We start from the raw sequence: 72,089 nt of genomic DNA, 5'->3' as shown, positions 1-72,089 counted from the left end.
ATATATTGGACGGCTATATTCGGACACCGGAAGTGTTTCGGGTGATTTTAGAGAAAACCGGAGTGCCGAAAGGGTTACCGGAATCCCCCGGGGAAGTATTGGGCCTTAGTGGGCCTGAGGGGAGAGAGAGGGCAGCATCCCAGGAGGTGGCACGCCCCCTCCCATGGGGAGTCCGAATTGGACTAGGGGAGGGGGTGCGGCCCCTCTTTCCCTCTCCCTCTCCCTCTCTTTCCTTCCCCCTTCTCTCTTCCTAGTTGGACTAGGAAAGGGGAGTCCTACTCCTACTAGGAGGAGGACTCCCCCTCCTTGGCGCGCCCCAAGGGCCGGCCGGCCTCTCCCCCTTGCTCCTTTATATACAGGGGCAGGGGGGCACCTCTAGAGACACAAGTTGATCTTCGTGATTGTTCTCTTAGCCGTGTGTGGTGCCCCCCTCCACCATAATCCTCGATAATATTGTAGCGGTGCTTAGGCGAAGCCTTGCGACGGTAGAACATCAAGATCGTCACCACGCCGTCATGCTGACGGAACTCTTCCCCGACACTTTGCTGGATCGGAGTCCGGGGATCGTCATCGAGCTGAACGTGTGCTAGAACTCGGAGGTGCCGTAGTTTCGGTGCTTGACCGGTCGGGCCGTGAAGACGTACGACTACATCAACCGCGTTGTGCTAACGCTTCCGCTTCCGGTCTACGAGGGTACGTAGACAACACTCTCCCCTCTTGTTGCTATGCATCACCATGATCTTGCGTGTGCGTAGGAAAATTTTGAAATTACTATGTTCCCCAACAGTGGTATCAGAGCCTAGGTTTTATGCGTTGATGTTGTGCACGAGTAGAACACAAGTGAGTTGTGGGCGATATAAGTCATACTGCTTACCAGCATGTCATACTTTGGTTCGGCGGTATTGTTGGATGAAGCGGCCCGGACCGACATTACGCGTACGCTTACGCGAGACTGGTTCTACCGACGTGCTTTGCACACAGGTGGCTGGCGGGTGTCAGTTTCTCCAACTTTAGTTGAACCGAGTATGGCTACGCCCGGTCCTTGCGAACGTTAAAACAACACCAACTTGACAAACTATCGTTGTGGTTTTGATGCGTAGGTAAGAACGGTTCTTGCTAAGCCCGTAGCAGCCACGTAAAACTTGCAACAACAAAGTAGAGGATGTCTAACTTGTTTTTGCAGGGCATGTTGTGATGTGATATGGTCAAGACATGATGCTAAATTTTATTGCATGAGATGATCATGTTTTGTAACCGAGTTATCGGCAACTAGCAGGAGCCATATGGTTGCCGCTTTATTGTATGCAATGCAATCACGCTGTAATGCTTTACTTTATCACTAAGCGGTAGCGATAGTCATGGAAGCATAAGATTGGCGAGATGACAACGATGCTACAATGGAGATCAAGGTGTCACGCTGGTGACGATGGTGATCATGACGGTACTTCGGAGATGGAGATGACAAGTACAAGATGATGATGGCCATATCATATCACTTATATTGATTGCATGTGATGTTTATCTTTTATGCATCTTATCTTGCTTTGATTGACGGTAGCATTATAAGATGACCCCTCACTAAATTATCAAAGTATAAGTGTTCTCCCTGAGTATGCACCGTTGCGAAAGTTCTTCATGCTGAGACACCACGTGATGATCGGGTGTGACAGGCTCTACGTTCAAATACAACGGGTGCAAAACAGTTGCACACGCGGAATACTCAGGTTAAACTTGACGAGCCTAGCATATAACAGATATGGCCTCGGAACACGGAGACCGAAAGGTCCAGCGTGAATCATATAGTAGATATGATCAACATAATGATGTTCACCATTGAAACTACTCCATCTCATATGATGATCGGACATGGTTTAGTTGATTTGGATCACGTGATCACTTAGAGGATTAGAGGGATGTCTATCTAAGTGGGAGTTCTTAAGTAATATGATTAATTGAACTTTAATTTATCATGAACTTAGTCCTGGTAGTATTAGCATATCTATGTTGTAGATCAATAGCTCGCGTTTAGCTCCCCTATTTTATTTTTGATATGTTCCTAGAGAAAACTAAGTTGAAAGATGTTAGTAGCAATGATGCGGATTGGATCTGTGATCTGAGGTTTATCCTCATTGCTGCATAGAAGAATTATGTCTTTGATGCACCGCTAGGTGACAAATCTATTGCAGGAGCAGATGCAGATGTTATGAACATTTGGCTAGCTCAATATGATGTCTACTTGATAGTTTAGTGCACCATGCTCAAACGGCTTAGAATCGGGACTTCAAAGACGTTTTGAACATCATGGACCATATCAGATGTTCCAGGAGTTGAAGTTAATATTTCAAGCAAATACCCGAGTTGAGAGATATGAAGTCTCCAACAAGTTCTATAGCTAAAAGATGGAGGAGAATAGCTCAAGCAGTGAGCATGTGCTCAGATTTTCTGGGTACTACAATCACTTGAATCAAGTGGGAGTCAATCTTCCAGATAAAATAGTGATTGACAGAATTCTCTAGTCACCATCACCAAGTTAGTAGAACTTCGTGATGAACTATGATATGCAAGGGATAACGTAAACGATTCCCAAGCTCTTCGTAATGCTGAAATCGACGAAGGTAGAAATCAAGAAAAATATCAAGTGTTGATGGTAGACAAGACCACTAGTTTCAAGAAAAGGGCAAAGGGAAGAAGGGAAACTTCAAGAAGAACGGCGAGCAAGTTGCTGCTCAAGTGAAGAAGCCCAAGTCTGGTCCTAAGCCCGAGACTAAGTGCTTCTACTGCAAAGGGACTGGTCACTGGAAGCGGAACTTCCCCAAGTATTGGCGGATAAGAAGGATGGCAAAGTGAACGAAGGTATATTTGATATACAGATTATTGATGTGTATTTTACTAGTGTTCGTAGCAACCCCTCGGTATTTGATACTGGTTCAGTTGCTAAGAGTAGTAACTCGAAACGGGAGTTGCAGAATGAACATAGACTAGTTAAGGGTGAAGTGACGGTGTGTGTTGGAAGTGGTTCCAAGATTGATATGATCATCATCGCACACTCCCTATACTTTTGGGATTAGTGTTGAACCTAAATAAGTGTTATTTGGTGTTTGCGTTGAGCGTGAATATGATTTGATCATGTTTATGGCAATACGGATATTCATTTAAGTAAGAGAATAAATTGTTGTTCTGTTTACATGAATAAAACCTTATATGGTTACACACCCAATGAAAATGGTTCATTGGATCTCGATCGTAGTGATACACATATTCATAATATTGAAACCAAAAGATGCAAAGTTAATAATGATGGTGCAATTTATTTGTGGCACTGCCATTTAGGTCATATTGGTGTAAAGCGCATGAAGAAAATCCATGCTGATGGGCTTTTGGAATCACTTGATTATGAATCAGTTGATGCTTGCGAACCATGCCTCATGGGCAAGATGACTAAGACTCCATTCTCCGGAATAATGGAGTGAGCAACAGATTTGTTGGAAATCATACATATTGATGTATGTGGTCCGATGAATATTGAGGCTCGTGGCAGGTATCATTATTTTCTGATCTTCACAGATGATTTGAGCAGATATGAGTATATCTACTTGATGAAACACAAGTCTGAAACATTTGAAAAGTTCAATGAATTTCAGAGTGAAGTGGAGAATCATCGTAACAAAAATAAAAGTTTCTACGATATGATCGCAGAAGTAAAATATTTGAGTTACAAGTTTGGCCTTTACTTAAAAACAATGTGAAATAGTTTCACTACTCACGCCACCTGGAACACCACATCATAATGGTGTGTCCAAATGTCATAACTGTACTTTATTAGATATGGTGCGATCTATGATGTCTCTTACCGATCTACCACTATCGTTTTGGGGTTATGCATTAGAGACAGCTGCATTCACGTTAAATAGGGCACCATCTAAATCTGTTGAGACGACACCGTATAAACTATGGTTTGGCAAGAAACCTAAGCTGTCGTTTCTTAAAGTTTGAGGTTGCAATGCTTATGTGGAAAAGTTTCAACCTGATAAGCTCTAACCCAAATCAGAGAAGTGCGTCTTCATAGGATACCCAAAAGAAAATGTTGGATACACCTTCTATCACAGATCCGAAGGCAATATATTCGTTGCTTTGAATGGATCCTTTCTAGAAAAGGAATTTCTCTCGAAAGAAATGAGTGGGAGGAAAGTAGAACTTGATGAGGTAACTTTACCTGCTCCCTTATTGGAAAGTACTTCATCACAGAAATTTGTTCCTGTGACTACTACACCGATTAGTGAGGAAGCTAATGATGATGATCATGTAACTTCAGATCAAGTTACTACCGAACCTCCTAGGTAATCTCTACTGAGATCCGCACCAGAGTGGTACGGTAATCCTGTTCTGGAGGTCATGTTACTTGACCATGACGAGCCTACAAACTATGAGGAAGCGATGATGAGCCCAGATTCCGCGAAATGGCTTGAGGCCATGAAATCTGAGATGAGATCCATGTATGAGAACAAAGTATGGACTTTGATTGACTTGCCCAATGATCAGCGAGCCATTGAGATTAAATGGATCTTCAAGAGGAAGACGGACGCTGATAGTAGTGTTACTATCTACAAAGCTAGATTTGTCGCAAAAAGGTTTTCGACAAGTTCAAGGTGTTAACTACGATGAGAGTTTCTCACTCGTATCTATGCTTAAGTCTGTCTGAATCATGTTAGCAATTGCCGCATTTTATGAAATCTGGCAAATGGATAAACAAAACTGCATTCCTTAATAGATTTATTAAAGAAGAGTTGTATATGATGCAACCAGAAGGTTTTGTCAATCCTAAAGGTACTAACAAAATATACAAGCTCCAGCGATCCATCTATGGACTGGTGCAAGCATCTCGGAGTTGGAATATACACTTTGATAAGTTGATCAAAGCATATAGTTTTATACAGACTTGCGGTGAAGCCTGTATTTACAAGAAAGTGAGTGGGAGCACTACAACATTTCTGATAAGTATATGTGAAAGACATATTGTTGATCGGAGATAATGTAGAATTATTCTGCAAAGCATAAAGGAATGTTTGAAAGGAGTTTTCCAAAGAAAGACCTCGGTGAAGCTGCTTACATATTGATCATTAAGATCTATAGAGATAGATCAATACGCTTGATAAGTTTTTTCAATGAGTACATACCGTGACAAGATTTTGAAGTAGTTCAAAATGGAACAGTCAAAAAGGAGTTCTTGCCTGAGTTACAAGGTGTGAAGTTGAGTAAGACTCAAAACCCGACCACGGCAGAAGATAGAGAGAGAATGAAAGTCATTCCCTATGCCTCAGCCATAGGTTCTATAAAGTATGCCATGCTGTGTACCAGACCTATTGTATACCCTGCCCTGAGTTTGGAAAAGGAGTACAATAGTGATCTAGGAGTAGATCACTGGACATTGGTCAAAATTATCCTTAGTGGAATAAGTGTTTCTTGATTATGGAGGTGACAAAAGGTTCGTCATAAAGGGTTACGTCGATGCAAGTTTTGACACTGATCCAGATGACTCTAAGTCTCAGTCTGGATACATATTGAAAGTGGGAGCAATTAGCTAGAGTAGCTCCATGCAGAGCATTGTTGACATAGAAATTTGCAAAATACTTACAGTCTGAATGTGGCAGACCCATTGACTAAACTTCTCTCACAAGCAAAACATGATCACACCTCAGTACTCTTTGGGTGTTAATCACATAGCGATGTGAACTAGATTATTGACTCTAGTAAACCCTTTGGGTGTTGGTCACATGTCGATGTGAACTATGGGTGTTAATCACATGGTGATGTGAACTATTGATGTTAAATCACATGACAATGTGAACTAGATTATTGACTCTAGTGCAAGTGGGAGACTGAAGGAAATATGCTTCCGGTCTACGAGACTACGTAGACAACACTCTCCCCTCTCGTTGCTATGCATCACCATGATCTTGCGTGTGCGTAGGAAAATTTTGAAATTACTACGTTCCCCAACAATAAACGCCCACGATTTGTCCCCCTTCTAGCCGACGCGTGGCCAAACTAGCCGGGCGGGAAGTTTGTGCGGTAAACTGCGCAGTAGCGCGGGAACAGGCTCACCGGTGATACATTTGGCGCCTCTTCGAGCCCATGCATGTGGTGCGGTGTTGTAAACCGTGCACTGGAATCCTCCGCTATGAACGTCGTGACAAGACGTGATGATTACAGGCCGGCCGACCCCCATTTATTACAGCGGCCATTTAACCCTTGTGTCTCTTCAACCTTTTGATCGCGCCCCACCATTGCAAGAAGCACACCCACCACAAGAAATTCTTAGAGGGTATCCTGCGCGGCTCCAATGGCGCTCCGAGCGGCTGCCGACGACGAGCAGTAGTTCACCATGCGTGCCGTGGTGGACACCCACAGCAGTTCATGGACCTCTCGGTGGTGTACACCAACAACCCGGTCTGGGTGGAGCAATCCATCCACATCATGGAGCTATTGCTTGCCGAGGATAAGTACAAGGTGGTCGGGTTCGACCTCGAGTACTCCCGCGCTCGTGTTGGGTCTTGTCCCAAGGCCGTCGTCGCCTAGATGTGCGTGCGCCACCACGTCCTCGTCTACCACTACTGTCTGGCCACAAGGCCTTGTGAGCGTTTCGCGAGGTTTGTCAACAGCCCCCACTACATGTTCGCTACGGTGGACATCACCAATGATATAAAGGCGCTCAAGAATTCATGCATTGCCTGCTAGAATCTTGTCGACATCCACGACCAATACAAGATCTGGGGTAGCAAGGAGCATGAGAAGGACTCACTGGTTCACCTCGCCGAGGCCATCATCGACCCCTACTACAGAGACATGAAGGATTTATGCAACAAGGACAAGCATGCATGGCACTCAACCTGGATGGAGAAACTCGACAAAGCTCATGTCGTGTATGCGGCCAAGGAGGCGTACACGAGCTACGACATGTATATGCAGATTGTTGACATGAGGAAGTGCCTCCTTCCCCAAAATAGCCAGGGATCCAGCCGGAAGCAGAGCAATGGCAAGCGTCGTTGCAACAATAAGTAGATGATGAGATCCTCGTTTCTCCTACTTTAGTATGCATGTAATTGCTTACTTTGGTGTGTGGAAATGTTATGTGTGTAGTCACTTGTGTAATTATATGATTAATTTGGTTATGCAATGCTATCTTTTTAAGTATATATGTTGATGCTCTGTAGCCAAAGCATAGATGTTGGGCGGATAAAGAAATCACATCGCACACGGACTAAACAATGGAATCCGTCAGTGATGTTTTCATCAATCACTCACAATTGTATACCAGCAATCATTTGCTCACAACACATAAGGCTTGTTAGCAGTAATTGTCTATGTTGTTATCAGTCTCCGCACACGTTTCCGATTACAGACCTGTTTGTCACGTATCACACACATCTTGTTAAGTTGAACCGTTTCTGTTCTCTTGTCTCAACGCAAGTAGTTCATCAGAGTGAAGCGCATGCCATATATCCCACACACCTTGATCTAGCTGACCGTTTCTTTTGTGTTGCCTAATCACAAACAGTTTCATCCGAGTGAACCATATGCTATATATCGCACACACCTTCATCTGGCTGCCCGTTTCTTTTGTTCCTCCTCACCGCAAACATTTAATTGAACTGAACCGTATGCCCTGCATCACACACGCAATTAAAATCTGAACCGTGTTTGATGCATCCTCCATCGCAAACTTTTTGCACCTTTTTGACGGGTTTTTTACACCACCGTTTGTGATTATTGCATCGCACATAGTTTCGTCGAAGGGTCTCTGATCGTAGTGTCGCGTTAGGAGCATCCTGTAGTACTGATGAGAAAGTCGAGCATAATTTTTTTGAATAATAATTTCTCTTGAGAGCTCATGATTGGGGCATGAATATAACATTGACTTAAGCCTCCCCCAAGCTTGAGAGATACTTTCTCCTTCACGAGGCCAAAAATTATATATAATTCCAATCATGGTGAACCAAATGCATAGGATAAAACTTATGATGAAATTCCAATTTCAATCGCTTGTAGTTCCATGATCCAATATCATACAATAGCCTATACCATGTCAATGCCTTTCCTTCAAAGATAAAGGGAAGACCTTCTTCTTTACAACATCCTCAAGAATACCTGCAAGCTTAAATAATCCACAAACTTCATCCACATAGATTAGGTGCATATCGGGATGTAATGTTCCATCTCCTGCATAAGGATTAGGTAGCAGTTTCTCTATCATACCCGAGCAACTTATTGTGGTTCCGGTCGAGGTGAAGATACCTCGAAAAAACCCCTCAAAGGATTATTTTCCATAGTAACAAGTGACAGTAAATTTCAGCACACTATATAAATGTTTCCTTACCAAATTCCACTTACCAAACGCGCTTCACTCCCTGACAACGGCGCCAGAAAAGAGTCTTGATGACCCACAAGTATAGGGGATCTATTGTAGTCCTTCTGATAAGTAAGAGTGTTGAACCCAACGAGGAGCAGAAGGAAATGACAAGTGGTTTTCAGTAAGGTATTCTGTGCAAGCACTAAAATTATCGGTGACAGATAGTTTTGTGATAAGATAAATCGTAATGGGTAACAAGTAAATAAAGTAAACAAGGTGCAGCAAGGTGGCCCAATCCTTTTTGTAGCAAAGGACAAGCCTGGAAAAACTCTTATATAAAGCAAAGCACTCTCGAGGACACATGGGAATTACTGTCAAGCTAGTTTTCATCATGCTCATATGATTCACGGTCGTTACTGTGATAATTTGATATGTGGGTGGACCAGTGCTTGGGTGCTGCCCTTCCTTGGACAAGCCTCCCACTTATGATTAACCCCTCCCGCAAGCATCCGCAACTACGAAAGAAGAATTAAGGTAAACCTAACCATAGCATGAAACATATGGATCCAAATCAGCCCCTTATGAAGCAACGCATAAACTAGGGTTTAAGCTTCTGTCACTCTAGCAACCCATCATCTACTTATTACTTCCCAATGCCTTCCCCTAGGCCCAAACAATGGTGAAGTGTCATGTAGTTGACATTCACATAACACCACTAGAGGAAAGACAACATACATCTCATCAAAATATCGAACGAATACCAAATTCACATGATTACTTATAACGAGACTTCTCCCATGTCCTCGGGAACAAACGTAACTACTCACAAAGCATATTCATAATCATAATCATAATCAGAGGAGTACTAATTATCATTAAGGATCTGAACATATGATCTTCCACCGAATAAACCAACTAGCATCAACTACAAGGAGTAATTGATAACCCACAAGTATAGGGATCCCAACAGCTTTCGAGGGTAGAGTATTCAACCCAAATTTATTGATTCGACACAAGGGGAGCCAAAGAATATTCTCAAGTATTAGCAGCTGAGTTGTCAATTCAACCACACCTGGAAACTTAGTATCTGTAGCAAAGTGTTTAGTAGCAAAGTAATATGATAGTGGTGGTAGCCGCAACAAAAGTAAAGATAGCAAAAGTAATGTTTTTGGTATTTTGTAGTGATTGTAACAGTAGAAATGGGAAAGTAAATAAGCGTAAACCAGTATATGGAAAACTCGTAGGCACCGGATCAGTGATGGATAATTATGCCGGATGCGGTTCATCATGTAACAGTCGTAACATAGGGTGACACAGAACTAGCTCCAATTCATCAATGTAATGTAGGCATGTATTCCCTATATAGTCATACGTGCTTATGGAAGAGAACTTGCATGACATCTTTTGTCCTACCCTCCCGTGGTAGCGGGGTCCTATTGGAAACTAAGGGATACTAAGGCCTCCTTTTAATAGAGAACCGGAAGAAAGCATTAGCACATAGTGAATACATGAACTCCTCAAACTATGGTCATCACCGGGAGTGGTCCCTATTATTGTCACTTCGGGGTTGCCGGATCATAACACATAGTAGGTGACTATAGACTTGCAAGATAGGATCAAGAACTCACATATATTCATGAAAACATAATAGGTTCAGATCTGAAATCATGGCACTCGAGCCCTAGTGACAAGCATTAAGCATAGCAAAGTCATAGCAACATCAATCTCAGAACATAATGGATACTAGGGATCAAACCCTAACAAAACTAACTCGATTACATGATAAATCTCATCCAACCCATCACCGTCTAGCAAGCCTACGATGCAATTACTCATGCACGGCGGTGAGCATCATGAAATTGGTGATGGAGGATGGTTGATGATGACGACGACGACGAATCCCCCTCTCCGGAGCCCCGAACGGACTCCAGATCAGCCCCCCCGAGAGGTTTAAGGGCTTGGCGGCGGCTCCGTATCGTAAAACGCGATGATTTCTTCTCTCTTTTTTTTCTCATCGAAACTCAATATATGGAGGTGGAGTTGGAGTCGGAGACGCAACAGGGGGCCCACGAGGTAGGGGGGCGCGCCCTAGGGGGGGTGGGGGCGCCCCCACCCTCGTGAGAAGGGTGTGGGCCCCCTGGTCTTCATCTTTGGCGAGGATTTTTTATTGTTTTTTCTAAGATGTTCCGTGGAGTTTCAGATCATTCCGAGAATATTTGTTTTCTGCACATAAAACAACACCATGGTAATTCTGCTGAAAACAACGTCAGTCCGGGTTAGTTCCATTCAAATCATACAAGTTAGAGTCCAAAACGAGGGCAAAAGTGTTTGGAAAAGTAGATACAACGGAGACATATCAACTCCCCTAGCTTAAACCCTTGCTTGTCCTCAAGCAATTCAGTTGACAAACTGAAAGAAAGAAAGAAAAACTTTTACAAACTCTGTTTGCTCTTGTTGTTGTAACTATGTCAAGCCAGCATTCAAGTTTTCAGCATAGATCATAACTAACCACACTTGCAATAATTCTCAGGTCTCATCATTACTCATATCAATAGCATAATCAACTAGCAAGCCATAATAATAAATCTCGGATGACAACACTTTCTCAAAACAATCATAATATGATATAACAAGATGGTATCTTGCTAGCCCTTTCTGAGACCGCAAAACATAAATGCAGAGCACCTTTAAAGATCAAGGACTGACTAGACATTGTAATTCATGGTAAAAGAGATCCAATCATAGTCATACCCAATATAAATTAATAGTGATGAATGCAAATGACAGCTGTGCTCTCCAGCTAGTGCTTTTTAATAAGAGGGTGATGACTCAACATAAAAGTAAATGGATAGGCCCTTCGCAGAGGGAAGTAGGGATTTGTAGAGGTGCCAGAGCTCGGTTTTAAAATAGAGATAAAATGTATTTTGAGCGGTATAGTTTCATTGTCAACGTAACAACTAAGAGATGACGATATCTTCCATGCTAAACACATTATAGGCGGTTTGCAAACAGAATGGTAAAGTTTATACTCCCCCTCCACCAACAAGCATCAATCCATGGCTTGCTCGAAACAATGAGTGCCTCGAACATACATCAGGTCCCAGGGGGAGTTTTGTTTGCAATTAATTTTGATTTAGTTTGCATAAAGCATGGGACTGGGCATCCCGGTGACCAGCCATTTTCTCGTGAGTGAGGAGCGGAGTCCACTCCTCTTGAGAATAACCCGCCTAACACAGAAGATAAGGATAGCCTTTGTTGATACATGAGCTATTTGAGCATACAAAACAGAATGTTTATTTGAAGGTTTAGAGTTTGGCACATACAAATTTACTTGGAACGGCTGGTAGATACCGCATATAGGAAGGTATAGTGGACTCATCTGGAATAACTTTGGGGTTTAAGGGATTGGATGCACAAGCAGTATTCCCGCTTAGTACAAGTGAAGGCTAGCAAAAGACTGGGAAGCGACCAACTAGAGAGCGACAACAGCCATGTACATGCATTAAAATTAATAAACATTGGATGCAAGCATGAGTAGGATATAATTCACCATGAACATAAATATCGTGAAGGCTATGTTGATTTTGTTTCAACTACATGCGTGAACATGTGCCAAGTCAAGTCACTTAAATCATTCAAAAGAGGATACCACCCCATCATACCACATCATAATCATCTCAATAGCATGTTGGCATACAAGGTAAATCATTATAACTCATAGCTAATCAAGCATGGCACAAGCAACTCTGATCTCTAATTGTCATTGCAAACATGTTTATTCATAATAAGCTGAATCAAGAACAACGGGCTCATCATATTTACAAAAACAAAAGAGGTCGAGTTCATACCATCTTTTCTCATCTCAGTCAGTCCATCATATATCATCATAATTGCCTTTCACTTGCACGACCGAACGGTGTGAATAATAATAAGAGTGCACGTGCATTGGACTAAGCTGGAATCTGCGAGCATTCAATAAAAAGGAGAAGACAAGGCAATATGGGCTCTTTGGTTAAATCAACAATAATGCATATAAGAGCCACTTCAACAATTTAATTATGGTTTTCTCCTACTAACCCCCAAAGAAAAGAAAAGAAATAAAACTATTTACACGGGAAAGCTCCCAACAAGCAAAAGAAGAACAGGAAATATTTTTGGGTTTTCTTTTTAATTATTACTACTATAGCAGAAAAATAAACTACTACTAATTTTTTTGTTTTTCTTAAGGTTTATTAAACACACAAGAAGAAAGCATAAAAAGGAAAATAACCTAGCATGGATATTATAGTGAAAAAGTATGAGCACCGACATCTAGCAATGAGTGTGTGTGAACATAAATGTAATGTCGGTGAGAAATACGTACTCCCCCAAGCTTAGGCTTTTGGCCTAAGTTTGTCTATGGCCACGGTTGGCCTGGCGGATATCCATAATAATAATTGTTGGGGTCGTACTGTGATGAGGAGGAAGAAGGCTCCGATTGCCACTGGCTGGCAATCATCTCCGGATCCCACTTATAGCTAGACTGCCGTGAAGGATCAAATTGTGGTTCCGGTTCTGGCTCCTCAACTGGTGCAGCGTTCCGGTAGGCGTGAATAGCCGTCAACGGAACAAGGTACGTGCCTCCTGTCAAATCAAACAAAGAAGGAGCAGGCAAGGTAATAGTCTCAGGATGATGTTTATTAAAGAACAATTGCCATTTAAGCTCCCCTGCCCTATTTTTAACAATAAAATCATGTGCCACCATACTTTTATGATCTAGATAAACACGGGGCAACACCTTTTCTTCCTTCTCAGCATGCCTAATAGGTATGTTAAAATGTGCGGCTAGGCGTGTGGCATAGATGCCTCCAAAGATGGGGCCCTTAGTACGGTTCATATTTAACCGTCTAGCAATAATACTGCCCAAACTAAAAGTGTTATCACTGTATAAACCTTGGAGCAGAATAATTAAATCAGGGATACTAAGGTTTCCAGAATTTCCGCGTCCAATTAAATAACGACTAGCAAATAATGCAAAGTAACACAAAACAGGGAAATGTATGCTAGTGATTCATGCATCGGAAACCTTCCTGGTTTCTCCTACAGTGATATTATCAATAAACCCAGCCACATCATCATGATGTGGTTCTTCTGTCTTGCCCTCAAAAGGAACTAAACAAATCCGACAGAAATCATCTCCTTATGCTCATCATATAAATGAAACTCCACCGTAGGTGGTGAGTCCCTAGAATGAAAATGAAAGTTTTGCACAAAGGTATTTGTGAGTAAGAGATACTGATCGCATTGGTTGTGGAGGAAAGCGGTGAGGCCTGCATTGTGAGCCAATTCATGAAAATCTTCATAGATCCCGGCCGCTCTCAAGAAATCATCAGAAGGCCATTCACACGCCCGAATCTCCGCGGTGCGTGGCAAATTATACTTAGGCTTTGGTGCCTTTTCCTTTGAGCTTTGGCTCGATGAGCCCCTCAATAATCTCCTCATCATTTTCTGAAAAAATCTGAAATTTTTAGTAACTTCAAAATAAAAGTGAACCGAACTCAATAATACTGATAGCAACTACTCCTACAAGTGCCTAGAGCCTATATCAAGCATTAGAACTACTTGGAACCATATAAATTTGACATGCAAGCTCAAGAACATGGTCACCTGTGCAACACAAATTTGCAAAGAATAAAGCACTAGAACAAAAACTAATTGGATCAATGGAGGAGTCACATACCAAGGAACAATCTCCCCAAGCAGTTTTGAGAGAGGTGCTTTGAGCAAGGAGATCGAAAATCACAGGAAAAGTGCCTGGAACTCGTGCTTGAGTTGGTTTTTCGGGTTTGTGTGAGATAGAGGAAGAAGATGGGTGCTAAGATAAGTGGAGGAGGGCCACCGTGGGCCCATGAGGCAGGGGGCGCGCCCTATGGGGGGGGGGGCGCCCACCACCCTCGTGGCCAGGTGGCAGCTCCTCCCGCGGTAATTTTTACACAGTAAATCCTCAAATATTCCCGAAAAAATCATATTAAATTGGCATGTCATTCTGAGGACTTTTATTTTCGGGATATTTTTATGTTGCACGGATAAGTCAGGAAACAGACAGAAAATACTATTTTTACTTTATTTAATATAAATAACAGAAAATATAGAGAGGGTACAAAAGTTTGTGCTTTTAGTTTCATCCATCTCATGCTCATCAAAAAGAATCCACTAACAAGGTTGATCAAGTCTTGTTAACAAACTCATTCCGATAATCATGAAACCAGAGAAATTTCGAATAACACTAAGTTACCTCAACGGGGATATGCACATCCCCAATAATAAGAATATCATATTTCTTCTTGACAGTAGGAAGAGGAAATTCGAAACCTCCAAATATAATCGATGGAATTTTTCCAATAGAGTTGATACTATGAACTGAGGTTGTTTCCTCGAAAAGTGTACCGTATGCTCATTACCATTAACATGAAAAGTGACATTGCCTTTGTTGCAATCAATAACAGCCCCTACAGTATTAAAAAAAGGTCTTCCAAGAATAATAGACATACTATCATCCTCGGGAATATCAAGTATAACAAAGTCCGTTAAAATAGTAATGTTTGCAACCACAACAGGCACATCCTCACAAATACTGACAGGTATAGCAGTTAATTTATCAGCCATTTGCAAAGATATTTCAGTAGGCGTCAGCTTATTCAAGTCAAGTCTACGATATAAAGAGAGAGGCATAACACTAACACCGGCTCCAAGATCACATAAAGTAGTTTTAATATAATTTCTTTTAATGGAGCAAGGTATAGTAGGTACTCCGGGGTCTCCAAGTTTCTTTGGTATTCCACCCTTAAAAGTATAATTAGCAAGCATGGTGGAAATTTCAGCTTCCGGTATCTTTCTTTTATTAGTAATGATATCCTTCATATATTTAGCATAAGGATTTGTTTTGAGCACATCAGTTAATCTCATACGCAAAAAGATAGGCCTAATCATTTCAGCAAAGCGCTCAAAATCCTCATCATCCTTTTTCTTGGATGGTTTCGGAGGAAAAGGCATGGGTTTCTGGACCCAAGGTTCCCTTTCTTTACCATGTTTCCTAGCAACAAATTCTCTTTTATCATAATGTTGATTCTTTGATTGTGGGTTATCAAGATCAACAGCAGGTTCAATTTCTACATCATTATCATTACTAGGTTGAGCATCATCATGAACATCATCATTAATATTTTTACTAGGTTCATGTTCATTACCAGATTGTGTTTCAGCATCAGACATAGATACATCATTTGGATTATTAGGTGGTTCAGCAATAGGTTCACTAGAAGTTTGCATAGTTCTATCATTTTTCTTCTTCTTATTTTTATAAGAACTAGGAACATCAATATTATTTCTTTGAGAATCTTGCTCGATTCTCTTAGGGTGTCCTTCAGGATACAAAGGTTCCCGAGTCATTCTACCAGTTCTAGTAGCCACTCTAACAGCATAATCATTTTTCTTTCTATTCATTTCATCAAGCACTTCTTTTTGAGCCTTAAGTACTTGTTCTACTTGAGTGCTAACCATAGAAGCATGTCTGCTAACAAGTTTGAGTTCACCTTTAATATCATCCATATAATCACCCAAGCGTCTAATCATATAAGCATTTTCTTTTAATTGTCTGCCAAAATAAGCATTGAAGTCATCTTGCTTAAACATAAAGTTATCAAACTCATCCAAGCATTGACTAGCAATTTTAGTAGGAGGGACTTCAGCTTTATCATATCTATAGAGAGAATTTACCTTTACTACCTGTGTCGGGATATCGGGATCAGGAGGTTCTTCAGTAAATAAATAATTAAGATCATATGTTTCTTCAACAGGCGGTGTATTAAGACCATGTATTTCTTCAATAGGAGGTAAATTCTTAACGTCTTCAGCTTTAATACCTTTTTCTTTCATAGATTTCTTTGCCTCTTGCATATCTTCGGGACTGAGAAATAAAACACCTCTCTTCTTCGGAGTTGGTTTAGGAATAGGCTCAGTAATAGGAGCAGGAACTGGCTCAGGAGCTAGCTCAGGAGGTGCCCAATTATTTTCATTTGTCAACATATTATTCAATAGAATTTTAGCTTCATCCGGTGTTCTTTCCCTGAAAAGAGAACTAGCACAACTATCCAGGTAATCTCTGGAAGCATCGGTTAGTCCATTATAAAAGATATCAAGTATTTCAGGTTTCTTAAGAGGATGATCCGACAAAGCATTAAGTAACTTGAGAAGCCTCCCCCAAGCTTGTGGGAGACTCTCTTCTTTAATTTGCACAAAGTTGTATATTTCCCTCAAAGCTGCTTGTTTCTTATGAGCAGGGAAATATTTAGCAGAGAAGTAATAAATCATATCCTGGGGACTACGCACACAACCAGGATCAAGAGAATTAAACCATATCTTAGCATCACCCTTTAATGAGAACGGAAATATTTTGAGTATATAAAAGTAACGCGATCTCTCATCATTAGTGAACAGGGCAGCTATATCATTTAACTTAGTAAGATGTGCCACAACAGTTTCAGATTCATAGCCATAAAACGGATCAGATTCAACCAAAGTAATTATATCAGGATCAACAGAGAATTCATAATCCTTATTAGGAACACATATTGGTGAAGTAGCAAAAGCAGGGCCAGGTCTCATTTTATCTCTAAGTGATTCTTTGTTCCATTTAATTAATAACCTCTTAAGCTCATATCTATCTTTGCAAGCAGAAATAGCAGCAGAAGATTCCATATCAAAAAGATAACCTTCAGGAATAACAGGCATATTTTCATCATCACTATCATCATCGTATTCAGATTCAATAATTTCTTTTTCTCTAGCCCTAGCAATTTGTTCATCAAGAAATTCACTAAGGGGCACAGTAGTATCAGACATAGAAGCAGTTTCATCATAAGTATCATGCATAGCAGAAGTGGCATCATCAATAACATCCGACATATCAGAACGAATAGCAGAAGCAGGTGTAGGTGTCGCAAACTTACTCATAACAGAAGGTGAATCAAGTGCAGAGCTAGATGGCGGTTCCTTACCTCCCCTCGTAGTTGAGGGATAGATCTTGGTTTTTGGATCTCTCAAGTTCTTCATAGTGTCCAGCAGATATAAATCCCAAGTGACTCAAAGAATAGAGCTATGCTCCCCGGCAACGGCGCCAGAAAAGGGTCTTGATAACCCACAAGTATAGGGGATCACAACAGCTTTCGAGGGTAGAGTATTCAACCCAAATTTATTGATTCGACACAAGGGGAGCCAAAGAATATTCTCAAGTATTAGCAGCTGAGTTGTCAATTCAACCACACCTGGAAACTTAGTATCTGCAGCAAAGTGTTTAGTAGCAAAGTAATATGATAGTGGTGGTAGCGGCAACAAAAGTAAAGACACCAAAAGTAATGTTTTTGGTATTTTGTAGTGATTGTAACAGTAGCAGCGGGAAAGTAAATTAGCGTAAACCAGTATATGGAAAACTCGTAGGCACCGGATCAGTGATGGATAATTATGCCGGATGTGGTTCATCGTGTAACAGTCATAACATAGGGTGACACAGAACTAGCTCCAATTCATCAATGTAATGTAGGCATGTATTCCGTATATAGTCATACATGCTTATGGAAAAGAACTTGCATGACACCTTTTGTCCTACCCTCCCGTGGCAGTGGGGTCCTATTGGAAACTAAGGGATATTAAGGCCTCCTTTTAATAGAGAACCGGAACAAAGCATTAGCACATAGTGAATACATGAACTCCTCAAACTATGGTCATCACCGGGAGTGGTCCCGATTATTGTCACTTCGGGGTTGCCGGATCATAACACATAGTAGGTGACTATAGACTTGCAAGATAGGATCAAGAACTCACATATATTCATGAAAACATAATAGGTTCAGATCTGAAATCATGGCACTCGGGTCCTAGTGACAAGCATTAAGCATAGCAAAGTCATAGCAACATCAATCTCAGAACATAATGGATACTAGGGATAAAACCCTAACGAAACTAGCTCGATTACATGATAAATCTCATCCAACCCATCACCTTCCAGCAAGCCTACGATGCAATTACTCACGCACGGCGGTGAGCATCATGAAATTGGTGATGGAGGATGGTTGATGATGACGACGGCGACGAATCCCCCTCTCTGGATCCCCGAACGGACTCCAGATCAGCCCTCCCGAGAGGTTTTAGGGCTTTGCGGCGTCTCCATATCGAAAAACGTGATGATTTCTTCTCTCTTTTTTTCTCATCGAAACTCAATATATGGAGGTGGAGTTGGAGTCGGAGACGCAATAGGGGGCCCACGAGGTAGGGGGGCGCGTCCCCCTGGGGCGCGCCCCCACCCTTGTGAGAAGGGTGTGGGCCCCCTGGTCTTCATCTTTGGCGAGGATTTTTTATTGTTTTTTCTAAGATGTTCCGTGGAGTTTCAGGTCATTCCAAGAATATTTGTTTTCTGCACATAAAACAACACCATGGTAATTCTGCTGAAAACAACGTCAGTCCGGGTTAGTTCCATTCAAATCATACAAGTTAGAGTCCAAAACAAGGGCAAAAGTGTTTGGAAAAGTAGATACAACAAAGACGTATCAGTAATCAACATTGCTAGCAACCCACAGGTACCAATCTAAGGTTTTGGGACCAAGATCAAATACAAGAGATGAACTAGGGTTTGAGAGGAGATGGTGCTGGTGAAGATGTTGATGGAGATTGACCCTCGCTCGATGAGAGGATCGATGGTGATGACAATGGCAATGATTTCCCCCTCCCGGAGGGATGTTTCCCCGGCAGAACAGCTCCGTCGGAGCCTAGATTGGTTTTGCCCTAGTTCTGCCTTGAGACCGCGGTGCTTCATCCTGATAGCTTCCTCCTTATTTTCTCCAGGTTAAAAGACATTATATAGCCAAAGATGTGCACCGGAGACCTGCCAGGGGGCCCACAAGGTCAGGGGCGCGCCTAGGGGGTGGGGCGCGCCCTCCACCCTTGTGGCTGGTTGGTGGCCCCCCTCTGGTTCTTTCTTCGCCCATTATTTTTTATATATTCCAAAAATAATCTCCATAAAGATTCAGGACTTTTGGAGTTGTGCGGAATAGGTCTCTAATATTTGCTCCTTTTCTAGTCCAGAATTCTAGCTGTCGGCATTCTCCCTCTTCATGTAAACCTTGTAAAATAAGGGAAAATAGGCATAAGTATTGTGATACAACGTGTAATAACAGCCCATAATGCAATAAATATCAATATGAAAGCATGATGCGAAATGGACGTATCACTTAGTGATATTGCTCCAAAACTCTCAACCACTTTCTCATTTCCATGCATGTCGAAAACATAAAAGTCAAACTCAGCCCCACCGATTTGATCTATCCGGCGCCATGGAGTTCATTTGACCTAGGCACTGCCAGAAACCCTAGACAATTCGGTCTCAACGATCAGGATCTCGGTCTCACCGAAATGGCCTTGCAAACTCTCTGTTGGTTGTTGTAATTATTTCGCTCTCACCAAAATGTGCAATTGGTCCTACTGAGTTTGCTTGACCAACTCTCTGTTTGCTCATTGCTGAAATCGGTCTCACCCAGTTTATGCAATCAGTCTCACCGAGATGAGGTTTTGCCCTAACCCTAGCACATCGGTCCCACCGAGTTGATCACGTCGGTCCCACCGAGATTCCTAACATTCACATTTTGAACTAAATCGGTCTCACCGAGTTCTTCTATTCGGTCTGACCGAGTTGGGTCAAATGTGTGTAACGGTTGGATTTTGTGTGGAGGCTATATACCCCTCCACCCCCTTCTCCATTCGAGAGAGAGCCGTTAGAACGTGCCTACACTTCCAATACTCATTTTCTGAGAGAGAACCACCTACTCATGTGTTGACACCAAGACATTCAAATCCAACCACAAGAATTTTGATCTCTAGCCTTCTCCAAGTTGCTTTCCACTCAAATCATCTTTCCACCATAGCCAAATTTGTGTGAGAGAGAGTTGAGTGTTGGGGAGACTATCATTTGAAGCAGAAGAGCAAGGAGTTCATCATCATCACACCATCTATTACCTTTTGGAGAGTGGTGTCTCCTAGATTGGTTAGCTGTCACTTGGGAGCCTCCGACAAGATTGTGGAGTTGAACCAAGGAGTTTTTAAGGGCAAGGAGATCACCTACTTCGTGAAGATCTACCCGAGTGAGGCAAATCCTTCGTGGGCGATGGCCATGGTGGGATAGACAAGGTTGCTTCTTCATGGACCCTTCGTGGGTGGAGCCCTACGTGGACTCGCGCAACCGTTACCCTTCGTGGGTTGAATTATCTATCAATGTGGACGTACAATAGCACCACCTATCCGAAGCATGACAAAAATCTCTGTGTCTTCATTATGTTTGGACACTCCAATCCCATCCCTTTGTTTCTTGCAACTAGCATGCTTTACTCTTTCTGCTGCTCATACTCTTGCCATGCTTGCTTGAAGTGTATTGTGAATGCTTAAACTTGTGCTAAAACTCCACCTTAACTCAAAGAACTTAAAAATTGCCACTTTTGCTTGTTGAGCGTCTAATGCATATTGGCTTGCAAGGTGAATACTTTGAGGATGGAAGAGAACTGGATCGTGAAGCGTCCGTGGAAGAATTGAAGATGTTGCAATACAATGCTCAAGCTTGTGATATTCTTTTCAACGGATTGTGCCCCGAAGAATTCAACAAAATCAGCCACCTTGAGAATGCAAAGGAAAATTGGGATACTTTGGTTGATATGCACGAAGGTACCAAGTACGTCAAGGAATCCAAATTGGATGTGCTTCAAAATCAACTTGACAAGTTCAAAATGAAGGATGGTGAAGGAGTCGTTGAAATGTACTCTAGGATTGCTCTCATCACAAATGAGATTGCCGCCTTAGGAAGGGAATAGATGACCGACAAATTCATCATCAGGAAGATCCTAAGAGCCTTGGATGGAAAATATGATACCGTGTGCACCTTGATCAAAATGATGCCCAATTACAAAGATCTCAAGCCAACGAAAGTCATTGATAGAATTGTTGCTCATGAGATGTCACTCAAGGATGTGGAAGAGCTTCACAACAAGTCTACTGGTGCTTACAAAGCTTCATGTGATGCTCCTACAACATCAAGTGAGAACAAGTCTTCAATGAATAATTGAGCTTAATGGTGAAGAACTTCAACAAGTTCTACAAGAGTAGAAGCAAAGAGAGAAGTTCCAAGTTGATGACCCACAAGTATCGGGGATCTATCGTAGTCCTTTTGATAAGTAAGAGTGTCGAACCCAACGAGGAGCAGAAGGAAATGATAAGCGGTTTCTAGCAAGGTATTCTCTGCAAGTACTGAAATAAGTGGTAACAGATAGTTTTGTAATAAGGTAAATTGTAACGAGCAACAAGTAACAAAAGTAAATAAGGTGCAGCAAGGTGGCCCAATCCTTTTTGTAGCAAAGGACAACCCGGAACAAACTCTTATAATAGGAAAAGCGCTCCCGAGGACACATGGGAATATCGTCAAGCTTGTTTTCATCACGTTCATATGATTCGCGTTCGATACTTTGATAATTTGATATGCGGGTGGACCGGTGCTTGGGTGCAGTTCTTACTTGAACAAGCATCCCACTTATGATTAACCTCTATTGCAAGCACTCGCAACTACAACAAAAGTATTAAGGTAAACCTAACCATAGCATGAAACATATGGATCCAAATCAGCCCCTTATGAAGCAACGCATAAACTAGGGTTTAAGCTTCTGTCACTCTAGCAACCCATCATATACTTATTACTTCCCAATGCCTTCCTCTAGGCCCAAATAATGGTGAAGTGTTATGTAGTCGACGTTCACATAACACCACTAGAGGCTAGACAACATACACCTTATCAAAATATCAAACGAATACCAAATTCACATGACTACTAATAGCAAGACTTCTCCCTTGTCCTCAGGAACAAACGTAATTACTCACAAAGCATATTCATGTTCATAATCAGAGGGGTAATAATATGCATATAGGATCTGAACATATGATCTTCCACCAAATAAACCAACTAGCATCAACTACAAGGAGTAATCAACACTACTAGCAACCTACTAGCACCAATCCAGGACTTTGAGACAAGAATTGGATACAAGAGATGAACTAGGGTTTGGAGATGAGATGGTGCTGGTGAAGATGTTGATGGAGATTGCCCTCTCCCGATGAGAGGAGCGTTGGTGATGACGATGGTGATGATTTCCCCCTCCCGGAGGGAAGTATCCCCGGCAAAACAGCTCTGCCGGAGCTCTAGATTGGTTCCGCCAAGGTTCCCCCTCGTGGCGGCGGAGTCTCATTCCGAAAAGTTGCTTCTTATTTTTTTCTCATCGAAAGACTTCATATAGGAGAAGATGGACGTTGGAGACCCACCAGGGGGACCACGAGGTAGGGGGCGCCCCCTAGGGGGGGAGGCGCCCCCCACCCTCGTGAGAAGGGTGTGGGCCCCCTGGCCTTCATCTTTGGCATGGATTTTTCTTTATTTCTTTCAAGACGTTCCGTGGAGTTTCAGGACTTTTGGAGTTGCGCAGAATAGGTCTCTAATATTTGCTCCTTTTTCAGCCCAGAATTCCAGCTGTCGGTATTCTCCCTCCTTATGTAAACCTTGTAAAATAAGAGAGAATAGCAATAAGTATTGTGATATAAAGTGAAATAACAGTCCATAATGTGATAAATATCGATATAAAAGCATGATGCAAAATGGACGTATCAACTCCCCCAAGCTTAGGCCTCGCTTGTCCTCAAGCGAAAAGCCGATAACAATAAATATGTCCTCATGTTTAGAGGTAGAGGCGTCGATAAAAATAAAATACGGACATGCAGGCATCATGATTATTCTTATAACAGCAGCATATATAGGTTTTGTCATATGATTACTTATGTTCAAGTGATGATCTATTCACAATGCAAAATTATAAATCATAAACCTTATTGGGTTCCAACAAACTACAATCTCAGTCACTGAAGCAATTGCAATTTATCATAACATCGGAAAGAGTCTATGTCAGAGCTAAAAAGCAAGTCCACATACTCAACTATCATTTAGTCCTCCATAATTGCTAACACTCACGCGATACTTGTGGTTACAGAGTTTTAATCTGACTCACAGAAAGATAGGGGCTTATAGTTTTGCCCCACAACCTTTTACCTCAAGGGTAATGTCAACAATAATGGTTCATGCTCCCCTACATCCAATTAGATATATATATATATCATGTTCTTTCCAACATGCTGAGCTTGCCAAAGAATAAAATGAAAAAGGAAAGGTGAAGATCACCGTGACTCTTGCATAAGGTAGAAGATAATAATAAAGGATAGGCCCTTCGCAGAGGGAAGCAGAGGTTGCCATGCGCTTTTATGGTTGGATGCACAAAATCTCAATGCGAAAGAACATCACTTTATATTGCCCCTTGTGATGTGAACCTTTATTATGCAGTCCATCGCTTTTATTACTTCCACATCACAAGATCGTATAAAGCTTATTTCTCCCACACCAATCAATCATACATATTTAGAGCAATTTTTATTGCTTTGCACCGATGACAACTTACTTGAAGGATCTTACTCAATCCATAGGTAGATATGGTGGACTCTCATGGGAAAACTGGTTTAAGGGTATTTGGAAGCACAAGTAGTATCTCTACTTAGTGCTGAGAATTTGGCTAGCATGAGGGGGAAAGGCAAGCTCAACAAGTTAGAGGATCCATGACAACATACTTTATCTCAGATATAAGAAAGACATAACTCATTACGTTGTCTTCCTTGTCCAACATCAACTCTTTAGCATGTCATATTTTAATGAGTGCTTCCAATCATAAAAGATGTCAATGATAATATATATATATGTGAAACCTCTCTTTCCTTATTACTTCCTATTAATTGCAATAGTGACCAAAGCTATGTCTGCCAACTCCCAACAACTTTTAATCATCATACTCTTTCTATGTGAAGTCATTACTCTCAATAAGATCAATATGAACTTGTTGTTTCTTTTTATTCTTTTTCTCTTTTCTTTTACTCACCCAAGATCATGGCAAAATAATCAGGCCCTTGACTCAACACTAATCTTTATTATATATAACTCACAGACTCGATTACATAGAGAGATGATAAAACAAAACTCAAAACTAGATCATGCCATAAACTTTATTCTACTAGATCAAGATATTACTAATAGGACTGAACTAAGAAAAACGGTAAAGATAGGAGTTGTGATTGTGATATGATACCGGGGTGCCTCCCCCAAGCTTGGCAGTTGCCAAGGGGAGTGCCCATAACCAGATACTCAGTTCTTCTTTGTTGGAGGAGACGGTGGAGGTGTTGTTGATGATGCGGTCTTGTCGTCCATCTTCCAAGGCATAGGTTCACCATCATAGAAAGATGATCGAGTCTCCAGAATCCTCAAATCTGCAGCCAAACTCATTTTTTTGAATCTATATTCATACTCACAGTTTTGGTTTTGAAGGTCATAGACTTGGGCTTGGAGGTGCTCGATCTTCTCATGTAGCTTGAAGATGGCCTCCTCGGTGTTCTTGGCATCCGGCTTGTAGTTGTTGGTGAACTCCGCGAGCATCATGTGGCTAGCATTGATTCCACGCTCCACCATCCTTTGGCACTTGAAAACTTGTTGCTCCACTGCTTCGAGCCTCGTCTCCATGCTTCCGGTCCCCTTTGGTCCCTCTTCATCGCGGATGTGCAGCAACCCATCACGCATCTCAATGGTTTGAGGGTGTCGCAGCACCTCCGCGAGGTAAGGGTTGATGACCTTCTCGAAGAACTTGTCCTTGGAGGCGCTTGGGGCCGTCATGATAACCTAGATCTATCAGAAAAACAGCTCGAAACAAAAACATGAGATTTTTGCGTGATACAGGAGTTAAAACCTTCGGGAGAATATATAATGATTTTTTACCGACCAAAATACGTAACGTGCAAGAAAACGGAGTCTAGAAGGCACACGAGGTGCTCACGAGGTAGGGGGGCGCGCCCAGGGGGGTAGTGCGCGCCCACCACCCTCGTGGGGCCCTTGTGTCCTTCCCGGACTACTACTTATTTTTCTATTTTTCTAAATATTCCAAAACGGAGAAATATTGCCTTAGAAATTGTTTTGGAGTCGGTTTACTTACCGTACCACATACCTATTCCCTTTCGGAGTCTGAAACGTTCCGGAAAGTGTCTCTTATGTGTTCCTCCAGGGTTACAGTTTCAATAATATTGGTTTCAACATTTATGGGATTACCTGAGATATAATGTTTGATTCTTTGACCGTTTACCACCTTCGGATTTGTGCCTTTGAAGTTGTTGATTTTTATTGCACCGGAATGATAGACCTCCTCGATAACATAGGGGCCTTCCCATTTAGAGAGAAGTTTTCCTGCAAAAAATCTTAAATGAGAGTTGTATAGCAATACATAATCACCTACATTAAACTCACACTTTTGTATCCTTTTGTCATGCCATCTTTTAACTTTTTCTTTAAATAACTTGGCATTTTCATATGCTTGGGTTCTCCATTCATCAAGTGAGCTAATATCAAATAACCTCTTCTCACCGGCAAGTTTGAAATCATAGTTGAGCTCCTTAATAGCCCAATATGCCTTATGTTCTAGTTCGAGAGGTAAGTGACATGCTTTTCCATATACCATTTTATATGGAGACATACCCATAGGATTTTTGTATGCAGTTCTATATGCCCATAACGCATCATCAAGTTTCTTGGACCAATTCTTTCTAGACCTATTAACAGTCTTTTGCAAAATTAATTTGAGCTCTCTATTGCTCAACTCTACTTGACCACTAGACTGTGGGTGATAAGGAGATGCAATTATATGATTAACATCATATTTAGCAAGCATTTTACGGAAAGCACCATGAATAAAGTGTGAACCACCATCAGTCATTAAATATCTAGGGACACCAAACCTCGGAAAAATAACTTCCTTAAGCATTTTGATAGAAGTGTTATGATCAGCACTACTAGTTGGAATAGCTTCTACCCACTTAGTAATGTAATCAACAACAACTAAAATATGTGTATATCCATTAGAGGCAGGAAAAGGTCCCATATAATCAAAGCCCCAAACATCAAACGGTTCAATAACAAGAGAATAATTCATAGGCATTTCTTGACGTCTACTAATATTACCAATTCTTTGACATTCATCACATGACAAGACAAACTTACGGGCATCCTTGAAGAGAGTAGGCCAATAAAAACCAGATTGCAATACCTTATGTGCAGTTCTATCTCCAGCGTGGTGTCCTCCATAAGACTCGGAATGACACTTGCGTAGGATCTGTTCCTGTTCATGCTCAGGTACACAACGTCTAATAACACCATCTACTCCTTCTTTATAAAGATGTGGGTCATCCCAAAAGTAATGTCTCAAGTCATAGAAGAATTTTTTCTTTTGCTGGTATGTGAAGCTAGGTGGTATAAACTTAGCAACAATATAATTAGCATAATCAGCATACCATGGAGTACTACGAGAAGTACTTATAACATTTAATTGTTCATCAGGAAAGTCATCATTAATAGGTAGTGGGTCATCAAGAATATTTTCTAACCTAGATAAGTTGTCTGCAACGGGGTTCTCAGCTCCCTTTCTATCAACAATATGCAAATCAAATTCTTGTAGCAAGAGAACCCATCTAATAAGTCTAGGTTTAGCCTCTTTCTTTTCCATAAGGTATTTAATAGCAGCATGATCAGTGTGAATAGTTAGTTTAGAATCAACAATATAAGGTCTGAACTTATCACAAGCAAATACAACTGCTAAAAGCTCTTTTTCAGTAGTAGCATAATTTCTTTGAGCATTGTCTAGAGTCTTACTAGCATAATGAATAACATTTAATTTCTTATCAACTCTTTGCCCTTGAACAACACCTACAGCATAATCACTAGCATCGCACATAATTTCAAAGGGTAAATTCCAATCAGGTGGTTGAACAATAGGTGCAGAGACTAATGCTTTCTTAAGTATTTCAAATGCTTCTACACAATCATCATCAAAGATAAATGGTATATCTTTTTGCAATAAATTAGTCAGAGGCCGAGAAATTTTTGAGAAGTCCTTAATGAACCTCCTATAAAATCCAGCTTGACCAAGGAAACTTCTTATACCTTTGACGTCCTTGGGACATGGCATCTTTTCAATAGCATCAACCTTGGCTTTATAAACTTCAATACCTCTTTAAGAAACTTTGTGCCCTAAGACAATACCTTCATTAACCATAAAGTGGCACTTTTGCCAATTCAAGACAAGATTAGTTTCTTCACATCTCTGCAAAACTCGATCAAGATTGCTCAAGCAATCGTCAAAAGAAGAACCATAGACCGAAAAGTCGTCCATGAAAACCTCACAAATCTTTTCACAAAAGTCAGAGAATATAGCCATCATGCATCTTTGAAAGGTAGCAGGTGCATTACATAAACCAAAAGGCATACGTCTATAAGAAAAAGTACCAAAAGGGCATGTAAAAGTAGTCTTTGATTGATCTCTAGCCGACACAGGTATTTGAGAGAAACCAGAATAACCATCTAGAAAGCAATAATGTGTATGTTTGCATAATCTTTCTAGCATTTGATCAATAAAAGGTAAGGGGTAATGATCTTTCTTAGTAGCTTTATTTAATTTGCGGAAATCAATTACCATCCTATAACCTGTGATAATTCTTTGTGGAATCAATTCATCTTTATCATTAGGAACAACAGTAATACCTCCCTTCTTAGGGACACAATGGACAGGACTTACCCACTCACTATGAGCAACGGGATAAATTATACCTGCCTCCAGAAGCTTAAGTATTTCTTTTCTTACCACTTCTTTCATTTTAGGATTCAGACGTCGTTGAGGATCACGAACTGGTTTGGCATCTGCTTCCAAATTTATTTTATGTTGACATAGAGTGGGACTAATGCCCTTAAGATCATCAAGAGTATATCCAATAGCAGCACGATGCTTCTTCAGAGTTTTCAATAATCTTTCTTCTTCATGCTCTGAAAGGTTAGCACTAATAATAACAGGATATATCTTCTTTTCATCAAGATAAGCATATTTAAGATTATCAGGCAACGGTTTAAGCTCAAACACGGGATCACCCTTGGGTGGAGGAGGATCTCCTAAAATTTCAACAGGCAAATTGTGTTGCAGAATAGGTTCCTGTTTAAAGAATACTTCATCTATTTCCCTTCTTTCATTCATGAACATATCATTTTCATGGTCTAGCAAATAGTGTTCTAAAGGATCACTAGGAGGTACGGCAATAGAAGCAAGACCAATAATTTCATCCTTACTAGGTAATTCTTCCTCACGATGTTGTTTACTAAATTTAGAGAAATTAAACTCATGAACCATATCATCCAAACCAACAGTAACAATATTCTTAGTGCAGTCTATGGTAGCATTGACAGTATTTAAGAAGGGTCTACCAAATATAATGGGACAAAAGCTATCTTGTGGAGAAGTAAGAACAAGAAAATCAGCAGGATATTTAGTTTTCCCACACAAGACTTCAACATCTCTAATAATTCCAATTGGTGCAATAGTATCTCTATTAGCAAGTTTAATAGTAACATCAATATCTTCTAACTCAACAGGTGCAATTTCATTCTTAATTTCTTTGTATAAGTCATGAGGTATAACACTAGCACTAGCACCCATATCACATAAGCCATGATAACAATGATCTCCTATTTTAACAGAAATAACAGGCACGCCTACCATAGGTCTATGTTTATCCTTATCACACGGTTTAGCAATTCTAGCAGTTTCACCTTCGAACTGAATAACATGCCCATCAATATTATCAGACAAGAGATCTTTAACAATAGCAATATTAGGTTCTACTTTAACTTGCTCAGGAGGTGTATAAGTTCTAATATTGCTTTTACGAACAACAGTTGAAGCTTTAGCATGATCCTTTATTCTAACAGGGAAAGGTGGTTTCTCAATATAAGAAGTAGGAACAATAGGATCATTATAAGTGACAGTCTTTTCTTCAACTTTAATAGGTGCAGCTACTTTTACTTCTATGGGAGGATGATATTTAAACCACTTCTCCTTAGGGAGATCAACATAGGTAGCAAAAGATTCACAGAAAGAAGCTACTATCTCAGAATCAAGTCCATATTTAGTGCTAAACTTACGGAAAATATCGGTATCCATAAAAGATTTAACACAATCAAACTTAGGTGTCATACCTGACTCCTTACCTTCGTCGAGGTCCCAATCTTCAGAGTTGCGTTTAATTCTATCCAATAAATTCCATCTGAATTCAATAGTCTTCATCATAAAAGAGTCAGCACAAGAAGTGTCGAGCATGTTGCGATTGTTTTCAGAAAGCCGAGCATAAAAACTTTGCATAATTATTTCTCTCTGGAGCTCATGATTGGGGCATGAATATAACACTGATTTAAGCCTCCCCCAAGCTTGAGCGATGCTTTCTCCTTCGCGAGGCCAGAAATTATATATATATATATAATTGCGATCACGATGAACAAGATGCATAGGGTAATACTTTTGATGAAATTCCAGCTTCAATCTTTTATAGTCCCACGATCTCATATCATCACATAGCCTATACCATATCAATGCGTCTCCCTTCAAACATAAAGGGAAGACCTTCTTCTTAGCAACATCATCGGGTATATCTGCAAGCTTAAATAATCCACAAACTTCATCCACATATATTAAGTGCTCATCAGGATGTTTTGTTCCATATCATGTAAAAGGATTAGCTAGCAGTTTTTCCATCATAGCCACAGGAAATTCAAAAGGAGTTTCATTAATAGGTTCAGTAGGTTGAGGAGCATATCTTTGCTCTACTGGACATGGTGAAGATACCCCGAACAAGCCCCTCGGAGAATTACTTTCCATAGTAACAAGTGACAGTAAATTTCAGCACACTATATAAATTTTTCCTTACCAAATTCCACTTACCAAAGGCGCTACACTCCCCGGCAACGGTGCTAGAAAAGAGTCTTGATGACCCACAAGTATAGGGGATCTATCATAGTCCTTTCGATAAGTAAGAGTGTCAAACCCAACGAGGAGCAGACGGAAATGATAAGCGGTTTTCAGCAAGGTATTCTCTGCAAGTACTGAAATAAGTGGTAACAGATAGTTTTGTAATAAGGTAAATTGTAACGAGCAACAAGTAACAAAAGTAAATAAGGTGAAGCAAGGTGGCCCAATCCTTTTTGTAGCAAAGGACAAGCCGGAACAAACTCTTATAATAGGAAAAGCGCTCCCGAGGACACATGGGAATATCGTCAAGCTAGTTTTCATCACGTTCATATGATTCGCGTTCGATACTTTGATAATTTGATATGTGGGTGGACCGGTGCTTGGGTCCTGTTCTTACTTGAACAAGCATCCCACTTATGATTAACCTCTATTGCAAGCATCCGCAACTACAACAAAAGTATTAAGGTAAACCTAACCATAGCATGAAACATATGGATCCAAATCAGCCCCTTACGATGCAACACATAAACTAGGGTTTAAGATTATGTCACTCTAGCAACCCATCATCTACTTATTACTTATCAATGCCTTCCTCTAGGCCCAAATAATGTTGAAGTGTTATGTAGTCGATGTTCACATAACACCACTAGAGGCTAGACAACATGCATCTTATCAAAATATCAAACGAATACCAAATTCACATGACTACTAATAGCAAGACTTCTCCCTTGTCCTCAGGAACAAACATAATTACTCACAAAGCATATTCATGTTCATAATCAGAGGGGTAATAATATGCATATAGGATATGAACATATGATCTTCCACCAAATAAACCAACTAGCATCAACTACAAGGAGCAATCAACACTACTAGCAACCTACTAGCACCAATCCCGGACTTTGAGACAAGAATTGGATACAAGAGATGAAGTAGGGTTTGGAGATGAGATGGTGCTGGTGAAGATGTTGATGGAGATTGCCCTCTCCCGATGAGAGGAGCATTGGTGATGACGATGGTGATGATTTCCCCCTCCCGGAGGGAAGTATCCCCGGCAGAACAGCTCTACCGGAGCTTTAGATTGGTTCCGCCAAGGTTCCGCCTCGTGGCGGCGGAGTCTCGTCCCGAAAAGTTGCTTCTTATTTTTTTCTCATTGAAAGACTTCATATAGGAGAAGATGGACGTCGGAGACCCACCGGGGGGCCCACGAGGTACGGGGCGCGCCCTAGGGGGGGCACCCTCGTGAGAAGGGTGTGGGCCCCCTGGCCTTCATTTTTGGCATGGATTTTTCTTTATTTCTTTTAAGACATTCCGTGGAGTTTCAGGACTTTTGGAGTTGTGCAGAATAGGTCTCTAATATTTGCTCCTTTTCCAGCCCGGAATTCCAGCTGCCGGCATTCTCCCTCCTTATGTAAACCTTGTAAAATAAGAGAGAATAGCCATAAGTATTGTGATATAAAGTGAAATAACAGTCCATAATGCGATAAACATCGACTAAAAGCATGATGCAAAATGGACGTATCACAAGTCAAGGTCCTACAATGACAAAAGATCTTCTAGTCGCGATCGCAATTGCTACAATTGTGGAAGACCCCGACACTACTCTAGTGAGTGTACGGCTCCCTACAAAGGAAGAGAAGACTCACCTAAAAGGAGAAGTAAAAGAGAGGAATCACCTCCAAGAGAGAGAAGGAGTAGAGATGATCGTTATGAACGAAGACCCTCTCATAGAAGCAAGGAGTCGCAAAGGAAGGACAAGTCATCAAAGAGCTACACAAGACGAAGACATCAAGATCATGTTGGTGAATGGGTATCCGGTTTTGACTTCGACAACTACTCCGAGAGAAGTTATCACTCTGACTCTGAATATACTCAAGATGAAGGTGTTGCCAGTATTGCACTTGTGTCATCCAACTCATACGGCATATTTGACTCACCAAATGAAGGAATTGGAAGATGCTTCATGGCTAAAGGCCCTAAGGTATCACACCCCGAGTATGTTGATTTCAATAGTGATGAAGATGATTTGCTAGGTGATGATGATTTACTTGTTGACAACACTAGTGATGAAAACTATGATGAAACTGCTATTAATCATGCTAATCAAGATAAAATGAAAGACAATGATAAGAAGGAGATTGATCATCTAACTAAAGAACTAAACACTCTTAAGTTAGCTCATGAAACTACCTTACAGGATTATCGAGAGCTTTTAAAGACTCATGAGAAGCTACACTTTGAGAAGCTCAACCTAGAGCAAGAGCATGGGTTCTTAAAAGCAATCAATGATGATCTTCGTAAGAAAAGTTCTTCTTACATTGCGAAGCATTTACTCTTGTCTACTTACATGCCCCAAGTAAAATGTAGCAACAAGAGCAAGAAAGATTCTTTTTCTAGTAGTAACAATAATCATGTTAAATCCAATATTGATGCTATTACTAGTTCTCTTGATTCCACTAATGATTCTCTTAGCCAAGTTACACTTGAGCAAAAAAATAGCTTATTGAAGGGAATTATAGAGAAAGGTGTTTACAAGAGCCTTACTAGAAGTAAGCACTTTGAGGAAATTTTATGCAAGCAAGGAAGGCACTGGAAGAATCAAGGTGTTGGTTTTTAACAAAAGTTCAATGCTAATGGAGTTGAGTGGGAAGAAGATCAATACCCCAAGAAAAAGTTTGTTCCTCAACAAGATAAGTATGACCCTACTTCTTTCAAGGGAATACAAGCTCAAGATGATCTCCCACCACAAGACCACAAGCTAAAAGGCAAGGATAAGCTTCAAGAAGAGATTGATTCATTTGGAGAAGCTCCAAAGGCCTTGGCCAAGTGGGTTCCCAAGATTACATCAAGTTCTACTTCATCAAGTACGACTATAACTCCAAGGATTCCCATCAAGTTGATGTGGGTTCCAAAGAAGAAGAACTAGAGAGTTCTTGAGGGTGACTCCGCCAACATACTCCACTCATATTCATTTTAGCAAGTACAAGTGCAATCAACTTCCATATCTTGCACTAGTTCAAGGAGTCACAACCCCTCTTGTTGGTAAGACAAGGGACAAGGTAACCTAATGCTTTCATGGACATCATCATATGTGTGTTTCACTCTATGTCTATGGATATCCTTGTGTGTTCCTTGTGGGACTAACCCATGTAGGTATTGAAAGTGCAACTCACTCCAATGGATTGCTCCAAATAATCTACATCAAAGTTGAGCTTCCACATCTTCAATATCTACATGAAGTCATCATCGACAAAACCCAAGGTTAGTTCATCCCTCTTAGGGGGGGATATCACATCTAGGGGGAGCTTTGCTCTAAGAATTGAGCTAAAGAAACTAAAATGATGTGAACACAACAATGCTTTATGTAAAAGTGGTAACCCCACTTGTTCTTAAACGATGAGTATGACCTACGATGAAATGTTCTCATTTGACTCCTCAGTCAATATACTCATATATAGATGACCTAGTAATCTCCAATTGCTTGATAGATGCTAGAGTGATTGTGCACGCTTTGCCACAAATTTCATTTGACATATTATTGTGTAAGCATGTTGGTTGCATAATTTCTCCATTCGAGGACATCCATTTGTTGCTTTGATTATTTGGTTTTTCTTTTTGCCAAATGGATGGACAAGAATGCCTAAGTACTCCCTCTAGCTATCTATGCTTTTCTCATCTCAAGCTCTATTCATGCTACATCACAAAGCTTGAACAAGTCGAATTTGAAACCTTCGGGTGAGGAGCACTCGGAGCCACCAGTTCGTCAAGGGCTTAAACTTCCAAAACCTCTTAATGCATGTCGGTCAAACCAACTTATCACACTCAGTCTCACCGAATTCATTAAGTTGATCTAGGTTTTCATCATCTCAGTGCAACCGATTTGAAAAATTCGGTCACACCGAGTAGCTGTAACTGCTAGTAGTTTTGCATCTCGGTGCCACCGAGTCGTTCCACTCGGTCACACCGACAATGACTGGGTATATATACCGCGGGTTGAAATTTTGGAAATTCCTCCAAACCACTCGTCCACGCCTCCCAGCTCTGCCGCCCTCTTGGTCTCTAGATCATCTCAGTTGTCGCCAATGTCCTCCTGCCACTAGTCTCCATCGCCGTCAATGGAAATCTCACCGCCATTGTCGCCGTAGCGATTTCGTCGCCAAGTTAGGGTATGGACTCGACCTCTTTGTGCGTTCTCTTTTTCTGATTCTTGCACAAAGAACATTGCCATTATTCTTACCACGAATGAGATCAATCTATCGACCAAAAAGTTCCATTAGAATAGATTTGATGCAAAAACTTAGGGTTAGGTTTTTGCCAAACTCATCTCGGACTGACCGATCTGAGGATCTCGGTCTCACCGATTTGGCTCAGGCCATTGCACAAGTATATCTTGGTCTGACCGAAGAGTACTAATCGGTGTGACCGAAATCACATACTCTGTGAAACCCTAGCATCTCCGAGTCACCGAATGATACGTCCATTTTGCATCATGTTTTCTTACTGTTATTTATAAATGTTTTTATCCATAATAATGCTTGTTGGAGTAATTCTAATGCCTTTTCTCTCATAATTTGCAAGGTACACACCAAGAGGGAGAATTCTGGCAGCTGGAAATCTGGACCTGGAAAAGCTACGCCAGGCTACATATTCTGCACAACTCCAAACAAGCTGAAACTTCATGAGGATTTTTTATGGAATATATAAGAATTATTGGAGCCAATAAGTACTAGAGGGGGTCCACCAGGTGGGTACAACCCACCTGGGCGCGCCAGGGAGCCCACGCATGCCCTGGTGGGTTGTGCTCCCCTCGGCCCACCTCCGGTGCCCATATTTTGGTATATAAGTCATTTTGACCTAGAAAAATTAAGGAGAGGACTTTCGGGACGAAGCGTCGCCGCCTCGAGGTAGAACTTGGGCAGGAGCACTTTTGCCCTCAGGCGGATCGATTCCGCCGGGGGAACTTCCCTCCCGGAGGGGGAAATCATCATCATCATCATCACCAACAACTCTCCCATCTTGGGGAGGGCAATCTCTATCAACATCTTCAACAACACCATCTCCTCTCAAACCCTAGTTCATATCTTGTGTTCAATCTTGTTACCGGAACTATATATTGGTAATTATGGGTGACTAGTAGTGTTGATTACATCTTGAAGTTGATTACTATATGGTTTATTTGGTGGAAGATTATATGTTCAGATACAATATGTTATTTAATAATCCTCTGATCATGATCATGTGTTATCATTTGTGAGTAGTTACCTTTGTTCTTGAGGTCACGCGAGAAATCATGTTGCAAGTAATCATGTGAATTTGATATGTGTTTGATATTTTGATAGTATGTATGTTGTGATTCCCTTAGTGGTGTCATGTGAACATCGACTACATGACACTTCACCATATTTTGGGCCTAAGGGAATGAATTGTGGAGTAGCAATTAGATGATGAGTTGTGAGAGTGACAGAAACTTAAACCCCAATTTGTGCGTTATTCCGTAAGGGACCGATTGGATCCAAAAGTTTAATACTATGGTTAGAATTTATTGTTAATACTTTTCTCGTAGTTGCGGATGCTTATGGGAGGGTTAATCATAAGTAGGAGGTTTGTTCAAGTAAGAACAACACCTATGCACTGGTCCACCCACATATCAAATTATCAAAGTACCGAACACGAATTAAACCAACATGATGAAAGTGACTAGATGAAATTCCCATGTACCCTCAAGAACGCTTTGCTTATCATAAGAGACTGTTTTGGCCTGTCCTTTGCCTCAAAAGGATTGGGCTACCTTGCTGCACTTTTTTTACTACTATCATTACTTGCTTGTTACAAATTATCTTGCTATCAAACTACTTTGCTACTTACAATTTTAGCACTTGCAGACATTACCTTGCTGAAAACTACTTGTCATTTCCTTCTGCTCCTCGTTGGTTTGACACTCTTACTTATCAAAAAGAGCTAAAATTGATCCCCTACACTTGTGGGTCATCAAGGCTATTTTCTGGCGCCGTTGCCGGGGAGTGAAGCACCATTGGTAAGTGGAATTTGGTAAAGAAACATTTACATAGTGTGCTGAAATTTATTGTCACTTGTTACTATGGAAAACAATCCTTTGAGGGGTTTGTTTGGGGTATATTCACCTCGTCAGGAACCACAATTAATTTCCCCTCAACCTACTGCACCTACTTAAAATATTTAATATGAAATTCCTTCGGGTATGATAGAACAACTGCTAGCTAATCCTAATGCAGGAGATGGAACCGAACATCCTGATATGCACTTGATATATGTGAAACAAATTTGTGGATTGTTCAAGCTTGCAGGTTTACCCAGAGATGAAGTTATGAGAAAGGTTTTCCCTTTATCTTTGAAGGGAAAATCATTGGCATGGTATAGGCTATGCGATGATATCGGATCTTGGAATTGGTATCGTTTGAAATTGGAGTTCCACCAAAAAATTATTCTATGTATCTAGTTCATCGTGATTGGAATTATATATATAATTTTTGGCCTCGTGAAGGAGAAAGTATTGCTCTAGCTTGGGGGAGGCTTAAGTCAATGTTATATTCATGCCCCAATCATGAGCTCTCAAGAGAAATTATCCAGAACTTTTATGCTTGGCTTTCTCGTAATGATCAAATCATGCTTGATACTTCTTGTGCTGGTTGTTTTATGAAGAAGACTATTGAATTCCGGTGGGATCTTTTGGAAAGAATTAAACGCAACTCTGAAGATTGGGAACTCGACGAAGGTAAAGAGTCAGGTATTAAACTTAAATATGATTGTGTTAAATCTTTTATGGATACAGATGCTTTTCAAAAGTTTAGCACTAAATATGGACTTGACTCTGAAATAGTAGCCTCCTCTTGTGAATCATTTGCTACTCATGTTGAACTCCCTAAAGAGAAGTGGTTTAAATATCACCCACCTATTAAAGAAGAAATTAAAGAACCGGTACCAGTTAAAGAAGAAACTATACTTTATAATGTTGATCAAGTTGTTCCTTCTACTTATATAGAGAAACCACCTTTCGCTGTTAGGATAAAGGAACATGCTAAAGTTTCAGCTGTGGTTAACAAATGCTATACTAGAACATCTAACCCTGATGAACAAATTAAAGAAGAACCTAGTATTGCTATGGTTAAAGATCTCTTGGAAGAAGATATGGATGGTCATGTTATTTATTTCTATGAAGAAGCTGCTAGAATTGCCAAACCTGGTAAAAATATAAACATAGACCTATTGTTGGCATGCCCGTCATCTCAGTTAAAATAGGAGATCACTGATACGTCTCCAACGTATCTATAATTTTTTATTGTTCCATGCTATTATATTATCTATTTTGGATGTTTAATGGGCTTTATTATACACTTTTATATTATTTTTGGGACTAACCTACTAACCCAAGGCCCAGTGCAAATTGCTGTTTTTTTGCCTATTTCAGTGTTTCAAAAGGAATATCAAACGGAATCCAAACGGAATGAAACATTCGGGAGAGTTATTTTTGGAACAAACGTGATCCAGGGGACTTGGAGTAGACGTCAAGAAAGAAGCAAGGAGGCCACGAGGCTGGGAGGCGCGCCTGCCCCCCTGGGCGTGCCCCCACCCTCGTGGGCCCCTCGCAGCTCCACCGACCTATTTCTTCCTCTTATATATATCCATATACCCCGAAAACTTCCAGGAGCACCACGAAACCCTATTTCCACCGCCGCAACCTTCTGTACCCAAGAGATCCCATCTTGGGGCCTTTTCCAGAGCTCCGCCGGAGGGGGAATCGATCACGGAGGGCTTCTACATCAACACCATAGCCCCTCCGATGATGTGTGAGTAGTTTACCACAGACCTTCGGGTCCATAGTTATTAGCTAGATGGCTTCTTCTCTCTCTTTGGATCTCAATAAAAAGTTCTCCTCGATCTTCTTGGAGATCTATTTGATGTAATTCTTTTTGCGATGTGTTTGTCGAGATCCGATGAATTGTGGGTTTATGATCAAGTTTATCTATGAACAATATTTGATTCTTCTCTGAAATCTTTTATGTATGATTTTTTATCTTTGCAAGTCTCTTCAAATTATCAGTTTGGTTTGGCCTACTAGATTGATCTTTCTTGCAATGGGAGAAGTGCTTAGCTTTGGGTTCAATCTTGCGGTGTCCTTTCCCAGTGACAGCAGGGGCATCAAGGCACGTATTGTATTGTTGCCATCGAGGATAAAATATGGGGTTGATATCATATTGCTTGAGTTTATCTCTCTGCATCATGTCATCTTGCCTAATGCATTACTCTATTCTTATTAACTTAATAGTCTAGATGCATGCTGGATAGCGGTCGATGTGTGGAGTAATAGTAGTAGATGCAGAATCTTTTCGGTCTACTTGTCGCGGATGTGATGCCTATATACATGATCATGCCTAGATATTCTCATAATTATGCAGTTTTCTATCAATTGCTCGACAGTAATTTGTTCACCCACCGTAATACTTATGCTATCTCGAGAGAAGACACTAGTGAAACCTATGGCCCCCGGGTCTATCTTTTATCATATAAGTTTCCAATCTATTTTATTTTTCAATCTTTACTTTCAATCTATATCATAAAAATACCAAAAATATTTACCTTATTATCTCTATCAGATCTCACTCTCGTAAGTGACCGTGAAGGGATTGACAACCCCTTTATCGCGTTGGTTGCAAGGTTCTTATTTGTTTGTGTGGGTAAGAGGGTCTTGAGTGTAGTCTCCTACTGGATTGATACATTGGTTCTCAAAAACCGAGGGAAATACTTACGCTACTTTGCTGCATCACCCTTTCCTCTTCAAGGGAAAACCAACATAGTGCTCAAGAGGTAGCAAGAAGGATTTTTGGCGCTGTTGCCGTGGAGATATACGCACAAGTCAAGGCATACCAAGTATGCATCACAAAATCTTATCCCTCACATTACATTATTTGCCATTTGCCTCTCGTTTTCCTCTCCCCCACTTCACCCTTGCCATTTTATTCGCCCTCTTTTTCCATTCGCCTATTTTTCACTAGCTTCTTGTGTGCTTGTGTGTTGGAATGTTTGTCACGATGGCTCAAGATAATACTAAATTGTGTGATTTTTCTAATACCAACAATAATGATTTTATTAGCACTCTGATTGCTCCCCTTACCAATGCTAAATCTTGTGAGATTAATACTGCTTTGCTGAATCTTGTCATGAAAGATCCGTTTTCTAGCCTTCCTAGTGAAGATGCCGCTACCCATCTAAACAGTTTTGTTGATTTTTGTGATATGCAAAAGAAGAAAGATGTGGATAATGATATTGTTAAATTGAAGCTATTTCTGTTTTCTCTTAGAGATCGTGCTAAAACTTGGTTTTTGTCTTTGCCTAAAAATAGTATTGATTCTTGGAACAAGTTTAAAGATGCTTTTATCTCTAAGTATTTTCCTCCCGCTAAAATCATCTCTCTTAGAAACGATATTATGAATTTTAAGCAACTTGATCATGAGCATGTTGCACAAACATGGGAGAGGATGAGATTAATGATACGTAATTTCCCTACACATGGTTTGAACTTGTGGATGATTATACAATTTTTTTATGCTGGATTGAATTTTGCTTCTAGAAATCTTTTAGATTCAGCCGCGGGAGGCACTTTTATGGAAATCACTTTAGGAGAAGCTACCAAACTCCTAGATAATATTATGGTTAATTATTCTCAATGGCACACTGAAAGATCTACTAGTAAAAAGGTTCATGCTATAGAAGAAATTAATGTTTTGAGTGGAAAGATGGATGAACTTACGAAATTGTCGGCTAATAAGAGTGTATCTTCCGATCCTAATGATATGCCTTTGTCTACTTTGATTGAGAATAATAATGAATCCATGAATGTGAATTTTGTTGGTAGGAACAAGTTTGGTAACAACACATATAGAGGAAACTTTAATCCTAGGCCGTTTCCTAGTAATTCCTATAATAATTCTGGTAATTCCTACAACAATTCTTATGGAAATTATAATAAGATGCCCTCTAATTTTGAATCTTGTATTAAATAATTTATTAGTTTGCAAAAGAGTTTCAATGCTTTGATTGAAGAAAAATTGTCTAAGATTGATGAGTTGGCTAGGAACGTGGATAGAATTTCTCTTGATGTTGATTCTTGGTAACTTAGATCTATTCCACCTAAGCATGATATCAATGAGTCTCTCAAAGCCTTGGGAATTTCCATTGATGAGTGCAAAGAAAGAACCGTTGGGATGCGTGCAAACAAAGATTGCTTTATAAAAGTGTATTCTTCTAGTTTTGATGATAATAAGGATAAAGATCTAAAAGTGATTGATGTGTCTCCTATTAAATATTTGTTTTGTAATATGAATCTTCATAATGATGGGACTGGAGATGAGTCAACTTTAGTTAAAAGAGGTCCCAATGATTCGGAGTTTTTACATCTTGATGCAAACTTTGGTAAAAGTGGGATTGATGAGGTAAAAACTTTACAGAGCAATGAACCCACTATTTTGGATTTCAAAGAATTTAATTATGATAATTGCTCTTTGATAGATTGTATTTCCTTGTTGCAATCCGTGCTAAATTCTCTGCATGCTTATAGTCAAAATAAAGCTTTTACCAAACATATTGTTGATGCTTTAATGCAATCTTATGAAGAAAAGCTTGAATTAGAAGTTTCTATCCCTAGGAAACTTCATGATGAGTGGGAACCTACTATTAAAATTAAAATTGAAGATCATGAATGCTATGCTTTATGTGATTTGGATGCTAGCGTTTCCACGATTCCAAAAACTTTGTGTGATGTGTTAGGTTTCCGTGAATTTGATGATTGTTCTTTAAATTTGCACCTTGCGGATTCCACTATTAAGAAACCTATGCGAAGGATTAATGATGTTCTTACTGTTGCAAATAGGAATTATGTGCCCGTAGATTTCATTGTTCTTGATATTGATTGCAATCCTACATGTCCCATTATTCTTGGTAGACCTTTCTTTAGAACGATTGGTGCAATTATTGATATGAAAGAAGGGAATATCAGATTCCAATTTCCGTTAAAGAAAGGCATGTAACACTTTCCTAGAAATAAAATTAAATTACCTTATGAATCTATTATGTGGGCCACTTATGGATTGCATACCAAAGATGATAATACCTAGATATATTCTTGCTTTTATGCCTAGCTAGGGGCGTTAAACGATAGCGCTTGTTGGGAGGCAACCCAATTTTATTTTTGTTTATTAATTTTTGGTTTTGTTTAGTAATAAATAATTTATATAGCCTCTGTTTAGATGTGGTTTTATTCCTTTAATTAGTGTTTGTGCCAAGTAGAACCTTTGGGAAGACTTGGGGGAAGTTTTTGCGATCTTGCTGTAAAAAACAGAAACTTTAGCGCTCACAAGATTTGCTGCCATTTTTTGCTGGAGAGTGTGATTAGGTAGATTCTTTTAGCAGATGATTACTAGACAAATTCCTCACGTCCACCAATTTATTTCAGAATTGTTGGGGTTACAGAAGTATTCGAAATCTACAGATTACTACAGACTATTCTGTTTTTGATAGATTCTGTTTTTTGTGTGTTGTTTGCTTATTTTGATGAATCTATGGCTAGTATCGGAAGGTATGAACCATGGAGAAGTTGGAATACAGTAGGTTTAACACCAATATAAATAAATAATGAGTTCATTACAGTACCTTAAGTGGTGGTTTGTTTTCTTATACTAACGGAGCTCATGAGATTTTCTATTGAGTTTTGTGTTGTGAAGTTTTCAAGTTTTGGGTAAAGATTTGATGGATTATGGAATAAAGAGTGGCAAGAGCCTAAGCTTGGGGATGACCAAGGCACCCCAAGGTAAAATTCAAGGAAAACCAAAAGCCTAAGCTTGGGGATGCCTCGGAAGGCATCCCCACTTTCATCTTCGTTCATCGGTAACTTTACTTGAGGCTATATTTTTATTCACCACATGATATGTGTTTTGCTTGGAGCATCTTGTATGATTTGAGTCTTTGATTTTTAGTTTACCACAATCATCCTTGCTGTACACACCTTTTGGGAGAGACACACATGAACCGGAATTTATTAGAATACTCTATGTGCTTCACTTATATCTTTTAGAGCACGGTGGTGGTTTTATTTTATAGAAATTATTGATCTCTCATGCTTCACTTATATTATTTTGAGAGTCCTTTAGAACATCATGGTAATTTGATTTGGTTATAAAATTAGTCCTAATATGATAGGTATCCAGGATGGGTATAATAAAACTTTCATAAAAGGTGCATTGAATACTATGAGAAGTTTGACACTTGATAATTGTTTTGAGATATAAGGATGGTGATATTAGAGTTGTGATAGTTGAGTAGTTGTGAATTTGAGAAATACCGGAGTTGAAGATTGCAAGTCCCGTAGCATGCATGTATGGTAATGGTTGTGTAACAAATTTGAAACATGATGTGTTCTTTGATTGTCTTCCTTATGAGTGGCGGTCGGGGATGAGCGATGGTCTTTTCCTACCAATCTACCCCCTAGGAGCATGCACGTAATGCTTGGTTTTTGATGACTTGCAGATTTTTGCAATAAGTATGTGAGTTCTTTATGACTAATGTTGAGTCCATGGATTATATGCACTCTCACCTTTCCATCATTGCTAGCCTCTTCGGTACCATGCATTGCCCTTTCTCACCTTGAGAGTTGGTGCAAACTTCGCCAGTGCATCCAAACCCCGTGATATGATACGCTTTGTCACACATAAACCTCCTTATATCATCCTCAAAACAGCCACCATACCTACCTATTATGGCATTTCCATAGCCATTCCGAGATATATTGCCATGCAACTTTCCACCGTTTCATTTATGACACGCTTCATCATTGTCATATTGCCTTGCATGATCATGTAGTTGACATCTTATTTGTGGCAAAGCCACCATGCATAATTTATCATACATGTCACTCTTGATTCATTGCCCTTCCTGGTACACCGCCGGAGGCATTCATATAGAGTCATATTTTGTTCTTGTATCGAGTTGTAATTATTGAGCTGTAAATAAATAGAAGTGTCATGATCATCATTAATAGAGCATTATCTCAAAAAAGGGGGAAGGCCAAATAAAAAAAGGAAAGGCCAAAAAAAGAAATAAAAGGGGACAATGCTACTATCCTTTTTTCCACACTTGTGCTTCAAAGTAGCACCATGATCTTTATGATAGAGAGTCTCTTGTTTTGTCACTTTCATATACTAGTGTGAATATTTCATTATAGAACTTGGCTTGTGTTGGGAATATAGCTACCAGGTAAGACCCGCCCAGGAGGGGCCGGGTCAGCCCCAATGGCGGGTCACAAAGGAAGCCAAGTAACATTCAAGGCGATAGTTTATTAAGGCTTATAGAAGGCCTAAGCTCAGAGGCGGCTTAAGGCCCAATATTGTAAACCGACGTATGTGAGGAAAGGCTTGTAAGGAAAGGCATATAAAAGAAGTCACCGAGTCGGACACGTTTTATGAGCCGACTGGGACTCTGTAGGCTGCCAGACGTCAACCCGTGTATATAAGGGGACGACCCGGCGGCGGCTTAGGGAAAGAAACAAGAGATCGATAACCAAGCCAGCGGATTAGCCTCTTGGTGATCGAAACCCCAGCAATTCCAACACAACTAGACGTAGGCTTTTCCCTTCATCGTAAGGGGCCGAACTAGTATAAAACCTCTCGTGTCCTTTGTCCCGATTAACCCCTTTAAGCTTCCTAGTTGCAATGGCCCTACGACTAAGTCCTTTTGCTAGGACATCTGCCGTGACTATTCCACGATAGTTGGCGCCCACCGTGGGGCCAACGCACGCTGGATTTGAGTTCTTGAAGGGCAACTTCGAAGGGCTCAAGGGATACGCTGTGGGCCGGATGACCAAGAGTCTTCGTGGCAAGCTCTACATCGGCGACGAAGGCTGGGGCCCCGAGTCCGGCTCAATTGAGTACGAGTACCGGGTCCCCTTCGGTGGAATTCATGTCTTCATCGGCCGGATCGGTGAATCGGGCCCTGAGCCAGACGTCTGCACCAACATCATCGAGACGGCTCAGCACACGAGACCCGCACGGGCCCGACCCATCATAAAGTGTGCCTTTGTGGGTTGCACCCATGGAGGTGAATACTCAGACGGATCAGTGTATGGCGGTGAGACGACCATCTGCTCTGATGCTACATCATCAAAAGGTGAGACAGATTATTTGCATCAGCTGCAGGATGGCATGCTTGGGGGCTGTTCCGATGGCAACAGTATTCCGGACCCCTTTGAGCCGCCGAATCGAGCCGGAGTCTTCATGGCAGGCACTCAGCCCGGGCAGAACTCCACGGCTGCAGCAGCAACAACCACCAGGTCGGCAGCGGCCGGGTGAGGAGACCCCGTGCGCCCCCCGGCTCAGATACTAATGGACCTCATGGATAAGTTGACAGCTCTGTTGACTTCCGTGGTGGAGCCGGCGGATAAAGTTCAGCATGACGCGGAGGTGGCACCTGTACGCAAAGAGATGGAACATGCCAAGGAAAATTTAGTAGAAGAAGAGGTCAGGACGGCCGTGGAGCTGTCGGCTTTGGACGCTCGTGCGCAGCAGCTTCAAGCGGAGACTTTCCGGCTCTTGGTGGATCTGAACGCGTCAAACGAGGTCATGAGGAGAAGGCATCAGAAAACTCAGTCACGTCTACCTCTGATGCTCGATCCTAGGAACCTTTGCCATACCCCTGGGGCCGGTCCAAGTAACCCGCCAGAGGCAAATCGGATCACGACACCCGGAGCGCCGGTTCAGCCGCGGGCCATGGAACCACCTCGCATGTATACTGCTCCGCCTCATTATGCGCCAACACCACCGGGTCACTTCTCCAATCCTTTGGAAAACCTCATTGCTACGTCGGCTCGTTTGGCGGCTCTCCCGATGGAAGGTGACTCTCCGACAGCAATCGAAACACGAAGGGTGAGAGAACTTCTTCAGACGGCTCTGGCGCAGTAGGATGCGTACTCTTACAGTCGAGACAGAATCCATTCAACCCCTCGCCAGAGCCGGAGCCCAAGCTACACAGGCATATGGACTCAGCTGATATGTCAAGCAACGCTCAACACCGCAATCAACCGCACAGGCATGAGCTGGTACAGGCTGGAGCCCTTAACTTAGCGGATCAGGAGAGGATCCGATAAGAGGCTGAGCGGGCGGTTCAACTGGCAGCTGAGTAGGCGGCTCATCAAACTTTTCCGGCTTATCCAGCAACCTCTGTTGAGGCAGGAGTAGCCACAAGAATAGGAGGTGTCCCTTGCCTGGTGCCGGCTATACGTAATGAGCGCTTTCCAAAAGACTTCAAGGGGCCTCGTAAGGTGCCTAATTACACGGCCGACTTGCAGCCTGTGGCCTAGATTGAGAGTTATGAGATGGCGATGGAGCTGTTGGAGGTCAGCGATGCAGCAATGGATAAGTATTTCACTATGATGTTGGATGGAACGACTCACAGTTGGTTGAAAGGATTACCCCCCAATTCCATCGGCTCATGGGCGGAATTAAAAGCCCGGTTCATTCGGAACTTCAAGGACACATGCAAACAACCTATGTCAATCGTGGACCTGACTAATTGTAAGCAAGAGGAAGGTGAGTCCACAACCCATTGGGTGCGTCGGGTCAAGGAGATAATACATTCATCTGATAATATGGATGCCAGCTCGGCAGTCTTAATGTTGGAGAAAAATTACCGTTTTGAACCTTTGAAGCAGAAGCTGGGGCGTCTCAAGCGTGACTGCAATGACATGGGCCAGTTGATGGCGGCTCTGGTCAAGTATGCTGATTTTGATAGTACCAAGGACCCCATGTCTGATGAAGAAAAAACAGGGAAGGGAAAGAGGAGCGGCAACGGCAAACGTCACCAGCATAACCCGACAAATCAAGGAGGTAATAAATGTAAGGCTGACGAGTTTGTGGCTAACACCAATGCACAGAGCAACAATCAACAGCGCAAGGGTAGGCAACCCCCTCGGTCAGGCGGGTCAGGTCCCACCCTCGAGCAACTATTGAATGAACCTTGTCCAAGACACGGCACCCGGGAGAAGCCAACCACCCATTTGTGGAAGGACTGTACAATCATGAAGGCATTCAAAAATTCATACACGTTTGATGGAAGTCACGGGCCTGGCAGCGGTTCAGGCGGAGGCGGCTTTCATGGCCCGGGCGCCGGTTCAGGTGGAGGCGGTTTTCACGGTCAGGGTCATACGGGTAACCAGGGAGGTTATAATCCACAACCCGGCCAAGGTAATCAGCAGCAACAGTCCGGATATCAGAGCAACCCAAAATAGTTGAATAGTGGGCAATACCATGTATTTACCACTAGTTTATGCAAGAGGGACCAGAAGCTTCATAAGAGGGCTGTCAATGCCGTTGAGCCGGCGATTCCACGTTATTTAAGGTGGTCAGAATAGCCTATTGTGTGGAGCAGAGAAGATCATCCTCCCTGGGTTGATAATCCAGGTCACTTAGCCTTGGTAGTGGCACCTCAGGTTGGTGGATATAAATTCACTAAAGTGCTCATGGATGGAGGCAGTAGCATCAACATCCTCTACTATGAGACGTTCCATCAGATGGGGTTGACTGATAAGAGTCTTAAGCAATCCAACACTATTTCTCACGGTGTTGTACCTGGCAAGTCGGCATACCCAGTTGGTAAGATTGAACTGGAAGTAGCCTTCGGGGATGAATATGATTCCAGAGCTGAGAAGTTAACTTTTGAGGTGGTTAAGATCAAAAGCCCACATCATGCTCTATTTGGACGACCGGCTTACGCGAAGTTCATGGCTCGGCCGTGTTATGTATATCTGCAGCTCAAGATTCCGGGTTATAAAGGCACCATTACAGTACATGGAAGCCGGAAAATAGCCCTGGAGTGTGAAGAAGGAGATGCCGCTTATGCTGAATCTGTTTGTGCAACAGAGGAGTTAAAGTTTTATAAAGATAATGTTGACCCGGCAGACATGACGTCTTTAAAGAAGCCAACAACAGAGCATGAACCGGTGTTGAAATTCAAGTCAGCTGATGACACCAAAACGGTTAATTTTGTGCCTGGCGACTCATCCAAGCAGTTCATCATCAGTGCCAACTTGGATCCAAAATAGGAAAGCACGCTCATCGAGTTCATCCGTGAGAACCGGGACATCTTTGCATGGAAACCTTCTGACATGACGGGTGTCCCGAGAGAACTCGCTGAGCACACTCTTAATATTGATCCGAAGTTTAAGCCGGTCAGGCAGTTTCTCTGACGGTTTAACGAGGAAAGGCGCAAGGCCATTGGAGAAGAGGTGGCCCGGCTCTTGGCGGCCGGGTTCATTGTCGAAGTTTTTCACCCAGAGTGGTTGGCTAACCCGGTGCTTGTACTCAAGAAGAACGGCACCTGGCGTATGTGTGTGGATTACACCAATTTAAACAAATCTTGTCCAGTCGACCCTTTTGCTCTCCCTCGTATTGATCAGATCATTGATGCTACGGCAGGTTGTGAGCGTTTGAGTTTTCTGGATGCTTATTCAGGTTATCATCAGGTCAAGATGGCAGTCAAGGACCAGGAGAAGACAGCTTTCATCACTCCATTTGCAGCCTTCTGCTATGTGTCTATGCCTTTTGGGCTTAAGAGTGCCCGGGCGACTTATCAACGGTGTGTGCAGAATTGCCTTCACAATCAGATTGGGCGTAATGTTCATGCTTATGTGGATGATATAGTGGTGAAGTCCAGAAAAGAGGAAACCTTGCTGACAGATCTGAAGGAGACCTTTGATAACCTCCGGGTCTACAAGATGATGCTTAACTCGGCCAAGTGTGTTTTTGGAGTCCCAGCTGGCAAACTCTTGGGTTTTTTGGTGTCCAACCGAGGTACTAAAGCTAACCCAGAGAAAATTAAGGCAATCACATCCCTGGCCAAACCAGCATGCATCAATGACGTTCAACGGCTGGCGGGTCGTGTTGCTGCTCTGAGCCGGTTCATAAGCTGGTTAGGGGAGAAGGCGATGCCTTTGTATCAGATGATGAAAAAGACGGATGACTTTGTTTGGAGTGAAGCTGCAAATTCTGCCTTTGAGGATCTGAAGAAACAGCTTGCTGAGCCGCCGGTTCTTGCTGCTCCGGTTGAGAAAGAACCGCTATTGTTATATGTAGCTGCTAACTCACGAGCTGTTAGTGTGGCGATTGTGGTGGAACGCAAGGAGGCTGGCAAGGAACATCCGGTCCAACGGCCGGTTTACTACGTCAGTGAGGTGTTAATTGAATCTAAACAAAGATATCCACATTGGCAGAAACTCGTTTATGGGGTATTCATGGCAAGCCGGAAGCTCAAACATTACTTTCAGGGTCACCCAATCACTGTGGTTAGCTCCGCTCCTTTGGGAGACATCATTCAAAATAGAGAAGCTACTAGATGAGTCGCCAAGTGGGCCATTGAACTTGGGTCTCATGGGTTGAAGTATGTACCACGTACTGCGATCAAATCTCAAGCGCTGGTTGACTTTATTAATGACTGGACAGAGATGTAGATGCCAGAGGAGAAACCATACAACACATATTGGACGATTCACTTTGATGGGTCCAGACAGCTGGAAGGCTCGGGGGCTGGAGTTGTTTTAACTTCCCCTCGAGGTGACAGGTTTTGTTATGTGTTGTGATTGATGTTTCCTTGTACTAACAACGCAACAGAATATGAATCCTTGCTCCATGGTCTTCGAATGGCTAAAGAAATGAGTCTAAGCCGGGTCCGGTGTCTTGGCGATTCAGATTTGGTGGCTCAACAGGTGTCAGGCAAGTGGGATTCCAAGGACCCTCTCATGGCGTCTTATCACCGTGAAGTTGATGCTGTTGCAGGACATTTTAAAGGTTATTAGGTGGAACACATTGACCGTAGGAAGAACGAAGCGGCCGATGCTTTAAGCCGGTTGGGATCTCAGCGTAAGCCGGTCCCACCTAACACCTTTTGGATGTTTTGCATAACCCGTCTGTTAAGTTACCTACAGAGGAAGATTTAGCCGTTCCTGACCCGGAGGCACAGTTGGTAGCGGCTCTTCACGTTATCCCAGATTGGACAGTACCGTTCTTGGCTTACATGACCTGGGCGAGTTGCCAGAGGATGAGACCCTGTCCCGACAGATAACCCGGCGGTCCAAATCAATGATGATTTCTGACGGAGAGTTATACCATCGCAGCGTCACTGGAGCGTTTCGGCGGTGTGTTTCTCCTGAAGAAGGCCAAGAAATACTTCGTGAGATACATGAAGGGGATTGTTGTCATCATGCCGGGTCAAAGTCTCTTGTGGCCAAAGCTTTTCGTCATGGTTTTTACTGGTTGACAGCTCACGCCGATGCAGAGGATCTGGTCAGTAGGTGTGATGGATGTCAAAAATTTGCACGACGAGTGCATGTGCCGACTAAAGAGTTACAGATGATTCCAATTACTTGGCCATTTGCGGTCTGGGGGCTTGACATGGTTGGACCTTTCGAAAGGTCTAAGGATGAAAAGACACATCTTTTAGTGGCAGTTGACAAATTCACAAAGTGGATTGAGGCAGAGCCAGTGAGTAAGTGTGATGCAGCCACAACGGGCTAGTTCATGAAAAAGGTGATTTTTTTGCTTTGGTTTTCCACACAGCATTATCACTGACAATGGTACTAATTTATCCCAAGGGGCTATGGAGGAGTTTTGTCAACGTGAGCATATCCGGCTTGATGTTTCTTCTGTAGCTCATCCTCAATCTAATGGGTAGGCTGAGAGAGCAAATCAAGAAATCTTAAAAGGTCTCAAACCTCGGCTCATGGTTCCCTTACAACGGACGCCGGGTTGTTGGGTAGAGGAGTTACCCTCAGTACTATGGAGTATCAACACCACTCCTAACAGGACCACGGGTTATACACCTTTCTTCATGGTTTATGGAGCGGAAGCGGTGCTGCCTAGTGACATCCTTCATGACTTGCCTCGTGTGGTGGCTTATGTTGAAGCTAATAACGAACAAGCTAGACAGGATGCACTTGACTTGTTAGATGAGGAGAGAGACTTAGCAGTGGCTCGATCAGCAATTTATCAACAGGACCTGCACCGTTATCACAGCCGCCGGGTTAAGTCCAGGACTTTTCAAGAAGGTGACATGGTGCTCCGGCTCATCCAGGATCTGTCAGATGCACACAAGCTATCCCTGCCTTGGGAAGGACCCTTTGTGGTCAGCAAGAACTTAAACAACGGGTCATATTACCTCATTGATGTTCGAGAGCACAAAGACTCACGTAAGTTGGAGGAGGAGACCCGCCGGCCATGGAACATTGCTCAACTTCGGCCATACTACACCTGATCCATCGGCTCTCGTCATGTACATACTTTGATGTTGTATATACTATGATAAGTAATAAAGTAGGACCTTTTTCCTTTTTCCTCTTCAAAGGTTATATATCTTTACTATTTTTCATGACTATTAAAGAGCTGATCATATGTGAATTTAGCTTAACCTTTCCGGTCCGGCTTATGATCGTATTCGAATCTAGTTGTAAACCTCATGATCACTTGGGGGCTTCCTGTTCAAACATAGGTCGTATTCGAACCAAAGAGAACATAGCTTTCATAACTCTCTTGATTGGCTCAAAGCCAAATTCATTTGGGGGCTTCTTGATCATATCCGAATCATAGCTTAAACCCTTTTGGGTCCGACTTGGATCGTATTCGAATCAGGGTCGTTAAAAACCTCTCAAGGTCATTTGGGGGCTTCCTGTTCAAACATAGGTCGTATTCGAATCAAAGAGAACATAGCTGTCGGTACCCATTTGATCGGCGCAACGCCAAAGCCACTGGGGGCCATATGATCGTATTCGAATCTTAGCTTAACCCCTTTGGTCCGGTTTACTGATCATATTCAAATCAGAAACCCCCAACCTTTAGTTACAAGGTTAATTTATATTGTTTGCCACCTGTTATTTGTCTTATTGGTCTTTTATTGTCTCAATTTTAAACAATCAGCACAGTCTTTTCACCGGCTTGACTATTTGACAATAAACCGCCAAGGCATGATAGTCATTAGGCGTACATAAGCATTGACTTCTCAAAAGGACTGGATCATCAACCTCATCACCTGGGTCATATAAACCAATGGTCCAGAGGTCAAAAATACAGGTATGACTGTTATTTATGAACAGTTGTTTCTGTGTTAATCAAAGGTTGTTTCAACCTTGTTTATTTTCGCATCTGTTTTTGTTTCTTCTACTATTATAAACCATTGGTTATATACCGGGTGTTCTGACCCGTTCGGTGCTAAACTGCCAAGCCAGTTTTTTTCCTTTTCTACAGGAACAGAGCCAAAATATTACAGAGATAACAATAAATGTGACGCATATATTGACATCAGGAAGCAAAGAGTTACACACGACATCTTATGCACATTGGCATAGGCAAAATATGCAGTTGTTTCAAGCTAAATCTATTACAATGCTTTTAAGAGCCCATAAAGATGGTTCTCACTCTTCCCTTGCCGGTTCACCTCCTTCTGTTAATTGGAAGCTGGGATTGGACCAGTCGAAGCCGTTCACGGCAATGAACTCTGATTCATCATCAATCAAGCCAGCCGGATCAACTTCTGGAGCAAACTTATGTTGATGAACCAGCGGGATAAGGTCTGTCACCTTGTAAGAGGGAGTCGCCATCTTCTTATTCTCCAAATCAAAACCCGGCTGATATTTATCAATATTGGTTTCATCTCCAAGAATGGTAGCCCGAGGTTGAACTTCCTTCACGCAAGCAAGGAAGTCATCCTGCTCAAACAGAGACCCGTCTTCCTTCACGGTAGGGTACCCCCTGGCTACGTCCGCCGGGTCTAGATCTGGCACCCAGGCTTTGGAGTGGCTCAGGGCAGTCAAGGCTCCGACTCTGGCACAGGATCATTTGACTTCTTGAAAGCTGGCTGGTAAGATTGATAATTTTTTCAAGACATCACTGAGCCGGTTGGGTCCTTGATTGGCAGGAGAGACAGCAGCAAGTGCTCGTTGAGCGCCAATGTACAACTGCTCCACTAAGGTATAGACCGCCTTCAGTTTAGTCACATTATCTTGGTTCAGATTCTTGCTTCACGGGCCTGCACATATTTTTTAAACAAGGGGTCAGCTGGCGGTTTATATTCCGGGTCAAAATAAGGTATAAAAGATCAGTACAGATGGCTTACCAAAGATGGCGGAAACCATTTGAGACACCCGGTTCTTTAAGCCGGTCAGCTCCGTGGTAACCTCCTCATAGCCGCTTCAGCTTTTTCGGCACGTTGTGTTAGCAGCATCTTTTCTCCAGCCCAGGATTTCTTTTTGGCAATCAAGCTGGTTTTCAGTTTTTCCGTCTCAGCAAGACTTAATTGAAGTTTAGAATCGGCAGATTTGATTTCTGCCTCTTGATCCGCCAGCCGGGTCTTGGCGTCAGTTAATTGGGAACCCAATTCAGATAAGGCGTTCTACAAAGCATACACAGGTGTGTCAAGGTTTAAACTAAAAGTTCAAGGTTCAAGTCTCAAGTACTTTGCACTGCAAAACCACTTGACACTTGGGGGCTAATGTCTGCCAAAACAATTTCTTATGACTCTAATATATTTCAAGTCCCAAGTACCTTACAAAGTAACATCACTTAGCACTTGGGGGCTAATGCATGATATTCAGAAAGTCTCTCAAGATTAAGCCGGATTACACTATTTGTTGGGTTCGGCACAAGATAGTTATGAAATTAAGTACCGGCTCATTTATGATCAAATGAACCGGCCCTTGGGGACTACATGTGAAGTTTATACTATTTTATTGGACTTCAGAAAAATCTAAAGGTAAAGCTTTAGCCTATATCATAAGTCTACAGATCATTCCGGTTTTATCATAATCTAAAGACTTGGGGGCTGGCAAAATATAAGTAAGCCGGGAGGGCATTGTCGGTGTCAAAACCGGCGGATCTCGGGTAGGGGGTCCCGAACTGTGCGTCTAAGGCAGATGGTAACAGGAGGCGGGGGACACAATGTTTACCCAGGTTCGGGCCCTCGCGATGGAGGTAATACCCTACGTCCTGCTTGATTGATCTTGATGGTATGAGTATTACAAGAGTTGATCTACCACGAGATCGTAGAGGCTAAACCCTAGAAGCTAGCCTATGGTATGATTGTTGTTGTCCCATGGACCAAACCCTCCGGTTTATATAGACACCAGAGGGGGCTAGGGTTACGCAGAGTCGGTTACAAGGGAGGAGAACTACATATCCGTATTGCCAAGCTTGCCTTCCACGCCAAGGAAAGTCCCATCCTGACATGTGACGAAGTCTTCAATCTTGTATCTTCATAGTCCAAGAGTCCGGCCAAAGGATATAGTCTGGCTGTACGGAGACCCCCTAATCTAGGACTCCCTCAGTAGCCCCCGAACCAGGCTTCAATGACGATGAGTCCGGAGCACAGATTGTCTTCGGCATTGCAAGGCGGGTTCTTCTCCATATTCTGAATATCTGCTGAGTAGTGTCCGGCTCCCCATAAATGTTGCGCTTCTTGGCTTCCGCGCCCAATAAGGGTTATCTTCCACATGTCGAGCGAATGCGAGGAGCCAGGGCATTTTTACATTTGCCACCCTAGCCATGTAAGTAAACTGTCTATTTAAAGAGACGGGGATTCTTAGATCCAGACCACACCATCCTCCCACGGCGAGTATCCGTCGGAGCGTGCTCGAATAAAATCCATTCCAACATGGCCGGCCATCGCAGCTCCTCCTCTCGCTCCCGTAGCCCTAAGCCTGGTGATTGGGAGAAGTGTTCTGTACCGCACAACCAATTAGTAGGGTTACGGACCCAGGGATTTCTCCCTCCAGCGTATATGGTCCCCGTTCGAGCCAGGCTCGCCACTTATAATGGCGGGAAGCAAGCGAAGAGCTTCCCCAATCCCTCCAAGGGGGAGCGGGTATGCCTTGTCCCTTATTTACTAAGGGGACTTGGATTTCCAATCCATCTGTTCCTCCGCGGGCTCCTGGAGTTTTATGGCCTCCAGTTGCATAATTTCACCCCCGCTTCCATATTACACATCGCTGGTTATGTTGCCCTTTGTGAGCTATTTCTGGGCTGTGAATCTCATTTCGAGCTGTGGAAGAGGCTATTCTGCCTTGTGCCCCATACACGGAAGGGGTCGATATATCAAGTGGGCGGAGCCGAAATATGGTGCATCGCCGAGACCGGATACCTGTCCGGTACCCCGAAGAAGACGTCCGAAGACTGGCCTTCAGAGTGGTTTTACATGGAGGACGCCCCCCTTCCAGATCCTATTTGGATGGGTCTTCCCGAGTTCGACAATGCCCCTTTGAAGAAACGCTGAAGCTGGCGCCCACGGAGCCCTCAGGAGGATGATAACGAAGAAGCCCTTTACCTGATGGGCTGGATAAAAGCACAGGCTCAATCAGGACTTACAATAATTGAGGTTTTGTCAGTATGTATAATGCGGGGGGGGGGTGCAGCCACTTCAATATCGAGGGCACCCCATGTGGCAGTTTAACGGGGAAGATGATGCCACCCGCTGCGGGCATAAGGGACCGGACTCCCGGACTCAGTTGCTGCTCTAGCAAAAATTCTGTCCGTTTTGTACAAGGGAGAGGAAGAGGAGTTCATCCATATTAGACCACGGGATGGATTATCCATGTACAACCCTCCAAGTTGGGTGAGCTGTCACTTTTTACTCCCAACATTCCCGCATTCTTAGTCATAAATACTCACCTTGTTGTTTCATGGCAGGAACTGCAAAAAGCTGTAAGGGAGGTCAACATCCCACCTCCACAACCAGAGGACCCTGATCGGGCCCTCAATCCCGGACTCGAAGAGGATCTGGACATATTTGTGGAGCTGATCGACAGGACATTCTATCAATTGAGCTGCAACGATGCCATGGTGGACATCATAGCCGACTATCCTGGGCTACTCCCTGCATCATGTGTAAGAAAAACTGGAGTCCCAACTTCCGAAAAGGATCCCCTTTTATGCACTTACCTACCGTACACATATGGTGTCTTACAGGGAAGGCCGTCAAGACGCCCCGCCGAACCCGCAGTGACTCGCCAACAAGGGGCACCGAAGCCAGGTAGGCTAAAAAGGAAGGCGGTCAGGACTAAGACGCCGGCGCAGAGGTATGATACAGAACCTCACTCCGTGGTTGTCGTCTTTTAAAATATAACAACGTCCATGTTTCCTAGTAGGAAAAACACTCGTCGGACTACATCCGGGGAGGTTGCCGATCACGCCTCCACCAGTCGGGCTCCAAGACCGGACATAGAGGCGGAGGCTAACACGGGGCGAACACCGAATGCTCCTCCTATAGAGGATGCGAATAGACTATCCGCTTCAAATTCCAAAGTGGAAAGTGCCATGAATCACAGGCGTCGCTGGGACCGTACTCTGTGACTCTTGTTTCTCCGAAGAGGCGTTCGATGCCTTCAACTCAAAAGACGCGTACATCCGTGCTGCTCAAAACGGTCTTGCCAGAGCCATGGACCAGTATGTAAAGGATATACGGGTAAGAAAATCTGACGATTATATATATTAGTAGCCCCTGTGACTTGAAATAGTTGACACAACTGATTTAAGGATCATTACTTGTGCAGGTTCTTACAGAGAAGAACACCCAATTGTCTCAAGAGCTGGAAGAGTGCAAGGCCCAGCTACGGGCTGCGGTTGCCGCGTTTAAGGAGTCCGAGAAGGCCCCCTCTGGTAACACTTGTTTCCATTGCAAAGAATGACAGGTACCAGATAGTATGCAACATGCATGCAAATCTAACAATAGATGTTGCAGATGACTCCGGAGTGAATCCGGAGGCCGTGCCGGGTAATGCGCAACGTGCTAATCGACAGATAAATGCTGACGAGCGTGTGCTTACGCGGGTCAGGCAGGAGAGAAATGATCTCCAGGACGCCAATATGCAGCTGGGCGTGGAGCTGAAAGACGTCCGAGCCTAGCTTGCAGACTCCATGAAGGAGAATAAGCAGCTTCGACGCGGCATTTTCAGTAAGTGCTTGAACGAACTTTTGAAAGAGTTTGGCGATGAAGCTAGCTAACAGAGTTATGTCTGCAGGTATGCTGACGGGTCGTCCCTCGGAGGAGATGCCCGGGTCTGCGGGTGATCTTCTACTAGAGCTCTCACAACTGCACGAACAAGTTCGGCAGGTGATGCAGGGTGTAGCCCAAGCCTTGTGGCCCTCCGCCTCCCCGCCAGGAGGCATGGGGGAGCTTATAGAGAAGCTTAAGGGAGCACGGCGGCGCTTCCGATTATGGAAGATATCAGCCTGCTGACAAGGTGCAAGGGAAGCCTGGGCCATGGTGAAGACACGATATACCAAAGCTGACCCAAACCGCATGGTTGAGGTCGGACCTGTGGGGCCCGATGGGAAAGAGATCCCCGTCAGTTTGGTGTATGATCAAGTAGAAGTAGCCGCAAAGTATTCCCAACAGGATTGTAGGCTAGACAGCCTGTTGGATGGTATAGAAGAAGAATTTAGTATGTCTGAGCGACTGTGTACTTTAAGTGACATATATAATGTCCCTAGCCGGATTGTAAATCATTTGTCATGGCGGACCTTTTCGCTTCGTCCTCTGGACCTGATAGTCCGGAGTGTATCCGAATACCCGCTCGGTTATGTAAAAATCGGGGTATGTGTGGAAACCAGGCGTAGGGGTCATAAGTGCTTGAACAGACAAGTACCCAACTAGCTATGTTATATTACATGGATAGTAAGAAACATCTTCCATGGAGAATAGTTCCGTTAAGGGTTCCTTTCCCTGGGTACGCATGCCCTAATGTGCATGTCCGAACTGCGAAAAGAGACGCAGGCTATCAACATCTGGGGGCATGTATCAAAATAAATAAAAGTCATCTTTTGTTCACCGACCGAATATTCCCTTAAGAACGCTAGCTTTCGGCCTCACCCAGTCTGAGGTACACATCCGGCTGACCCGGCAGTAACAATTGCAGAGGTGCTCCCCTTATGCCCTAGCCGAATTAACGGGAACGTAGGGCATAAATACAAGAGCCAGGCAACCTAGCTTGGCCAAAACTTAAGTCATATCAATGCATGTAATGGCGAAAAAGGTACATGCGGAAGAATAACACATGTGTGGGGCATAAAGCCCAGAAAAATAGTTATATTAAGCTTCTGTATAAGAAGCCCCCGGTTATAATGAGCGCGGTTAGTGCGTCAAGATTGTGTAGTCAAGACACAAGTTAGCCTTTTAGGGCCTTGAGGAGAAGAAAAAAGAAGAGAAAAGGAGAGAACAGACAGATAACGGATATGCACAAAATTGACGGGGGTAAGGAGACAAACATAGAGTCTGGCACTAGGCGTAGAATCTTCAAAGTCTGGCTGCGTTCCATGGGTTTGGCTCGAGTCGATTGTTCGATGCATCCCACAGACGGTACACCCCGCCGGTCAGAATCTGGTCAATAATGAAGGGACCTTCCCATTTGGGCTTGAGCTTGTTCTTTTTCTTCTCCGGCAGGCGTAGAACTACTTCGCCAACGTTATAGGTTTTGGCCCGTACTTCTTTGCTTTGATACCTTCGAGCCTGTTGCTGATAGAATGCGGAACGGGCTTTTGCCATGTCGCACTCCTCCTCTAGGGCGTCCAAACTGTCCTGCCGATCGAGCTCAGCCTCTTTTTCTTCGTACATGCGCACTCGAGGTGAGTCATGAATTATGTCGCAAGGCAGAACCGCCTCTGCACCGTACACCATAAAAAACGGTGTGTATCCGGTAGTGCGATTCGGCGTGGTCCGCAGCCCCCATAGTACGGAGTCGAGCTCCTCTAGCCGGTGCATGTTTGATTCCTTTAAGGAGCGCACTAATCTGGGTTTGATGCAGCACATGATAAGACCATTTGCTCACTTGACTTGACTATTAGTTTGCGGGTGATAGACAGAAGCATAATCGAGCTTGATGCCCATGTTGCTGCACCAAAGTTTTACCTTGCTGGCTGTAAAGTTCATGCCGTTGTCAGTGATGATGCTGTGGGGGATGCCATAATGGTGTACAACCCCAGATATGAAGTCTATCACCGGTCCAGATTCAGCCGTTTTAACGAGTTTGGCTTGTATCCATTTGGTGAATTTATCCACCATGACCAGTAAGTATTTTTTTCTTATGGGTTCCCCCTTTGAGGGGTCCGACCATATCAAGCCCCCAGACCGCAAAGGGCCAAGTAATGGGGATTGTTTGGAGAGCGGTAGGCGGCATATGGCTTTGGTTTGCAAAAAGCTGCAACTGATGCAATGTTGGACTAGATCCTGTGCATCTGCTCTGGCCGTCGCCCAATAGAAACCTGTACAGAAGGCCTTGCTTACAAGGGCCTGGGCTACGGCGTGGTGGTTGCCGAGTCCAGCATGGATTTCTGCCAAAAGCATCCGCTCTTCCTCTTCGGAGATGCACCTTTGAAGGACTCCGGTAGTGCTTTTCTTATAAAGCTCTCCCTCGTGGACCTTGTGGGCTTTAGATCGCCGCACTATGCAGCGTGCCTCATTTTGGTCCTCAGGTAGTTCCTGTCTGGTTAGGTAGGCCAGGAATGATTCTGTCCACGAGGCGATGACGACCATTATCACATGGGCTGAAGGTGTTATTTCGATGGCAGAGCCTCCGATTGTGTCACAGTGTTCGGTATCTGGTGTTGTGGCCGGGTCTGGATTATTGTTACCGGTGTCCCCTTCCCAAACCACGGATGGCTTAAACATCATTTCCAAGAAGATGTTAGGTGGGACAGGGTCACGCTTAGCGCCGAGACGGGCGAGCATATCCGCCGCCTGATTGTTTTCCCGAGCCACATGGTGGAATTCAAGCCCCTCGAACCGACCTGACATGTTGAGGACGGCGTTGCGATATGCCGCCATTTTCGGATCCTTGGCATCGAAGTCTCCATTTATTTGAGATATTGCGAGGTTCGAGTCCCCATGCACCTCCAGGCGTTGAATGCCCATGGAAACTGCCATCCGGAGACCATGTAATAGGGCCTCGTATTCAGCTGTGTTGTTGGAGTCTGTGTATAGTATTTGGAGTACATATTGGACTGTATCTCCGGTGGGGGACGTCAGGACGATGCCAACCCCCAGACCAGCCATCATTTTAGAGCCGTCAAACTGCATGATCCAATTGGAGTACGCGCCATACTCTTTAGGGAGTTCGGCTTCTGTCCACTCGGCGATGAAATCGGCCAGTACTTGCGACTTAATGGCTTGGCGTGGTCTATGTGTTATGCCGAACGGGAGGAGCTCGATAGCCCATTTGGCAATCCGGCCCATGGCATCACGGTTGTTTATTATGTCGTTGAGTGGCACTTCTGAGGCCATCGTAATTGAACACTCTTGAAAGTAGTGTCGTAGTTTCCGGGATGCCATGAATACCGCATATGCTATCTTTTGATAATGTGGGTACCGTGATTTGCATGGAGTGAGGACAGTGGATACATAATATACCAACTTTTGAAGTGGGAATTTATGTCCGCCCGTCTCTCGTTCGACGACGAGCACTGCGCTTACAACTTGGTGAGTTGCCGCTATATATAACAGCATTGGTTCGCCAATATTTGGCGCGGACAAGATTGGGTTAGTGGCCAGGATGGCTTTTATTTCTTCCAATCCGGCCGTGGTTGCGTCCGTCCACTCGAAGTGTTTGGTGCGCCGAAGAAGGCGATAAAGGGGGAGTGCCTTTTCTCCTAATCGGGAGATAAAGCGGCTTAAGGCCGCCACACATCCAGTTAACTTCTGGATTTGCTTGAGGTCAGTTGGGATAGCCAACTGCGACAGAGCTCGGATTTTCACCAGATTTGCTTCAATTCCTCTACTAGAGACGATGAAGCCCAGGAGCTTTCCGGCGGGCACGCTGAAAACGTATTTTTCCAGATTGAGCTTAATGTCGTATGTTCGGAGATTGTCGAACATGAGCCTCAAGTCGTCTATTAAGGAGTCGACATGTCTGGTTTTAATGACCACATCGTCCACGTATGCCTCCACTGTTTTGCCGATCTGCTTTTCCAGACATGTCTGAATCATGCGCTGATATGTTGCGCCAGGGTTTTTGAGCCCGAAGGGCATTGTGTTAAAACAGAAGGGGCCGTACGGAGTGATAAATGCCGTTGCGGCTTGATCGGACTCCGCCATCTTAATCTGGCGGTAACCGGAGTATGCGTCGAGCAAGCACAATGAGTCATGTCCTGCGGTAGCATTGATGATTTGATCAATGCGAGGGAGGGGGAAGGGATCCTTTGGGCAAGCCTTATTAAGGTCCTTGAAGTCGACGCATAGGCGCCAGGATTTGTCCTTCTTTGGTACCATCACCAGGTTTGCTAGCCAGTCCGGATGTTTTATTTCTCTAATGAATCCGGCCTCCAGTAACTTGGCTAGCTCCTCTCCCATGGCTTGTCACTTAGGTTCAAAGAAACACCGAAGAGTCTGCTTGACCGTCTTGAATCCTTTTAGAATGTTAAGGCTATGCTCGGCCAACCTGCATGCGATTCCTGGCATGTCTGAAGGATGCCAGGCGAATATGTCCCAATTCTCGCGCAGGAACTCCCATAGTGCGGCGTCTACAGCGGGGTTTAACTGTGCCCCGATGGATGCTGTTTTTGTGGGGTCCATTGGATGGACATGGAATTTGACTATTTCATCCGCTGGTTTAAAAGAGGTGGACTTGGATCTTTTGTCGAGTATCACGTCGTCCCTGTCCACTGTGGAGCGCAATGCAGTTAATTCCTCCGCCGAAAGGGCTTCGGATAATGCCTCGAGGGCCAGTGCGGCTGTTTTGTTTTCGGCGCGGAGTGCTATGTCCGGATCACTAGCTAGAGTGATGATTCCATTCGGCCCGAGCATTGTGAGCTTCATGTACCCGTAATGGGGTATGGCTTGGAAGATCGTGAATGCCTCCCGCCCCAAAAGGGCGTGGTATCCGCTACTGAACGGGGCCACTTGGAATGTAATTTCTCCAGACCTGTAATTCTCCAGAGTGCCGAATACCACATCTAGTGTGATTTTCCCAGCGCAACGTGCCTCCCGACTGGGGATGATTCCTCGGAAGGTCGTGTTGCTTTGCTCAATATGGTTTTTTTCTATTTCCATTTTTTGAAGATTCTCCTCATAAATGAGGTTTAATCCGCTGCCGCCGTCCATGAGCACTTTAATAAGCTGAAAGTTGTCCACAATTGGACTGAGGACCAAGGTAGCTAGTGCTCGAGCTGTTCGGAATTTAGGTTCGTCATTGGCATTGAAGGTGATAGCCGTGTCGCTCCATGGATTTATTGCTGCCACGTGGCAGACTTCGGCAAGGCTGTGGAGTGCTCACTTACGCCTATTATTTGAGGCGAATGTCTCGAAGACTGTCAATACTATATTGCTATCCATGAGATGGTGCTTTGCGGTGTTTTGAATGAGGAGATCCTCACCGCTCTTGGCCACCTACCGGAGTACCCAACATGCTCTAAGGTTGTGTGTTGGTATGGTATCTGTTGTACTATGAATTTTACAGGGCCCGTTAAGCCATCCCTCCAATACGTTTCCACGCCCTGTAGTGGGCTTTTGCTTCTTTGTAATGGAGTCGGGCGACTTATGAGAGTGCACCCTTTTAGTTCGGACTGGGGGTTTTGTCAGAGCCGGATTATCCCAAAATTTTGTTTGGGTTTTCCAAGCGTTTTCCATCGCACAGTACTTCCGTACTATGGCCGCCAAGTCAGCGAAGTGTGCTATGTCACGTTGACTTATGGCCTTGAGGATTCCCTTGTCCGTGCAATTGTTGCAAAAGAACGAAATTGCGTCTTCCTCGCGATAGTCCTTGACCTTGTTCATTACAAGGAGGAATCTAGCCCAATAGTGATGTACTATCTCTTGGGGCTCTTGCCTAATGTGGGAAAGATCGTTTATATCTGGGTGGGTGGGTGGATTCAAGTCCAGACCTTGACCCAATCTGAGACCCAAGGGCAGGGGAGTTTCTGATCTAGGAAGTTCGGGCTCCGGGATGTTGCCCCACAGGTTCGGCATACTGCCTGATTCTAGGTTCAGGGTTAGGGACGGGTATCCGGCTCGAAGAGCTCAGGAATCCGGACATAGTTTGTCCTTAGGATAGAGGAAGAATCGCCGCATTGCTCCTCCACCACCGCTATCTAATGGGTGACCGGTGGAGAGTTAATCTCCCTTTGGTCGGGTTTAAGCCCAATCCGATCATAGTCCGTAGTGACTCCCAGAGCGGTGATGTGATCCAAGAGCTCGTTCAACAAGGAGGGCTCCATTGGATCCATCTGCTCGGTGAATTTCGAGCCAATGTGGAGGCTATTTTCGATGACCCGAGAAGTCATCGTCGGCGCCGTGGCCGAGCGGGCGGTCATGACGAAGCCGTCTAGTCGGAGAGTTTGGCCTACAGCCAGGGCTCCCCCAGAGGTGATGTTGTTCTTGACAATGAGATGAGCCATCCCTCCTTATGATGACAATACCGTGGAACTCTCAATGAAAGCACCAATGTCGGTGTCAAAACCGGCGGTTCTCGGGTAGGGGTCCCGAACTGTGCGTCTAAGGCGGATGGTAACAGGAGGCGGGGGACACGATGTTTACCCAGGTTCAGGCCCTCGCGATGGAGGTAATACCCTACGTCATGCTTGATTGATCTTGATGATATGAGTATTACAAGAGTTTATCTACCACAAGATCGTAGAGGCTAAACCCTAGAAGCTAGCCTATGGTATGATTGTTGTTGTCCTATGGACTAAACCCTCCGGTTTATATAGACACCAGAGGGGGCTAGGGTTACACAGAGTCGGTTACAAGGGAGGAGATCTACATATCCGTATTGCCAAGCTTGCCTTCCACGCCAAGGAAAGTCCCATACGGACACGTGACAAATTCTTCAATCTTGTATCTTCATAGTCCAACTGTCCGGCCAAAGGATATAGTCCGGCTGTCCGGAGACCCCCTAACCCAGGACTCCCTCAGGCATACCTCATACTTCAGCTGCAATTGCTTGACCATCTCGATTTCCGAGTCACGGCTGGAGTGCACATGACTGAGATAGCCGGACTACACTTCATTGACATTGAGATGGGTGTAATGTGAAACATCAAACCGCACCTTCTGCTTCTCTAAGGCTTCTTGTTTAGCAGTGTGTCGAGATAATACAGTGGGGTTCCCTGGCTCAACAAACCGGCTACCAGTAATCAAGACGTCAGTGTCAGAGGTTGTCAGTGGGTTAGCTGAACTGGATGGTTCAGTTATAGCCGGGTTGAGAGTGGTCTCATCAGCTGACGGTTCAGGAGGGTCCGATTGAGCCGTCACAGCCAGATCTTCTGGCACTTCAGTTTGAGGGGGAGCAGTTGGTATCGCCGTTTCAGGTGCAAGAATTGACGGGTCTTCCACCGATTTAACCACTTTGGCCTTCTTGGACTTGGCTTGGCCACTAAGAAAGATTTTATAAGACAATTAGTGCAACAGTGCAATTTTTAAAGACATAGAGGAAAGATGATTTTTTTCCTTACCTAGGGGCAGTCTTGAAGGCCGGAAATTGCGTCTGAGAGGAGTCGCTAGAAGAGCGAGAAACCTCCTTCAAAGGGCAAATAACGTCAGTAACACAAGAGAATAGACTCATTAATGAAAGCCGAAGAGGAATATAAAAGAGACCTCATTTTGGCGTTTTTGAGGAGTTTGTTGTACAACAGAAGGCCGCTCATCATCGTTCCGGGCTTGACGACGGCTCTCGTGTTGCTGCTTTTTCAAACGAAATGAGGGTCCAAATAAGCCAAAGGGTGCAAAAACCTTACTTTCCGGGTTACCAATCGAAATTTTTGTCTCCGCAAATGGTCTGAGTCGGAGGTAATAATTACCTCTTCTTCTCCGGACTGACTGGCCCCCGTGTCGTCCTAGCAATAATCAGTGTTAATAAGGTTATTGAAAAACTGGCCAAGGGAGTCAAGAGCTACCTCCGACTCGGAAGTATCATCGTCAAGCTTTAACAGGTCCTTAGCGGTGCTCTTCTTCTTCTTCTTAGACCTCCGGGTTGTCTTCTTGGCGGTCATGGAGGTGGCTCTAGCCTTCTTGGCGGCTTCGTGGTCATACTTGGCTTTCCAGAAATCAGATTTGGCCTGTAAACAAATAAAAAAGATGAAAGGTCATGCAGGTATTTAAAACGACTGAGAAAAATACAAAGAGAAAGAGGTCAGAGGTTCTTTACCTCTGGCACCGAGTTAAGCTTGCAGAAGGGGTTTAACCCGACTTTACTGCAGTCTTCATATTTGCCATTCACCAGAAGGGTCGACATTGAAACAATATCTTCTTCAGTTAATTGAACAGAGCTGTGACGAAGAGAGTCATTTGGGCCTCCACCATATTCATACATCAATTTGGATCGGCGGCTTAGAGGGATGACCCGCCATGAGACCCAGCAACGGGTCAAGTCAACTCCGGTTAAAGTGTTAATCGTTTTAATTGATGGAATAAGCTTCTTGCATTCGGCAGTAGTGAGCTTGTCAGGGAGCGCAAACTTGGAATCTAGACGCTCCGCGAGGTAACCCAATAGTGGTTTCTCGTTGGTTGGTGAAGTGTCCTGACAATAGAACCAGGTCTGATTCCAGTCTTTGGGATGAGTCAGCAAGACTATGAGGGGGAAGACGGCGCCCTGTCGGCGTTGAATCGAGATGCCTCCAGGTTCCAAGCTTGGGCCATTGGTGCACTCGTTCTGGCGGTTCAGATAAAAATACTCTCTAAAGAGTTCCACATTGGGTTCTTCTTGAAGGTACACCTCACAGAGAACTTGGAAATTGCAGATATTGGATATGGAATTGGGCCCAAGATCTTGAGGGTGGAGTTTGAGAAAATGGAGAACATCTCTGAAGAACTTTGAGACGGGCGGTGAAAAGCCGCAATTCATGTGGTCAGAAAAGACAATGACTTCACCATCTTTGGGATTGGGTCGTTCCTCGTCCGGGTCAGGTGCACGGTAAGACATAACATTCTTCCCTGGCAAAAAACCTATGGTGAAGAATTCCTTTAGATTGTCCTCAGTTACTGTGGAAGGGACCCAGTTGCAGACGGTCGGTGCTTTTGACGGCATGATGATCAAAAGACAAACTAAAAGGAAAGTAGCGTGCCGGTTAAATTCAATGGTGAAATTAATAGTTAAAAGATGATGGTGCAAATAAGTAATGGCGGCTTAAGTAAGGGCTAATGTCATATAAGGGAAAAGTAAGCCGGCATCATAAGCCGCCATGACTACAGACATTTGGAGGAAAAACAGAATCAGAATTGGCTAAGTGTTGAGGCAAACAAGTTTCTTAAATTCTTGAGATTATTCTGGATCGAGTGGTCGTTCAAAATGGAAAAAATTCTAGACCTAAAAATCTAGCACAAAAGAGTTCGCGAGCTCTAATGAAACTCTTCACTACAAAAAAAAGACACATCCGTGACATTTTGGACCAAACAATTTTTTTTCTGTCATACATATGACACTTCTATGACGATAATTGTGACAAAACCCGATATCATCATAGATGTGGTGGGCTCCTACTTCTATGACAAAAAATCATGACAGAAAATGGGCTTTTCGTCCTAGGCGGGCCGGAGACGCAGCTGCATGACATTCTTTGGGCCGTCCATGATGGAAAAAACCGTGGTAGAAGCAAGGGGGGGGGGATTTCGAGGAGTTCCCGGTTATGGTGGGAGGTCGGGGGCCGAGCGATGCATGTTTCTCTCGTACACGTACGTGCGTGTGTGCGAGGCGTTAGCTCTAACTGAACCCGAGCGAGGCGTTGGGCTCTAACTGAATCCGAGCGATTGCACTGCAGGCTACGCGTTACTGAACCCAAGAAATCGATCGATGGCTGTTAACTGAACCCGATCGAGCGATTCCTTCGCTACTACTGCTAACTGAAGCCTATCAATTGGATGAACAGTGAGCGTTGCGGGGGGGGGGGGGTTGGATGAACAATGAGCGGTGTCGTTGCCTTTGGATGAATAGGACCCCGTGGTGTGGTGGAGTGCTGGATGAACAGTAGACGGTGGAGGGGTGCTCATGGAGGGGTGGTTGAACATGACCCCGTGGTGTGGAGGGCTGGATGAACAGTAGACGGTGGAGGGGTGCCCATGGAGGGGTGGTTGAACAGTAGCCGGTGGAGTAGAGCGCGGTGGAGGCTGGATGAACAGGAGCCCATGGAGGCTGGAGGAGGTCGATGGTAGCCCGTGGAGGCTGGAGGAGGTTGACGGTAGCCCGTGGAGGCTGGAGGAGGTCGATGGTGGAGATGAACAGTATCCCGTGGAGTCCCGTTTTGCGGTACGCCACACCCCTCCAGATGAACAGGACCCCCGTTTCGACCATAGCGCTCCAACACAAGTTCGTTTCCTCCATTTTGCGGTACGCCACACCCCTCCCGATCAACAGGACCCCCGTTTCGACCGTAGGAGGTCCGTTTCCTCCGTTTTGCGGTACGCCAGACCCCTCCCGATGAACAGGATCCCGTTTCGAACGTGGCCGGTCAAACACAAGGCCGTTTCCTCCGTTTTGCGGTACGCCAGACCTCGTTTCCATCGCCTATTCCGTCCAAGCCCTCCCGATGAACATGACCACGCATTCTGTTCCGACCTAGCCGGTTGGTTCCCACGCGTTCCGTTGCCTCCCGATGAACACGACGCATTCTGTTGCCTCCCCATGAACATGAAAAGCATTTCGTTGCCTCCGGATGAACACAACGCATTCCGTTGCCTCCCCATGAACACAAGACGACGCTGTTTCTCCGTTCTGACCCAGCCATGTACACGAGCCCTGGCCGTACGTATGTGTGAGTAGGCGTTCGAGACCCTGCCCGTATGTACACATACGTGGCCGTATTTTCTTTCTTGCACCCTGGCCGCTGTACGTCCTGTACATGTTATGTGCGCGCCTCTACTATGACATGTACACGCCTCTACTACGACACGTGGGCGCCTCTACATCCACCAGTATATATGTACGTACACATTCGTGACCAGAATGACACGCTACGTACGCTTCAACCAGGTGGGTCCCGACTGTCAGGCACTTCCTTGCCTACGAAGATGTAGTTGGTGGGTCCCAGCAGTCAGGGGGGCGAATCGTTTTTTTTTGCCCGGGCGCACTTCCTTGCATGCGAAGATGTAGCTGGTGGGTCCCAGCAGTGAGGGGGAAACGTTCTTTTCGCGAAATACAGCGGCCCGTCTAGTGGGTCCCAGCTGTCAGGTGGAGGAATCATTATTTTCCACGTAATAAGGAGGCACTTCCTTACTGCGGCCGTGAACCCAGCTGTCAGCCTCTCCACGTACAGTCCACGTCCGATGGAAGTCATTCCTTGACCACGTTGACCACGCCGCGCCGAGAGCACTAGGGCGATGGACGATGGCGAGGCCTAGGAAGGGGACGATGGGGAGCTGGGGAAGGCGCGACAGTGGAAGCCCGCGCGGAGAGGAGTACGAGGGTTCACTGGTTCGGCTGCGGTGTGAGGCTGTCGTCGCCACAGGGCCTGGCCAGCGGTGGGAATAGTAGGGGCGGTGAGGCCTCCACGGCAGCACAGCCGGCCACGGGAGGCAGGAGCATGCGGCACGACCGGTGCTGCTTTGGGCGGATGGAGCTAGAAGACCAGAGGTTGAAGAAGCACTACGGCCGTTGGATGGACATCGTACTGTCACTGGAGCTAGAATCGTTCATATTGACTAAAGTTGACAAAGGCCCCCGTCCCAATCAACTTAGTAGGCCCACAAGTCAGCCTCCCACCATGGTGGGTCCCAGCTAGCAGGGGGAGTATTCATTTTTTTGTGCGTAATAAGGAGGCACTTCCAGTGGGTCCGAGCTGACAACGGGGGGGGGGGGTGTTTTTTCGCGAAATACGCCGGCCCGTCCGGTGGGTCCCAGCAGTTAGGGGGGAAACGTTTTTTCCGCGTAATAAGGTGGCCCATCCGGTGGGTCCCTGCTGTCAGGTGGAGGAATAATTATTTTGCGCGTAATAAGGAGGCACTTCCTTGCGGCCGCCTAGACCCAGCTGTCAGCCTCTCCACGTACAGTACTCTTCCGATGGAAGTCGGTCGTTGACCACATTGACCACGCCGTGGCGAGAGCACCAGGGTGGTGGTCTGGACAACGACGAGGCCTGGGAAGGGGACGACGCGGAGCCGGGGAAGACACAGCAGTGGAAGCCCGCGCGGAGAGGAGTACGAGGGTTCACTGGTTCGGCTGCGTTGTGAGGCTACCGTCACCGCAGAATAACAGGGGGTGTGGGTGAGTAGAGGGATAGCCTGGCCAGCAGTGGGAGTAGTACGGGGCGGTGAGGCCTCCGTGGCATCACAGCCGGCCACGGGAGGCAGGAGCATGCGACACGACCGGCGCTGCTTTGGGCGGCTGGAGCAAGAAGACCAGAGGTTGAAGAAGCACTACGGCCGTTGGATGGACATCGTACGATCACTGCAACTAGAATCGTTTATATTGACTAAGTTGACAAAGCCCTTGGTACCGTCAACTTAGTAGGCCCACAATTCGGATTTGGTAGAGAACATATAGCCCATTTGTGATTTGTAAGAATGTACATCCTATTTTTTAATTCTAATGGAATTTACTACAGCCTATTTACAGTTTGTTAAAAGTACAACCCAACTTCTAGCTAGGACAATGATTAATAGTCTCAAACAACCGCTCAAAATAGAATTCAAAAAAAAATTCCCACATTTTGATGGGATCCGAAATATTTTTATCCGAAATTTCTAGTCAGGTTAAATATAATTTCAAAATAAAGTTGTATTACGTTAAAATCCAACAAAATATTGCACGCGCAACAAGTAATGAAATTAAAATTTTCAAATTCCAAAAATAATATATTTTTCAAACTAATTACGTGTTTGGTGCATAGTAACTGTCTAGTTATTATAATTACATCCCATTTATTATTTCTTAAAGTCCATTTTCTTGTTAAGCCTAATGCATACCTCCTAGGAAAATTTGCAGCCTAGTGTGGTGGAGAATAACAAGTTGACCCGGATAATTGAGTCTCTTTGCCATCAAGGTCCTTGCCAACGGTGATCTCCTGGTTAATCAGATAATTGAGTCTGAGAAACAGAGAGTGTGAACCAAGGTTGTTTACCCGCCTCCAACTAAAAAATCCTAAAGGCCCCAACAAGCTGGTATCCTGCTCATAGATGTAACAGCCACTGTCTGGATACTCACGTATTACACGGTGCTTGTATACAGTGGGGTTTTGCAATATAACTTTTCCGGCTCACGTGTCCGAATGATCACCAGTCTTTTGCCGTCGTCCGATCGAGCGAGGAACCAGTTGTGCTTCCCTGTTTTTGGCAAAGGTGGTGTGATTACAAAGGGCAGTAACTGTAGGGACACTGCATCATATCAAAAAGGACAGGCATTGTTAATGTAAGATCAGCATTGTTCAGAGTATGAGTAGGATAATGCAAGAAACAACATTGATATGTCCCTGTTGGAACTGGGAGGAAAATACAGGGAAATGTATACTGGGTTCGAAAATATAGAAGTGCCATGCATGGTTATACTCATGTTATCTCGCAATCGATTCTTCACAGGAAACTACCATGTCATGCATGTTATGTAATCATGTTCTGTCCTCACAAACAAATTCTTCAAGGTAACTAACAGACCATGCATTGTTATATACTCGTGTTCTGTGGGCAAATTTTTTGTGAGGATATTATTCTACCCATTGATTGCTGAAGGGCGAATATAGGTATGTACACATGGTAAGCATTGCAGGATTTCACTACTTCCAAATATAGAGTTCTCCATATGCACATTTACTTCCCTAATGTATGGTTAGATGAAACCAACAGTGTGGTGCATGTTTCTACAATCTTCTGCAAAACAAGGTCCGTCCAACTGACTTAGTAATCTAGATGACTTGGACCGCGATGGTAATACTCTATATAATCCAACGGAGGAAGGATAATCTCATGGGAGGTCTGGAAGTTCACGAGCACCAACTTTTTACCGTCTTCTTTGAAGGCAGCCATCGAGTGGGAGTTCATACCGACCCAGTACATACATGCCAAGAAGTTTCGGGCGATGGTGATCGGATCGATGTCGAGGGAAATGATGTACGGCGACCCACTATATACCTGCAAAGAAGTTTCGGCTAGTGGAGATCGGATTGAAGTCGAGGGGCATCATGCACGCCTCCGTATCATGGTGAGCCAATCTCGCAAGACCAGATAGCAGCAAGCAGGGTGTCTTGAAAAGCTTAGGCCTTGCTTCAATGATGGCCATGTGCATGTCCCTCGAGCATGCAACCAGCCGCAGGGCGCTCAACATATCCATACACGAACAACAGAGGTCGATGATGTCACTGGGGAATAGTGGTACTAGGGGAGGCGAGTGAGGCGACGGTACACGGGGGCACAGTGAGATGGAGATGGAGACGGAGACGGAGAAGGAGATGGAGATGGAGTGGTGCTATGGGAGCGGAGAGGGAGACGAGGCGAGGCGCCAATGTGTTGTACATCGGCGGTGACAGACTACACAATGCACAGGGTGAGGCTGACTTTGGTAACCCGAACACGCCGCCTGGACTAGTGTCAGGCGCAGGGTGTTGTCACTTCACTGTGAGGACCGGATGAATAGTATTTTGACCATCAAGTGTACCACAGTTGTACTACTACTACTACTAGTAGTAGTAGTAGTAGTAGTAGGAACATGAGTACTCCAATATTGTATAGCGGAAATAGGTCTCCCGTGCTAGTATGCATGTTCACTTCATCGTTCAGGTATCATCCATATTGCGAGCAGAACCAAATTCTCGTGCATGCCCAATCAACGCCCTGCCGCGATGCATGCAGTGGTCATTCTGGTGCATCAAGGACGGCATGCAGATCGTTCCACACTTGAGAAGAGGAAAAATGGAAAGGTAGAACGCGGTAGCAGAGGAAGAGAATGCTGGCTAACGAGGCTGGGAGGGGATCGAGTAGGAAGTTAATGCTCCACGCCTAAAGGTTTTGGGAAAACCTGATTTTCATAAGGTGACTTATACTCACCTAAATGGAGGGAGTATTCCTTAACCAGAGAATGTTGTGTCTCCCACTCACGCGCTCAACAAAAAAACTACGACACATTTTTTATCTGTTTGCATAGGTCCACCTATTAGGAAGGATGGGCACATACACGAACATGTACGACTCATCAGTCTACCCGCATAGCCTTTTCGTTTAGTCTACCTAGACGTCTAATCAATTGCCTGCACGCCACTTCTCCCATTTACTTCTCCATCGGGAACCGATTCTCCTCGGCTTCTTCACCTCCCCTTCGTCTTCATTTGCATCCAAACCCCACTGCATGTTGTACTCCTGATTCCCGAGCGTGTGGGGGTGCCGCGCGAACGAGGCAGGCCTTTTCCTTTTACTAGCAATGTTCTCGTGCGTTGCGATAGATCCAAAGTAGTAGAATAGTAGTATTTGTTCACAAACTTGAAAGAAATCACTATTGTTTTGATATACTCCTAATATATTACTCCCTCCGTACCTAAATATTTGTCTTTTTTGAGATTTCAAATGGACTATCACATACGGATTATATAGACATATTCTAGTGTTTCTAGCAAGATGCCCGCGCGTTGCACGAAGTTGATGGAAAAGGTAAGCACAACTTACAAAATTGACGGATGGAGTACTAGTTACAGTTATGCATATAATTAAGCAAAGGGATCGCACATGTCGGTATTGACTAGAACGAGAATGCAACAGCACAATAAGAATTAAGGCCACGATGATGCGATCGCAGTGGTGGTTACAGAAGGCAAGAAGAA

The sequence above is a fragment of the Triticum aestivum genome, chromosome 7A (genome assembly GCF_018294505.1).
Source record: "Triticum aestivum cultivar Chinese Spring chromosome 7A, IWGSC CS RefSeq v2.1, whole genome shotgun sequence".
NCBI classification, from domain to species: domain Eukaryota; kingdom Viridiplantae; phylum Streptophyta; class Magnoliopsida; order Poales; family Poaceae; genus Triticum; species Triticum aestivum.
The sequence above is the reverse complement of the archived record's forward strand: the minus strand, read 5'-3'. Positions refer to the sequence as shown.